At 28.7% G+C, this 72,089-nt stretch overlaps 2 protein-coding genes across 2 annotated transcripts; both read right to left on the reverse strand.

Annotated features, from left to right (window-relative positions):
• Positions 1 to 3,238: 3,238 nt before the first annotated feature.
• LOC100213691 (beta-hexosaminidase subunit alpha) lies at positions 3,239 to 47,490 on the reverse strand. The gene is made up of 16 exons (XM_065797949.1): positions 47,350 to 47,490; positions 37,728 to 37,952; positions 33,000 to 33,178; positions 30,286 to 30,351; positions 30,165 to 30,211; positions 28,045 to 28,155; positions 27,729 to 27,830; positions 27,481 to 27,588; positions 17,342 to 17,412; positions 16,936 to 17,067; positions 10,563 to 10,649; positions 7,935 to 8,007; positions 4,059 to 4,199; positions 3,864 to 3,985; positions 3,659 to 3,763; positions 3,239 to 3,507 (listed from the first exon to the last, which is right to left on the reverse strand). Exons 2-16 carry the CDS (start codon positions 37,934 to 37,936, stop codon positions 3,432 to 3,434), a joined length of 1,629 nt encoding a protein of 542 aa, XP_065654021.1. The 5' UTR covers positions 37,937 to 37,952; positions 47,350 to 47,490; the 3' UTR covers positions 3,239 to 3,431.
• LOC105843205 (adenosine deaminase-like protein) lies at positions 45,963 to 47,174 on the reverse strand. The gene has a single exon (XM_065797950.1). It carries the CDS (start codon positions 47,112 to 47,114, stop codon positions 46,047 to 46,049), a length of 1,068 nt encoding a protein of 355 aa, XP_065654022.1. The 5' UTR covers positions 47,115 to 47,174; the 3' UTR covers positions 45,963 to 46,046.
• Positions 47,491 to 72,089: the final 24,599 nt, after the last annotated feature.

The raw sequence follows: 72,089 nt of genomic DNA on the forward strand, positions 1-72,089 counted from the left end.
TCTCACTAACTACGGGGAAATCAACTCTGAAATGTTTTTTTTTTAAACATTAACTGCTAGATAAATTTCTTTTTGTTGCCGTAAATTGTTTTGAACCTTTTACTTACTCTTCATTGTTTGAATTTGAGTCGGTGTGAAATATATAAAAGACACTCTAGAAATATTATTCAAGCGTGTTAAGGAGATATCCCATAGATATGTGTTCCTCTTTTTTGTTGTTGCTGTAAAGTCATTTAGAAAGTCCTCCAAACTTTTCATTGTAGTTGGTGTAGCCCCGCAAATGCAAAGGCATTAGGACAACCCTTTAAACAGCATTTTAGATGAGGTTGAAGAGAACATAGCAACATGCGTTGACAATAGTGTGTGGTGAAAATATCTCGAGTTTTTTAAATGGTGTAGTGGTGAAAATATCTCGTGCTGTTTTTACTGTAAAAATGAGTTATACAACTGCATTTTATAATGAAGTTTGCAGATATGTGTTATGTGATATGTGGATATGAAGGTTACTTTCTTTAATTGGATTTAATGGCATGAATGCAATTTGTTACATTCATGCCATTAAACTCTTAACAAAAATTTTTGCATGGTTCTATAATATTATTGCTACAGATATAAATGGTTTCTTTATGTTACAAGATTTATCTTTGAAGTACCAGAATAGAGAAATGAGTAACAATTTTAAACGCAGCAAAGAGTAGGCTGGTTTCTAACTCAACTGCAATGCGACCTACCCTAATTTTTTCTTCCACTGTCCAATATTTGCTTTGAATGATTTTACCGACAAACAATTACAACAAGTTTTAATAGCACCTAATGAGACGATTTATCATAAGTGTGAAAATTTAAGCAAGTCCTTAGTTAAACTAAAGAGATTAGCATCAAATATATAAATATAATATTGAATTTTTTAAAGAAGATGCGGTAGTGGTGTCGTGGTAGAGCGCTCGCTTTATAAGCGAGAGATCCGAGTTCGATCCCCACCATGTCCCTGGTAGTATCGCGCTCAACTTGTCTCTCCGCGCAGTAGCCTTGTTCGTCAAGGTTCATGTTTCGGTGTTATAAAGTTGATAGAGGATTACAACCACAAGTAGCCTCCTTATCTGTAGTGGTCATATCGGCCTTATCGTGGAATAAAAATATCAGATAATGCGTAATTGCCAACAGAAAAAAGTCAAATTTTTTTCTTTTAAAAGTCTTGATAAAAAATCAAGATTTTGGTTGAACGACCATTGTCAAATAGTTCTACCATTCAAATTCAGAGAAAAAAAAAGTTTTTGAAAAAATGGGCATGTAGACATTTTCTTCACTAAAGCAACATTTTACAGAAGTTCTTCATAGGTGTGTACAAGGTTGATTTAAAACTCAATAAATTCACAAATTAGTTTTTCCGAAGTTTAAACATGACTATTCTGATGTCAATAAAATCAAACGATGCTTCATTGGATAATGACATCTTTGTAATGGGAATTTTTTTTGTGTGTTGCAAAATTAACCAAATACAGAATCAGTGCTACAATTATAAAGAACCTTGTTGTGGCAAAGATCTGTGTGTCGGAGAAGCTGCCGGAGGAAAGTTATTGGTTTGTAGCTTTGTTGAGGCCGCTTTAAACAGCTTTGAATTAAAATTTAATATGATCTATGAGTTCTTTCATAGTTATATAAAAAACGTGGAATGGTTATGCTTAATGAAAATGTTTTGCAAAAATTGCGGTCATTGGAGTTTGGGAAGCAAAATATATATTTATTATTATATACTTTGTTATACCATTTGAACACTGTAAGATTATTAAATGAAATTTAAAAACCTTGAATTTTAATTTAGTATAAGATAGTAAAAAATTTGATTACTCATTTTCCTTACATTTAAATTAAGGAGGGAGGAGGAAAGGGGGTTGATTTTTTTAGGTAACTTCGTTTCAATCACCGTAATTTTTTGCAAAGCATTCTCATTTTACATAAGCATGAACATTCTTGATTTTGCACAGTTCTCTAAAATGTCATTTCTGAAGCATTAAAAAATCTTATTTACGCCCTTGAGTTAAACAATGCATGTTAGGATAAAAACATATATAATATATTGAGTAATTCCGCTGTGACATTCGGTCTTTTTAAATAAACGAAAAGTTTAACTTTTGGAATTCAACAATGAAGTTTTACCTCTTAAGTTTTTTTGTTTTAGCATTGAAAAAATGATAATAATGGAAATAATAGATACATTCAATCTTGGGACGCTTCCCACTTCCCATAATAGCTTGAACGCTAGTTTAAACATTTTTTGACAGTCTGATAACTCATAAGCATTTTTGTAGGCAATACCTCCTAAGTTAAAATTAAATACCCTTTCAAAAATAGGATTAAAGAACCTTGTGTGCAACGATTTAAGTTTTGAGATAAATGTAATTAAAATATGCTTGAAAATTCTACATATACCTTCACAATATAAAAAGAAACTTAGGATGCAGTCGTTTCATTGCCTTTAAACTTAGTTTAAATATCACAAAATCCCAAAGACTTTCCAAGTGTTAAAAGGCCAGAAGTTTTACTGACCATAACTCATGAACTAGATATATATAGAAAAAAAACAACTTAAAAACCTCTTTTTTACCTTTAGCATTAGTTTGAGCGTGGTTGGAGGATATCACTTTTGAGCCAACAGTACTTTTGTCTTGTTTTCCTCAGAAAATGACTCTTATAGCTTAATATCTACATAAATGCCACTATTCTATTTTTTGCCACCAACTTCAATGGATTGTTCTCACTGTGCACTGGTGACAAAATGGTGTTAGGTGCACACTGATGCAACAAAATGGTGTTAGGTACACAATGATGTAACAAAACGGTGTTAGGTGCATTATGATGTGACAAAATGGTGTTAGGTGCTCACTGATGTAACAAAATGGTGTTAGGTACACACTGTTGTGACAAAACGGTATTTGGTACACACTGATGGGGATAAAATGTTAGGTACTCACTTGATGTAAAAAAACGGTGTTATGTGCACACTGATGTGACAAAATGGTGTTAGGTGCACACTGATGTAACAAAATAGTGTTAGGTGGACACTGATGTGACAAAATGCTGTTAGGTACACACTCAGTCATGTTAAATTATTAACTAAAATAACTTATTTTTTGGCAGAGAAAATTTTTTTTTTTTAAAGAATTCGCATCATCAAAGAAATAAATATGAAATACTTTCTTCGATACAACCAGAACATAATATAAAATTAATAACAAACTTTTAGAAAAAATCGTTAATTATTTTACAGTATAAATTTTACATTGAGTATAAAATTTGCAATTAAGGTTACAATTAAGATAAAAGAAATTAAAGTTCTTTAATAAAGTGTAAAAAAAAAGAAAAGAAAAAAGAAATATGATAACTTCTATAATTAACTTATTCAGTTAACTCTCAAACCAGTTTGAACTCGATTATAGATCATGAGTATTAATCCATTCGTGTCGACAGTATTTACTTTGTACTACATTTTCAGCTTGAATACCGCGTCTAAAAATAAAAAGAAAAGAAAAGTAAAATCATCGCTGCTCTCAAACGCAATCGCATTCCGAAGTTATTTACGAGGCCAGTTCGTAGTCATGTATGCAATATATTTATAAAAATAAATTAATCATCTAATTATATATCGTTTTATCTTGACCTTAAATATCTACATCTATGTTCCCATATCCTTTTTGTTGCATCAGAAATATCTCTAGTCTCCTTTGGACTCCATAATCTTTCAGCAACCGAAAGTCCGCGTGCCCTAAAAAAAATTACCATAAAAAACAAAAATAAAAATTATACCAGCAAAACAAAACAAAAAAAAGAACCACTAAATTTACTATTAGATAATAGCACTATACCAGGTTCTAGGAATAAGGTTGGTTCCATCAACCCATTCTCCCCACATGCATGCAGTTCCGCCAATAACCAATTTTTTTTGGGCATCAGAACCATTAAAATTTTGAGGATCAGCATTATAGTACTAATACAAAAAAATTATTGTAGAGTTCAAGTAAAACTTTAAGATTTCTTAAAATATTTAAAGAAATACATACTGAAGGCCAATCTGGTCCATATGAAATATAGTTTAAATACCATGGCGATGAAAGAATTACATGATAACCTAAACTTGTGACGCGTGCTAATTCATTTTGCCAGCCATCAATCCATACATTAACTACTGTATCTGCTTGAACCTGAAAAATGATATAAAAAAGACTATATATTACAAGATAAAAAAAAGTCATCACAGAATGAATCACAAAATAAACATACACTTATAAATTGCAAATCCAAGATTTCGATTTAAGAAGAATTTACTCAACAAAAGAAATTACTTTAAATCGAGTTGCATCGAATTATGTACATACAAGTTGCGCAGTAGTTCATACTCGCGTCATTTGTTAAAAGGGCGGATATGTTCAAATCGGTTTTTTAAATGACGCAAAATTGATAGTCGAAAATAGATAATTACTATCTTGATAATTTGATAATAAATGATAATAGCAAATAGATAATAATTATCCATTTACAATTATAGTAAATAGATAATTATAATCGAATTTTGCAACATTGTAAATAGATAATTATTATCAAATTTTGCAACATTGTAAAAACTGCTTTGAGCAAATCTGCATTTTTAGAAAACCCTGATTCAGTTATTCTCGCGATTAACACATATTGTTTTACATTTAAGAAATGACAGTGGAATAAAGAAGCAATAAAAAAATATTTTCTTAGTTGGTGACGTGAATTATCAGATAACAGACGCAAAGCTACCGTCTAACCGTCAAGTTCTTGTAGTACTTTTTTTAACATTTGCAAAGTTAAATTGACTGTTAGCGAAAGCGCAAATCTCGTCATTTAAGAGTGTATTATATTTTGGGAAAAAGCTAGAATCCCTACCAGAGCTACACCTAACTGTGTAAACAAACTTGTAGATCTTCATCATGCTTAAAGAGAGTTGCAAAAAAATTCAAAAAAAAAAAAATCAAGATGTTAAAAGCGCCATTTAAATAATAATTATACCAACGAAACAAAACAAAAAGTGTTTTGTGTAAAAAGGAATAAACTTCCTCCAGAAACACGTTTCAACGTTTGATGAAGATGTTACCTATATGGGGCAAAAATAAAAATTCTTTCTTTAAAAGTAGTTAATGATGCAGTTGAAAGAGCAGTAAAGCTTATTTAAGATTTTTGTGGTTAAATCACTGCAAAGGAAGAACAAAGGCAACTTTTGCATTTGTTCTTAATTTATTTTTTTAATTCATCTGCAAGTTTTTTTTAAGAAAACTTACAAATGAATTAAAAATTACGGTAGACTGACTTCTAACTTCTGGGAAAGAGACTTCGAAAAAATCGAAAGCGAAAAATTTCGAAAGCAAAAAGTCATATGGTACAATCCTCCAATTAGAATGTGGAAACAAAAATAAGCAGTCGTTTACTAATTGACCTGCATTAATTGACCTGCACTTTCCAGTAACCCATAAATTTCACAAAATATTAAACAGAAATTCAATCAAAGTTATATCACTATGCAAAACGTAATATCTATAATTAGTTCACATAACCACGCGATTTTGCACAGTGATACATATTTGAATGCAAGAACTTGCAACTGCATTACAAAGACCGTTTGCCTAATGAACAATCAATGTTTATTAAGTAATATTGTTTATCAAGCTACTAAGATTGATGAAAATCCTAATCCTAAAGAAAAAAAAAAAGTTTATTTCGGTATCAGTGAGACACCATTCAAGCTTAGATACGCAAATCATAAAAAATCTTATAATGTCGTGAAATACAGAAATGATACCGACCTTTCTAAGGAGATTTGGAATTTAAAAGAAAAATACATAAAAGACACAAATAAGTGGAAAATTATAAAACGCTGTAAACCAATCAAAGCAACATACAAGAGTTCAAATGGACTCCAGCTTTATATCTCTATTTTTTCCTGGTCCCTGATGTCCAAAAGCTCTGAGCATGTTGGTAGACTTATGATCTGCTACATAAAGAAAAAATTAATGAAACTGAATGATTTGGAACATATTGTTTTTAAGCCCAAAATCCTGGAGTCCTTGCCGCCATTATACCTATGGACTACAGGTTCAAAAAATGATTGCTCCTCTAACCTAAAAGTCTTAATTTTTTACCAATAGTAGTCTTTAAGCTTTATATTTTTAGAGCTCCTGGATACCAAAAACTAGAAAGAAGTAATCTTTTTGTGACATTCAAATCCGTAGTCTTTTTTGGGACTCCACATCCCTGATACTTTTAAAAACGGAGAAAAGTTTTACTTTTTATTGTTAATGTTGAGGATTTTGAATTTTATTTAACTAACATGCTTAATTATATCTTGTATACTTTTTTTTCTTCTTTGGAAGTAAAAATTTTTACAGTCTGCTGGAAAACGGGATCTGCTATCCCTATTTTTAAAAACTCTGGAGAGCGATCTGAATCATCTAACTACTATCCCATTAGTCTTCTTACTATCACGAGCAAGGTTTTTGAGTCTTTAATTAACAAACACTAAATCTCTCATCACGAATCTAATAACTTACTTTCTGATCATCAATATGGATTTCGGTCTTCTTGTTCTAATGCTGATTTGCTAACAGTAATAACCAATATTACTGTTAGCAAATCAGCATTAGAACAAGTTTTATCGTCGATTAAATAGATGTGGAGAGGTTAAGGTTATTGCTCTTGACATTTCTAAAGCATTTGATAAAGTTTGGCATGCTGGTCTTCTCCATAAGCTTTCTTCTTACAGTGTATCATGTTACATTTTTGAAATTATTGAATCGTTCCACACCAATTGTAGTATAAAAAAGTCCTTAAGGTTCTATCCTTGGCCCTATACTCTTTTTAATTTACATTAAAAATCTTCTAAGAAATTCTCACATCTAAGGTGGCATTGTTCGCTGATGATACTACCATTTATTCTTGTCTTGATAAGAACCCAACACTCTTTGATTTCTTGGAGGGGGAATTTGAGCTTGAAAAGGATCTCACTTCTGCTACAGCATGGGGCTCTCAGAGGCTGCTGAACTTTAATTTAAATAAAATCAATTTTTTCAGGTAAACATAGCAATAGTTCCTATATTTATGAACGGTAATGAGTCATCTACCCTTCATCTTCTAGAACTCTTACTTACGATCTTTCTTGGAAATATATAACAAATTGATTGGAAAACTAGCATCTGCTAAGGTTGTATCTCTTTATCGTGCTCGCCACTTTCTTACTCAGGATTCTATTCTTTATCTCTATAAACTTCAAATCTGTCCTTCTATGAAATACTATTGTCATATTTGGGGCAGATCTTCCAGTGATGCACTTGTTCTTTTAGACAAGGTGCAAAAACGCATTGTAAACAGAGTTGGACCTGCACTTGCAGCCAACCTCCAACCATTATCACACCGTCACAATGTTGCTTTTCTTTCTCTTTTCTACAAATACTATAATGGGCACTGCTCTAAGGAGCTAATGTCTCTTCTACCATCTACTAAAATTCATTTTTGTGTTACTCATCATTCAATTAAGCCTCATTTTTTTACTGTGACTGTTCCTAATGCTTCAAAAATTCTTATTTATCTAGTTTTTTCCTCAAACATTAGTTCTTTGGAATTTGCTTCCCTTCATCTTGTTTTCCTGATTCAAATAATTTGAAACCTTTTAAGTTGTCTGTCAATCATTATCTTGCTCTATAAACTTCGCTTTTTCTATTCCAGTAACTTCAAACTCTAATAGTGGTTTCTTGCAGCCCTGTTGGAAGTAAAGATGTTGGGGGAAAAATAAATAAATTTAAGTCTACAAATAAAGGAAATGCCACTAATACTTAACTAGATAAAAAAAAGTTTACATACCTTCAATGGATAATATCATAAATTTGATTTAAAAAAATAATCAACATGACTTAAAATCATACCTTAACTTGATTGTCAACAACTTCTTGCCAAATTACATAACCTTTTCCAAGTTTGCCAATAATATCAAGTAATCTATATGAATAAACAAGTTTACCAATAATATCAAGTAATCTATATGAATAAACAAGTTTACCAATAATATCAAGTAATCTATATGAATAAACAAAGTAATTTTAAAAGAAATTCTCAAAAATTCTAAAATTTTTAAAAATCTTTATTATTAAAATATGATAAATTATGACTTAAAAAAAAAATATTATTTGAATAAAAACTTTTGTTAATTTTTATAAAAAATGATCATTTTTATGCAATATAATGTAATAAAAAAATTATCTGTATTTGTATTATTTGTATTTAAATTATTTGTATTAAAAATTACCATTTAAAAGATAAATACCATGTAAAGATAGATACTACTTAAAGACAAGATAAACTTAGAAAGAAAAAAAAGAACAAACATAGAAAAAGTAAAATTATGTAAAAAAAAAACATGCTGAGAATGATTAAGTAAATATTTGAAGTCAACAAATTGCAAAAGATTAACAAAAACATAAGATATAAAAGTAACTTCAAGTCTATTTAAGTCTAAAAACTATTTAATATTTTAGAAAATGACAAATATGAAAGTCCTCTAAACCTTTTTTTAAAAAAACAACAATCTTTTTGTTCTAAAAGCAATGGAAAAGACTTGGGAGCTATATATTGCATAAAGGGAGGAACATATATTGCATAAAGATAATTTTGTTAAATATATCGTATATTGGCTAAAGTTTTATTGCGCACTTTGACTCTTAAATATTGAAAGAATAAAACCACCAAGTAATAAAAAAGAATTTGCAAGACTTTCTTGTAACTCAATTTTAAGACCTTGTACTTAAGATGTCAATGTTGAGTTATTAATCATCATTATTATGTTTATGAATTGTACATAAAGTTGTATAAAGGTTTGTACATGAAGTTATATAAAAGTTTGTAATCAAAATTATATAAAGGCTTGTATATAAAGTTGTATAAAGGTTTGTACATAAAGTTGTATAAAGGTTTGCAAATAAAATTATATAAAGGCTTGTACATAAAGTTGTATAAAAGTTTGTACATAAAGTTGTATAATGGTTTGTACATAAAGTTTTATAAAGGTTTGTACATAAAGTTGTATAACGGTTTGTACATAAAGTTGTATAACGGTTTGTACATAAAGATGTATAAAGGTTTGTAGATGAAGATGTATAAAGGTTTGTACATGAAGATATACAAGAAAGAAAAAATATATATATATAAACCAGAGATGTACTCTCATGGTTGTCTGGTGGCACGAGACAACTCGTTTTCTCCAAGGGCGACTGAAATTTTAAAAAAACGCCTGTCAGTAGCCCGGCAGGATGACCAGACAGTTTGTTACTTACAAAAGTGTGTTTATTAATAAAACCATATTTTGATCTATAAAGATTTTATTCCTTGCGATTATTTAAAAGAAAACTTTAAAAAGCATTTAAAGTAGTATATGCTACATTTAACAATGAGTACACTATGATGCGTTTTATAAGATTATATACCAAGCTAATGTAAGTTCCAATAATCCTACTAACACTAAATATATTTTTTATTTCAAAATTAAATTATATATTCTTAAAATCTAAATTAAATTATATACTTTTTTATCAGAATAAAATTATATATTCTTATGAAATTAGTTTTAAATTAAATCATATACTTTTTATCAGAATTAAATTATGTTTTTATGATCTTTGCTTCAAGCTTAAAAAATCAATCATTATAATAAAATAAAAACAAAATAAAAATAAACTTTTAATTTTATTTGAGTTTTTTTCATTAGTAAATAGTGCTTATATCAAACATAATTGTCATTCAAACTTTTGTAACAATTATTTTTACATAGACGTCATTCAAAAGTTAATGTGACTTTTTATAAAATTACTTCTTTTATCTTACCGCTTATTGAATAATTTAAAAGTTGAAAAATGATTACAATTGACATAAAATCCTTTAAGGCATTTTTAAGGCTTTAAATACATACATCACTCTACGCGTAACGCTTTAAAACAATAGTCACGTTAAAATCAATCAAACCTGTGCATTAAATGATTAAATATAAAATATGTGGAGAAATATATCTTTTAAATAGGCTAGCTTATTTTAAGCATAATGCTTTTAATAAATACTGTGCCTGTCAATTGATAAAATCAATCATTATATTGAAACTAAATTTTTAAGAGTTAAGCTAAGTTAGTTAAAAGAAAAGCTTTTCAATATTTTATTGCTTGTTGTCACATTTTCAATACCTGAACAAATATAACTTATAAAACTGTCTAAATGAAAGTTCAACTATTTTCATTATTATTTTAAACCACATTAAAATTCATTATTTGTAAATATATAACATATTTGTAAAACTGAAAAATTTGGTTATTCAGTTAATTTAGTTATTTTTAGATATTCAGGTAAATATCTAAAAATAACTAAATTTAAATTTCACTTAATAGTCTCCTTATTATCATAAACTGTCAATCAATATATGTATGATGGGTTTGTCTATTCCTATTTCAATATACTGTCATTAGTAATGATGTGTAACAGTGAGTAAAAAATATAAATTATTTAAATCATACCTTTGTTCATAATATTGCTCTAGTAATGAATAATTGCTACCCATACCATGACTAGCCATCCATGAAGTAATGTCTGGGTTGCTTTTCCTGTAAATGTATATTTCTATGTAAATGTGTGCATGTGTGTGTATATATATGTATATATATATATATATATATATATATATATATATATATATATATATATATATATATATATATATATATATATATATATATATATATATATATATATATACAGACATAGTTTTAAATGTATTCTACCAAATAGAGGGATCAATATTAAAAAAAAGAAAACAGAATAATAAATAAGTAAAAAATCACTTTTAAAACACAACTATGACAGGTCAGGTCAGGTTCAGGATCATCACTATAACCCTGTTACTGGTATCATGTAACCCAGTACTACCTGCCCCATACCCTACTGCCTTATAGGGTTTGCCTTTTTTAGGCAAAGAAATTTGAAAGAATTCCAATTTGAAAATTCCCTGCCCTAGGGCTCTTATTTGAATAAAGGCTAGAGATAGTGTCTTGATTTTATTTGTTATTCAATGACATCATCTACAATCTGTTTTTATTTTCACATCTCCCAGGTCTACGTAACTGGACGGCTCTGTTGGTCACTTTTTGCGATCTTTATGTCGCATAAACAATTAAAACTATTCTTTGTGGCTGGTGAGCCCCAACTTTTACCAATGTACACCACAATGACAAAAACGGACATAAGGCTATCTCGCTGGATGTGGTTACGACGCTCAATAACCTAATGGCTACGCTGATACTCATGCACACATTCATTCGGAAGCTCCACAATGCACGTTAGATCATTGCTCGCTGACTATGTTCTCGGATCTAAAATCTCACTCCATAGCACATCATTCCACACCAGCACGGGGCAGTAGCTCTTTTGGCTAAGAGTGATGTCTTGTGGCCTACGGTGACTAATGTGTGCATTTGATCAATTGAAATCCATTCTGTAGGTCTTACATCTGGCTTTGATGTGCTAGCCCATAAGCGCAAGGAGTGAGTGTGTTTAGCTTTCTATTCACCCGATTTGAAAGTGAACAAAAATATTACGAGAACATATGAGATGACCAAACGGTACATACTAATGTACTACATCGTTACACCTGTAGACGTCAACAGTCTCTAAAATCAGTATATCAAATACTTGTTCTTTATCATATACTTTTGTTCATAATCTTTTTTTGACCTTATCCTTGTATATTTTATTCAGATTTGTGTTATAATGTGTGAATGAGATATTTGTGAGAAGCATAACAGTGCGAAAATTTTCAACAAAAATACGTATTAGCGTATTTTTATAAAAAATGTATTCTTAATTGGATTGTACTGAACTATACTACTAGATAAGTTTAGACATATTACCATCTCATGAGGTTTTTTGTTTCTATCTAGTTTTCTTGATCTGACGTCGCTAAGTTAGTTTGTTGTGGTTTGCACTATACAGTGTTCACTAAAGTTCGTTTGGTCGTATTGTCAACAATATTTTTTTAAATGTTACATTTTTCAGTGGTTATAAGCTATTAGTAAAAATCGCATTTGTCTCATCTGTTTATTTTTTCACTATTCTCTGCCCACTGATTATATGTCAGTATTTTTTTATCTCTAGCTAATCATTTTTTAATTTATCTGAGTCTGTTTTGTGTGATAGCTATTGTATATATACTTATCAGGCAAGATTTATATTTCTGATACTATTGGAGTTACCACATTTTCTACCATATTTTCTACTAACTATATTATAAATTTGTTACATTAACGACATTTATATTCTTTTATCTCACACAGGTGATTATCAGTTTTGAATTTATTATCTAGAGTTTGACCATAAATAGTACCACATTTATTAGCCTATTTTTTCTTTTCATATTGCCCGTACTATAATTTTTTATCATTTTACTTAATATTTTGTTATCTACTTCTTTTATTTTATTGTTTTTGTATGGTGCAATAATTTTAGCCATGGTTGCCGCTAATAAACCAGCGGATCTATATTGACTTGTTTACTCATAGACCATTGTTTTATCATTTGTTTAGGATGACTAGAGCGTGAGTTATTGTTCACCCTATTCCTGAGTCCTAAAATTTTTTTCCTCCTACAAAATAGTCTTTACATTCATTTATAATTCTCACCCAATGACATCATCTACAATCTACTTCTATTTTCACACCTCCCAGGTCTACGTAACTGGACGACTCTGTTGGTCACTTTTTGCGACCATTGTGTCGCATAAACAATTAAATCCTAACTTAAAAGTGATTGAGAGGAAACTTGAATATATATATATATATATACATATATATATATACATATATATATATATATATATATATATATATATATATATATATATATATATACATACATACATATATATATATATATATATACATACATATATATATATATATATACATACATATATATATATATATATATACATACATACATACATATATATATATATATATATATATATATATATATATATATATATATATATATATATATATATATATATATATATATATATATATATATATATATATATATATATATATGGCAGGTTTTATTTTTAAATTACATTGCATGCGCAACAACTTTAACATATATTATTTAAAACTGTTAACTTAATTTTTACCAATTATATATAAAAGCTGTTAGTCTAAAGAATAAAACAGGCTGTTTTAGTTAAAAGCTAAAAGTTGAAATTAAAATTCCAATTAGTTTAAAGTTTATACAAATAATTGGTTGTTCTCTTTTTCATTGAAATTTATCAAAAACAGTTTTTTAACCAAAGAGCAAATTTTAAATATTATTGCTTTATGGTGTATATAAAATCGTGTAATAAAAACATTTTAAAAAGTGCCAAAACTTTAAGGTTGAGTCGCCAAAACTATAAGGTTGATTCACAAAGTTTTAACTTGCGTTACAAAACTCAAAATTAAAATGTGCTTTAACTATAACTTAAGCCATTTTAATATAAAAATTTTTTAAATATTAAATATTTTAAATATTGCTTTATTATATCCTTTAAATTTAAGACATAAGATTTAATATCAACACACATTTTTAGAAAAATTTCAGTTTTTTGACAAAGCTTTTAAAAAAATATAACTTATTTGTATATTTTTTAATTTACGTTACATGAAAATTGCAAAAGTTCTTTTGATAATTTCTTGATATTTTCTTTATAAAAAAAGTAAAATATTTGAACAATAATAAATTGAAGATGCTAGCTCCGTGATGTCAGTTCCATTTCCAGAGTAAAATAATTTAGATTATGCAATTAAACTTACTGTAAAAATAACATTTTACAATAATGCGTTTTTTATCATATGACTTTTGAAAGTAAGATGACTTTCGAAACCTTTAAAACAACTTAAATAAATTTATAATATCAACTTGAAATAATAAAAATAAACTTTATTATTAAAAGTATACTTTGTCTACTTCAATACTAATCAGTTAAAATTTGACAAAAAAGAGATTGACTACTTTAACACTTTCTGTGGTGGAACAGGCCATGCATGCATGGAATGTACATACATTGATTGACTAAATAGGTGAAAAAAAATGAATTTTTTTTCACCTAAGAGGTATTATTTCTGGTAATGTTGCTCTAATTGCTACAATTACTAATATTTCTCCCAACGTTTTGACAAAAGTTACTGCTGCAATCCTTGATAGTTCTGGCATTGATTTTACAAATATAAGTTTCATCAGGTCAACAACATCTAGAAAGATCAAACAAACAGCTTAAAAAAATGGTAGTTATTGCTAAAGAAGATGTCGAACTTAGCATTCAAGCGTCTCCCTACCCATGCATCGTTCATTTTGATGGAAAAACACTTTCCGAAACCAATAATGGAAAAAAACTAAAGCATGACAGACTAGCTGTTCTGGCAACTGTTGATAAGGAGTCACATCTCCTCGGTATTACACCATTAGCCTCCTCATCAGGGGAAGATTAGTATAATGGAGTGATAAACCTCCTAAAAGAGTACAACCTTAAATCAAAGATTAGATTACTTTGTTTTGATACAACATCAAGCAATACAGGTATACAAGGAACTCTAATAAGAATATCTACTGCGCTAGATAAGTATCTAATTATCTTGGCTTGCAGACATCATATTTCTGAGTTGAGAATCACACACTTCCGTGAAGCTGTAACAAAAGAAAAAACTAGGGCCCCTGATAATCCTCTGTTTAAACAATTTAAAAACTTGTTCAAGCAGCCTAATTTCAAGTGTAAACCATCTTTGTTATTTAAATTTTCTTGGGAAGAAGTTAAGGAAACTGTTGTTGAAAAAGCTGCTACAGAATCTCTTGACTATTATAGGTATTACTTATCAAGAAATGATATTGTTAGCAGAGCTAGTGGTTAGCTATCTTTCTGCTTCTAACATTAAAATTAAAAAGACTGGAGCTGTTCATCATGCAAGATTTCTAGAGAATATATTTAAAAAATACTATTTAAAAATGCAAATTCTTTCAAATCAAATCGATTTTCTTCAAAAAAATAAAGAATATATTAAGTTGATAACAGAATTTGTAGCTTGCTTTTATGCAAAGTGGTATCTGTAATCGAATGATACTATCAAAGCTTTTTATATGGATGTTACTGCCATTTATCAAATGCATCAGTATAAAGCAGTATGTGCAAAACCAGATGCCGTAGATGCTGTGTTAAATTCTTTATTCAAACAAACATGGTATCTAGACTCAACTCTGATTCCTTTAGTCATACTGGATGATGGTGTTGCACTAGAAGAGAAAAAAGTATTAAGCAAGAAAAGAATCACAGATGGATTACTTAGCATACGCTCCAAAATACAGAAGATAAATTGAATTTTAGTATTAATCAAAACAAGATATAAGTTACAAAAAATAAAAAGTTTGATTCAACTTTAAAAAATTTTCTAAAAAGATTAAAATAAAATGAAATTTCATTTTGAGACGTCGAACAATGTGATTATATATAAGTCATATAAGTGTAGAATTATTATGCATTCTTTTGTTGAATGCACGTTAAAATTATTTTTTATGCGTATTTTTTTGCAAGATCTTTTTTTGATTTAAACAAAAAATATGAAAAAACCAGGATACACAAAAATCTAAAAAAAAATTTGGACCATTATGAGCACATTTGAAAAAAAAAAAAAAAAATACAAAATATTGAGATTTGTACTCAAAGCCAAGTTACTTGGGAACTATTTGGGGCTTTTTTCGGGTATTTTGACGCTTGAGCATAAGGTAAATATCAATATTTTTTGAAAATTTTTTTTGTAATCATACTTTTTTTATATTTGCCCCAAATTTGGCTTCTTGTGCATTTGCATTTAAAAAATTTCGCTTTTTTGAACACCCCTAATATATATATATATATATATATATATATATATATATATATATATATATATATATATATATATATATATATATATATATATATATTAATTAAATCAATACTGAAGACCAGAAAAAGTTTAAAAATAAATTTTTTTTTAACCCATTTAATCAGTCAATGTATGTACATTCAATGTATGTACATGCATTTTTATTAAAAAAAACATTTTAGTCTATTAAATTGAATTTTTGTGGTTTTTAAAAAATTAAAAAAAACGATAAAATTTAATTACTTTCCTTAATTATTTTATAGTTTTTATATAAAGTTGACTTGATTTTATTAACTTTAAACACAAAGTTGTTAAGAGTCATTTTTTTGAAAAAAAACCCAGAGTTTCATGCTATATACTATCATCAGACATTACAAATAACGATAACGGCAAAAAAACAAAAATACAGTACAATGCTAGCTTAAGGTTAAAGTTATAGGTAATGAATTTGTTCTTGATTTTGATATAAGTTTATTCATGGTATTTTTTTATTGTTTGAATTAATAATATTGGTGATGTTAGAAAGATAGCTTTAACTGACTTTAAAGTTATTCCCTATGAAGATTCAAAACCATTTGTTTATTTTCTAATGAACATTTTTATTTATTAAAAAGCCATAAATAATTTTGTTTTTGCAATTAGTTTAACTTAGTAATTATATACATTGTTTAAACTAAAAAAATATCTATTATTATTTTTTTTGAAACATAAAAATTTTAAAGGCCTTGTTTACATTCTGAAGTAAAAAATGACTAGTTGAATGTGTTTGACAACATGTGTTAACATGGCATTATGTCAACAATTATAGAAACAAGTATAGAATTGTTGACAACCCTAAATATACTGCTTTAAATAAATATTTTAAAATAATTAAACTATATTTAAACATTCATTATTAATAATATGATATTATTAAATATTTAAACTATATTTAAAACTTGCTTACCAACAATCAAAACTAACTTCATCTCCTCCCATGTGAAGGTATTTGTCAGGAAAAACACGACTAACTTCAGAGAAAAAATCTTCCAAAAACTTATAGTTTGACTCTATAGTTGGATTTATTGGACCATAGTTTCTAAAAATATTTACATTAAACATTAATTATTTTTATCCAATTTTTTATAGAACCTATTGATAATATGTTATAATATGTTCTAATAATTATAGATAACAGTAAAAAAATGCACAATCAACTAAATTTATTTATTGATTTTAACTTAATAAAAAACAAAATAAACCTTTTTCCAAAAAAATTAGGTTTTTATTTAACTAATGTTTAAAAAAAATTTTAAAAAACTCTTTCATTAGGTTTTTATTTATTTAAAAAAAAAAAAATGAAAACAACTCACCCATTAGGTTTGCCACTACTATAACATGGTGTTAATAAATCTTTTACACTAAACCATGACTGTGTGTGACCCTAAATTTAAAGAATACATAATACTATCTTTATTTCTTTCTTTTTTAAACATAAATAATAAAAGTACATTTAGATTGGTAATCTGACATCATACTGATTTAGGGAGCTTTGAGAGTTTCAGTACATGCATCAACTGCAACTGATATAAGAAGAACATGCAAGGGAGTTGCTCCTACACCGACTGAGGGTTAGGGTTGAGGCAGAGAAAAGTTTTTTCATTATTCTTTCTTTTTTTCTTCTTTTTGCAAAAAAAAAAACTTTTAGATTTAGCAAAAAAAGTCAGTAAATATATATCTATATGTGTTATAATGTATATATGGGCAATTCCGCAAGAGTCGCGGTCGTAACATTTTACACTTTTTAAGTTATTAAAAATGAACTGAAAATGGAAATGACTTGAAACATTCCAGAAATGTGAAATACTATCATACATTTTAGTATGCAAATGTTACAGCAATAAAGTCTTAAACTTTTTTCAAAAATTAACTCTATGTAGTGTGACAGTTGTAAAGTTTACTTTTTATCACTTCTACACAAAACAACTTTGTCAGACTTAATGCAGCAAATAGCATGGTAAAAAAAATCATTTAGTTTGTATATTTAGCATATATTGATATTATTATATGCTAAGTTTCATAGTTTTTACTTGAAGTTTTACAAGCATTTTCATGTTTTTTTGTCATCATGGTCAAAACCATGACGACCGCAACAAAAAATCTAACATTAAAAAACAACAAATAAATCGACCCAATCACTGATGTAAGAAAAAAAGTATAAATGATTATTTAAAATCATGTGAATTATGTTTAAAAAATGCATTATAACATCACCAAAGTTCTTAATTATGCTTTATGATACGCAGGGGCGGGTTTAAGGGGGGGGCTAAGGGGGTAGTAGCCCCCCCCTTGGGACAATGTTATATATTTTTTAAAACGAATAATAAAATATATCAATGATCTTTATATGCAAAAGTTATGCATAAATGCATATACATAAGTTATGCAACATAACTTCGTTTTAGTTTTATTGGAAAAACGCTTGAATGCTTCTTGCATTTTTAAGTTAATAAGTTTCTTAACCATAATGCATTGCAACTTAGATTGTTATTATAAAGCGGTGTCATATAGTTTGCATTGTAGTTTATTCTTCTGTATTTGTTTATAGCCGTGCTTTTATTTTTGTTTTTTAGTTTTAAATTTAATTTTTTAAATTTTAAGGGATATTTTTAAGTTTTATGTGTTGTATGTCATGTGTTTTGTTTAAAGTTTTACACAAAATTTTTAACAAATGAGCAATGCCAATGGAAATGGTAAAAACCCAGCTAATGCAAAAAGAAAACAAGTCAATATTTCTACATATTTCAACAAGAAACACATTTTATCAGAACAAGTTAATAAAACAGAGAACTTAACCATTCCGATACCGTGCACTTCTCAATTATCTGAAAATGATAAAAACACTGCTTGCAGTATCGAAAAAGATATTTTAGAACCTTTAACTTTTATTGAGGATATTGGATATTATATAAACTCAAAGTCTTTAAATCAGAATACAAGATATAGATTAGTTAAAAAAAATTGGTTGCCTGGATCTGATTTTATTTATCCTTTTTCAACACATGTTAAAAAAGGCAAAGAAGTAAAGCGATACTTAAATCAATCTCACTTAATGAAATTCCCTTGGTTAGTATATTCATCATTAAAATCTGGGTTATTCTGTAAATTTTGTGTACTTTTCCTTGATAACAATACTGGAGGATTAAGAAATACTGAACCTTTAAAAAGATTAGTCACTGTACCATTAAATACATTTGCTAAACTATTAGGAAAAGATGGCGATCTAGAATCCCACCAAAATAATTTATATCACAAAAATGCAATTTTACAAGCTAATGAGTTTTTAATCCGTTATGAACAGCCAGAAATAATAACCAAAATATCAAATTAATAACCAAATAATCTTGTTTTTAACTAAAATGATTTAAATCTAGATTAAAAGATTGGTTACGATCCCGAATGAGTCAAGATAGATTGAATGGTTTAGCTTTACTTTATGTTCATCGGGACAAAGAAGTGTTAACAGACGGCGTTATTGAACGGTTTTCAAAAGTGAAAAAAAGAAACATTGAATTTATATTGTAATGTTCAGAAAAACGTTTTAGTTATTACTTATGTTTCTTTTTAAAAATGGTTTCCGGTAAAAATTGACATCAATTAAACTTTAGTTGGTAACAAATAAGAAATTAATAAACAAGCGGTTTTAAAAAGCTTGGCATGGGTAAGAAAAGTTATTAAGCACGCATTAGGTTCTCTCCCATATTAAGCACGCGAGAGAATAAGTAGAACCATTAAGAGTAGTCCATAATTTACGTCAACCAACTTTAACAAATTTTACCCCCATCGTAATGCTTTTGTAACAAGATCCGTAGTTTAAAGACGACCCTTTATGTGAATTAATATGTTAGAGACAAATACGACTAAATAGACGTAAAATACGACTAGGTAAATTTTTTAAACTTTAGCCCCCCCCTTGGTAAGTGACCAAACCCGCCCCTGATGATACGACTTTTAATGTTGCACAACAGGACTGTAAAAAAGAGCTGCATTTGTCTTAGATGAACATTTTTAGAAAATTACATAAATTTCTATTCTATAGGTTCAAATGTTTTAAGCCTAAATATGTCAGTTTTTTGTTCCAGATTTGATAGCAAACATCCATCTTTTTCTGAACTGATAATAAAGTTTGTAGATTATTCTTTAACAATTTCTGGGAACTCATGAATCAACAATAGAAACATTGTTAATAAACGAATCTTTATTAAGTTGATTGTTGAATATTTTTTTCAGATATTTTTATTCTTTTCCATTATTGTTTACCTTGCTCTTCTTGCTTTCATATGATCAGCTGCTAAATAGAACACATCAAACGTATCAAAGTATTTGACTTTGCTTCAAGGTCTAGAAACAATGATAAAACCGCAGATGATGTTGTTGGTGAAATATCATCTCATTGAAGCATATGACTAATATGTGTATACATATATATATATATACATATATATATATATATATATATATATATATATATATATATACATACACAAACACACACACACACACTCACACACACACACACACACACACACACACACACACACACACACACACACACACACACACACACACACACACATATATATATATATACATATATATATATATATAAATATACATATATATATATATATATATATATATATATATATATATATATATATATATACACAGCAAAATCCAAGATTCTAGGTTAAGAATTTTTGTTCTTATTTTAAGAACTTGATTCTTATTTTAAAAACTCCCCCCCCCCCTCAATGATTTATTCATTCATTTAGTCAGCAAATTTGACCATTTTTGACAAGTCAGTTAGCAAATGCAGACCTTTCAGACAAGTTAGTTGATAAATTTAGACAGTCAGTCGGCAAGTGTCGATAAGGCAGTTGACAAATTCTAAAAATCAAGGTCCTTGTTTTGTTTTTTTTCTGAGTCAGCAAAAGCTGTAATGGCACCCCCCTTTACCTATTAGGGCCCAAAAATCTCAAAAACTTTTAATTAGGCACGGTCGATTAGGAGTGTTATAATGCGCATATGGCAGAAGCTTTTAGAAATTTTAGAAATTTTTAGAAGTTTTATAGGTTTAAATGGCTGCAGTTCTTATAATCTTTTTTTATATGGCAACTGATTTTTTAGTTTATTTTTGTAAAAATTTATGTTGCAACCATATTATTGATCTGACTCAATAAATAAATAAAATTGAGGCTATGAGAGAGTGAACAATCCAAAGTGGACTTTACTTATATTTTTTTTAAATTTAATAACATGGCATGTTATACATAAGCATGATACAAGATGTTTTACATAAGCATGTTACATGCTTGTGTAAAACATCTATATTTCTGGTAAATATATTGCTTTTGGATGCTTTTATTGATTTAAATATTAATGATTTTTTTATTTTTTTGAAATAAACTTTGAGAATTTATAACTGCACAAATAAAAAAAATTTTTCATTATTCTTATTATTTTCTTTATACTTGACTATTTTTTGTTTGTTGCTTAAATTTAATTTTGCTGTAAAAATGCATTTTAAAATTAGGGGTATAAAAATGTAATAAAAATCAAAAGAGCTTTCTGTTTATAAGGTGAGTTTTTGATGGCTATTGTTATTTTTTTGATTTAGGTCCTTTTTTTGAAGAAGGAATCGTTATATGGTAAATAATTTACTAAACTCATTATGAATGGATTTGCCTCCTTGTTGGTTTGTGCTGCCATAAATCCCAAACCAATGCATTGAATCATGCACTAATTTACCACATTTTATTCATGGAATAAATTTTTTTCAATTTAAATCACTCTACTATTAAAACTTGTCTTTATGTTGTTTTTTTTTTTGGAGAGAAAACTGTTTGTAAAATGTTGGGCTCATTATGGGTTATTATTATTATTGCTTTTGGTATGATTATAAAAATCTAACAGTCAACATTCTAAAGTGAGTATTTAAGTAGTTATTTTTTCAAAACCTAATAATAATCATGATAATAGGTTATCCTAATGATAATAGGTTATCCTATAATTATCCTCTGCTTTTTAAAATTGTATGCTTTTTTTTATTGTTGTTTAACTCAGATTGTTGGTGAGCCTGTGTATTAAAGTCTTCTGTCACAGTTGACTCAGTGAGAGTAAGCTTGAGTGAAGAAATTGACACACTTTTAAATTCTGGAATACTCAAATTGGTAGTTAATTAAGAAATTTTCAGAATTAAGAAAACTAAAGTGGGCAATAAATTGGAGACCTTAAACTGTTGCAGGTCGGCATCAGATTATAATTTGCAAACATAAAACTATTTTCACAAAGGTTTCATTATAAAAGATAAAAACAAGGTCAGCAAAAAATTGGTTTTTGCTTGGTTAGGGTTAGGTACAATAGCATATTAAAATCATTTAATAATTAAATAAGGTATTTGTTTTCAGATACTCAAGTTAAGCACTTAATGAAGTACTTAGTACAATTATTCCCAAATAAAAATCCTATAAAAAAAAAGACTAAAACTTGAAAAAGCTCATTTTTTCCTTATTCTGAGGGTTAATATATCTACTATAGCATATTTATGTAAGGATTTGCTCACTTGTTTTGTTTATCTAAACCTATATGGCTTTTTAAGACAAAAAAGAAAGAAACGAAGAATAATATTTGAAAAGATTGCTGCCCCAGGCCAAACCCTCAGTCGATGTAGCAGCAATCCACTGCTAGTCAGGCTATTTGTCAGTCTGATGTATGTACTGAAGCCCCCATCGGCAGGCTATTTCAGTATGATATCACACTGCTCACCTAAATCAGCATGTGTGTGTGTGTGTGTGTGTATATATATATATATATATGTATATATATATATATATATATATATATATATATATATATATATATATATATATATATATATATATATATATATATATATTAATATATATCAAAATGAATGATTTCTAACATTCCAAAGAACAAGTTTTATTTCAACGATGAGAGTTGTTTATATGTATAAATACTTTTTGAATATTCTTATTTTATATCATCCTAATTTCAAAATGTTTCATTTTTTCCATAGAAAAAATACTCTTGAAATATTGTTTTACAGTTCAAGGTAAATATTATTGAAACAAGAAAATAGAATCTTATATAATGCAAAAATGTCCTTGAAATAAGAAAAAATTCTTATTAATAAAAATAAATCTTAAAACAAGAAAAAAAAATCTTTATTTGAGCAAAATTATTCTTGAAACAAAAAAAAAATTTGCATTTTAAGAATATAAATACTTGAAACAAGAAAAAATATTCTTATTTTAAGAATATAAATACTTGAAACAAGAAAAAAAATTCTTATTTTAAGAATATAAATACTTGAAACAAGAAAAAAAATTCTTCTGAGCAAAAATATTCTTGAAATAAGGTAAAAAATTCTTATTTTAAGAATAAAAATTCTTGAGACAAGGAAAAAAAAATATTCAAGAAAAAAATTTTTTATTTTAAGAATAAAAATTCTTGAAACAAGAAAAAATATTTTTATGTGGCGGATAGGTCTTTTTTTTCTTGTTTTACGACTTTTTTGCTTAAAACGAGAATCAGGATTTTGCTGTATGTATATATATATATATATATATATATATATATATATATATATATATATATATATATATATATATATATATATATATATATATATATATATATATATATATATATATATATATATATATATATATATATATATTAGTCATACTGCAGAAGCTTCACTGAAGCAGTATGACTAAAAAATGTTTATAAGGTTGTGCATTTCTGATAAAGGGTTATCGAAATTGAGTCTTGTCTCCCAGCAATCTTACAGTTAACCAAAACTTTAAATTTTTTATTTCAATTCACTCCCAATAAAGCTGCAAGCAACCATTATTAAGTTTTGAATTATTAGAAAACAAAGAATGAAGTTAAAGAGAAAGGACAGAAGTTGACAGAAGATTTGAAAAGTTGCAGGTTGTATCAAGAAAATATGAAGATGGGAGAGAGTTCTAAAGGGTTGAAGGGTGGGGGAAAAAACTAGACAAATAAAAGTTTTTAGAACACGCAGGGATAGATACAGTAAATAAAAGTGACTTTGCTGAATGACAATTCAAGCAAGAATGAGTTTTGGTGGATGGGACTAGAAAAGATGGCTCCTTTGAGCAGCAACCATGATATTACTTGTGAAAAAGAGAAAGAGACGCAACTTTACTATATTAATATTGTAATGTCGACAGAGTTGCAATAGTTGTTAGCAGTGATTTTTGTTGGAGTTAAAATTCACAAATAACTGCAAGCCCTGCTACAGAAGTGAATACTAAGTGATTGGAAAGAAAAGACAAAACAGGACCAAGGATAGGACCTTAATGTAACTTTACTCCAGAAGATACTAAAAATGAAGTGAATTCTAAGCGATTGAAAAGAGAAGACATAGTAGGACCAAGGAGAGGACCTTGAGATTATTTTACCGCAGAAGTTACTGGAAATGAAGAACTGTTAGCCCTCAGATGATTTAAATAAAGCGGTTAGTAGATTTTCCCAGATAAACCATATGAAGCAAGCAGATGAAGAAGACCAGCATGCCAAACATTATCTAAAGCTCTAGATATGTCAAGATCAATAGCTCTTGCCTCACTGCCTCCATTCAGCAATTAGCATGTCACTTATAGAACCAAGATTGAAAACCATATTGATGTTGTCAGGCAGTAAGTTAACTTAAAAGATTGCATCAAGAAACATTTTTTTGTCTAAGAATGCATTGCTTAAAATTAAAATCTTTATTTAAAAATAAAAACTATTTAAAATAAAACATTTTTTAAAAATACACATAATCCTTTTTACAATTTGTTTTTTTTAAAACACTTTTTTTTTTTGTGTGACTAAAATAGGATTAGCATCTTTATTTTTCTAAAATACTTTCATATTTTCATTTTTATAAATTACTTTCTTGTTGTTTTAGTTTTTACTATATTTTGAAAGATTTTACAATAGACTAAGATTTTTGAACACTTCTTAGGAAAATTACTTTTCTAGTTTTTATATATATTTTTTTCCATTGCCATACTTTCTCAATTTGTTTATTTTCTTTCTCGACTTATTTACACCGCACAACACATTTTTTGCTTCTTGAACACTGTTAGGTGTTTCTTAAAGATTTTTGGGTGCTGATCACAAATATCACATTAAAATTTACGTATCATGTACCATTTAAGAGAAACCTTCAATTTTATCTAAGTTTTTGCGTAGATTTATATCCAAACATCTCACTTCAGTTAGTGACTCATCAGCAACAGTTTGTGCAGCTAGTGTGTGTGCATCATTATAGTAAAGTACAGTGTCTGTATCAATATAACAGTAAGTTAATTTAATGCTATAGTCGTTTTGCTGTCTGGCGATATGTCTTGTCAATGTTGTAACAGCAGCGATACATTCTGCTATATCTGTGGCAAATATTCACTTGCGTCTCAGAGACGTTCTATACCTGCTCTTGTGAAGAAAGCTTATCATCTGTATTTTGGCTGCAAAATTAGTGACCAAGACAAGGAATGGGCGCCTCACATTTTCTGCACAACATGCGGTGTCAATCTAAGAGCCTGGCTCAGAGGCACTTGTAAGAGTATGCCGTTTGCTGTTCCGATGATCTGGCGAGAACAAAAAGACCATCTGACGGACTGTTATTTTTGTTTGACTAATATATCTGGTTTCTCTTCCAAAAACAAGAAGTCAATTGAATATCCTAATTTGCCTTCATCAATGAGACCTGTGCCACATGACGACAGTCTCCCGATTCCAAAACCACCAGAGGATTGGACCTTAAATGAACCAGATGAAGAAACTCTAGTGCAGGTTACTGAAAGTAACATTGACCCAGATTTTGAACCTTGCTCATTAGGTGATCCACATCTAATAACACAGTCAGAATTGAACGATTTGGTGAGAGATTTGGGTCTGTCAAAAGCAAAAGCCGATTTTCTGGGTTCCAGGCTGCAGGGATGGTGTCTGCTGTCACCAGGTATAAAAATTTCTATGTTCAGAAGCCAGCACCATAAAATTACCAAATTTTTTGCTCAAGTCAACAGTCTCTGTTTCTGTTGTAACATTGAAAGATTGTTCTCGGCCTTGGGTTGTGATCACAATCTAGAAGAGTGATGTCTCTTCATTGATTCATCAATGCTAAGCCTGAAAGCTGTTCTGCTACACAATGGCAACGCTTATCCGTCAGTACCTGTTGGCTACGTGGTACACATGAAAGAAACATATGAGAATATGAAACTGTTGCTCAAACACATCAAGTATAGCAGTTACAACTGGAATATCTGTGGAGATCTGAAATTTGTTCTCTGTTACTGGAACTGCAGCTTGGCTATACCAAGTACTGTTGTTTCAACTGTGAATGGGACAGCCGTGCCAAAGAGGCACATTATTGTCGACAGAGCTGGCCACTCCGCAAAAAGTTAGTTCCAGGACAGAAAAATGTTGCACACGAACCACTTGTCAAGCCAGCAAAGATATTTTTGCCTCCTCTACACATAAAACTTGGACTCATGAAGAATTTTGTGAAAGCACTGAACAAGGAAGGTGAAGGGTTTCGCTATTTAAGACAGATGTTTCCAAGAATAAGTGATGTGAAGATCAAAGAAGGCATTTTTGTTGGTCCCCAGATCAGACATATTATGAGTGACAAGCGGTTTGAAGAGCTGTTAGTTGGCCAGGAAAAAAATGCCTGGAAAGCCTTTAAAGACATTGTTGACAATTTCCTGGGCAATTACAGAGCGCCAAACTACGTTGAAGTCGTAGACAAACTTATCTGCGCATACCAGAAAATGAAGTGCAATGTCACTCAAGGTTCATTTCTTTCACTTGCACTTGGACTTCTTCCCCGTGAATCTCGGTGCTGTCAGTGACAAACACGGTGAGTGGTTTCACCAGGACATTGCTACAATGGAGAAACTATACCAGGGCAACTGGAATCCATCAATGCTTGCTGACTACTGTTGGACACTGCAACGTGATGCACCAGAAATTGAATACAAAAGAAACTCAGGAGCAAAATATTTTTAATTCTGTTGAACTAATGGCTCATGCGGAACATAAACATGATTAAACAGGTAAACATATAAATGTCTATTTCTTAGAGTTCCTACATGATGCAGTAAAACAAAAACTATATTTGTGCATACCCTATAGGTACCTGTCACAATCACCTAAAACTTTTCAGGAAGCAAGACTTTTTTAAAAATTTGTTGTGCAGTGTCATTCTAGAAATGTTTTTTTTTTTACTTTTCAATTCTTATTTAAATGATTTCTATGCTTGTTCTTTTCCTATTTCTCATGAATTCATTAAACTACGAAATTAGATTGCATTGTTAATATTATTAATGCATTAATAATAAACTACAACGAATTATAAAAAATTGTAAAAAAAATTGTGTATGTCTGTATATAAATATATAAATAATCATACAGGTGTATCAAACTCTGGTAGAACTCGAATTCCACGTAATCTTGCATACTCTATAACATTTTGAACATCTTCAGGTGTGTAAATGTGTGTTTTGTTATTGTATGCTCCCTAGTCACAAAACAAAAAAATTAATAAATATCTGATTTAAGCAATAAATATTAAAAATAATAATATTACAACTAAAAATAATTTACTCCTATTAAATAATATAAAATTGTAAAACAAATATACTAATGATAAGCTCAAACCTGCAAATGGAGATTTGGGAATGCTTTACTAACATAAGGAAAAGATTGATCATCAACTATATGCCAATGAAAAACATTATATTTGCTGTAAGCTAAGGCATCCTAAAAAATTAAAAAACAGACACATCTCTGTAATTAATAACACTTAAAAAAACAAAACTAAAAAAAAGCTAAAAATTATTCAAAAAAATTCAGATAAAAAAATAAAATTATAATGTATCAATATTATAATGTATCAATGTAACAATATTATAACTATATTCATAACTTTTCCATTAATTATAAAATTACTAAATTATAAATAAAAGTAACTTACCAAGAATTGGTAAATTATACTAAGAGAAACATAATGTCTTGAGGTATCAATTAAAAAACCACGATGATTGAAACGAGGTGCATCATCAATTTCATTTTGTTGAACAAAATACTATAAATAAAAAGTTATTATGAACAAAAAGATGATTTTCAAAATAGAAAGCAAAAAATTTTCTGAAAAACCTGTGTGCGATTAAGATAAGCAAAATGAGTAAGCAAATGCTGATATATATATATATATATATATCTATATCTATATATATCTATATCTATATATATCTATATATATATATATATATATATCTATATATATATATATATCTATATATATATATATATATCTCTATATATATATATATCTATATATATATATATATATATATATATATATATATATATATATATATATATATATATATATATATATATATCTATATATCTATATATATATATATCTATATATATATATATATATATATATATATATATATATATATATATATATATCTATATATCTATATATATATATATATATATATATATATATATATATATATATATATATATCTATATATATATATATTCTATATATATATATATATATATATATATATATATATATATATATATATATATATATAGATATATATATATATATATATATATATATATAGATATATATATATATATATATATATATATATATATATATATATATATATATATATATATATATATATATATATATATATATATATATATATAGATATATATATACTTAGTGCGTTATCCAAAGGTAGTCTAAAATCCTTAACCCTTAGTTGATATAGCAATTAAAGGTTAGGGTTTTTGATTTAAAAATACTTATCTAAATTTTTTTGCCAACTCTAAGTAGCTTCCTCTTTAAAATTAACCTAATAATTCCACTTAACAGTGGAATTATTAGGTTAATGATAAAAAAAAATTAAGTGTTTTGTTCTAATGTTCTTCAGTTTTGTTTTATATATAAATATAAAAATATTAGATAAAAATTTAGGTCTGCAGAAAACTAATATTTCATGACTTTAAAAAGTATACCTCCCCCTCAATGCATAGGTACTTCATAGATGATTCATAATCACTAATGTGAAAATCCAAAAATAACTCCTTCTAGTTATGTATGTATGTTTCATTTACTATTCCAAAATTACATGGGCTAATACTCAACTAACAAAACTTAAAAAAATATTTTCTCTAGAGAAACATGGATGTAGACTTATACATTATAAAACAAATATGAACATGCAAAACTGTTAAAGAAAGACATGCAAATGATGAATATATATGAATTTAACATTTATCAACACTTAACTTTTATGAATAAATACTTTAAAAGCTTGACTCTGGAAAAAACTTTAATAATAAACTAATGAAAAATGTGAATCAAAAGATTCTTAAAGTATAAACCAATGAAATAGTTATAAATTGCCAAAAATTGTTAAGTTTATATAGGCTTCTTTATAATTTATAAAGACTTTTATCCTTAATATAATATTAGAGTTGTACATTGTACTTTTAACCATTATATTTTGTAAGACCCACATACAGGCTCTATGAAAAGATTGTGGTGACTTTAATCATCTGAATTTTATTAGAGCCCCTGGTGTGTCTTTTTACATACTCTTGTCTTTTGACATTAAAAATAACTTCCTGTTGCATTATTAATTGTATACAAAGGCTAGATCTTCTATCTTATCTATGTCTGATCTATTTTTTGTCTATTTTTTCTTTTACCCACTTTTAAAAAAATGAAAACAAAACAGTTTTAATTAAGTGAAAACAATTAAAACATTTGAAAAATGCAAATAAGTAAACAAAGCTAACAAAACCTTATTTAAACGCTTTCACTTGTTTAACTTTATATAAAACATTGTTAAAGATAAATTAAACTTTTTTTTTTTTTGAACACTCCTTATAAAAACCATCTAAATCAAATAAGTGTGGAACCATGGTCACTAAACTTATTTTAAAAAAATGATGCATTCTAGTAGTTCTTCCCAGTTTATCCGTATTTAAGTATGATGTTTTCAGTTAACTTTCATGCAGACCTAAATCAGTAATAATAGATTTTCAAAACCCTACATTGCCACTGACATTCTGATAAACAACTTGGCTAAAAGTCTCTAGACCTATAAGAAAAAAAGCAACAATAAGAATACTTCAATATCTATTTGCTTACAAACATAAAAATTTGAATTCCTACCTCTTAATGCTCCCCAAACAGTATTAGCCGACAAAAGTGAAGCTCCTCCTTTCACAACAAGAGTGTCTAAAGTTAATTCTTTTTAAATAAATATAAATTCTATAAATTTGATTTAAATTTATCAAATTCCAAGTAAAATTTAAACAATTTTTTTCAAAATTCATTTATATATATTACTATATATTATCATAAAATATTACTATATATTATCATAAAATATTACTATATATTATCATAAAATATTACTATATATTATCATAAAATATTACTATATATTATCATAAAATATTACTATATATTATCATAAAATATTACTATATATTATCATAAAATATTACTATATATTATCATAAAAGATGGTAATGGTAGTGTTGCATTCGAAGAAGATTTTATATATAAACGTTCTATAAATCACAAAGCTTCTACTTCCTAAAAAAAATATAGCTCCCTAAAAAAATATAGGCTCTACAAAAATTTCTATATAACATAGATAATTTAAGAGGGTTTATTGAAATAACCTTATAAAACTCAAACCAAGCTGGATGAAAATTTTTAAATCAACTCTTAATCAGATTGGAATATATTAAATGAAAAATAAAAACTATTTAATAAACCATAAGTTATTAATTATTTAGGACTATATATTTTTATTGATTTAATTGAGTTTGTGTAGAACTTACTATGTAAAAACTTTAAGTATGTTTCCACTAAATGAATGAAATTCAAAATTGGCCACTTTAACACATTTTAAGGTCACACTAATTGTTTATTTAAATCTATCAAAACTTACAAAGTAAGATCAGAAGTTATGTACTCTAACTCAAGCCTTGTTAAGAAGCGTTACACTATTTGAATTTTACATACCTATTTGCAATTTCACATACACATTTTGCAATTAACGATACGCTAAAACATTTTTCAATTAGTTTATTTAAACAGTCTTTTAGAACAGTTTATACAGAAAACATTAAGCTGTAATTAATTGTTATAAAAAAAACATTTGTGAAATATTTTTTTTATTAGATAAAAAAAACAGATAGATGAATAAACTTTTCCTATTTTTCGTTTTTAAAAAAGAAAATATTTTTAATTTATTTTATCAAATTTAAATTAAATTTATTATTAAATATAATCAAATATAAATTTATTTTATTAAATTTAATTAAAATTCTTTTAAAAATTTTAAAAAGCTTTACATTATTTATTTATTTAGTTTATTACTCATCATTAATTTTACTTATTTTTTCTTTATTTAGTTTTTCGAATTACATATAGCTTTAATTTACATTTCAGTTTTAAAATTGCTTTTTAACAAAAGTTTTTTCTTTATTAATTTTTTGAATTAATCGTAGACTGAACGTCGATTAAAAATGATTAACTAGTTTAAGATTTTGTTAAAGCCAAATTGTTAAAAAAAAAGGTTTTTATTTATTTTTTGACTGTTAAAGTGAATAATTTTATAAATTTTAACGTCATTTTTTTTTTCTCAAAGGTAATTTTGGGCTCTACGATTTAAAAAATACTTGTTTAATTAACACGCTTTTGTAGTTAATAAATGATGTCAATACAAAAAAGTTCTTCAAACTCGAGTTATAAATGTTATGTTTAGGTTTTCCCTTTACCATTAAATTTTATGTAGAAGAATTTCAATTTTTATAACCGAATAAAAATAGCATGATCTATAAGTAAACGCTTAAAAAGCCCAATTTATATTTATTTTATTTTAAAAACAATACTAATACTAGTGCTATAAATATAAGATATGTAAATTTTAAAAACATACTGATATTTATTTAAAAAAGTTCTGCTAATAACATCTTAAAACCAAAAACACCATAATTTTTTTTTGGATTTAGTAAAAAATAGTGAAAAAACATAAGGTTTCACAGTAAATGAAAACAAAATATTTTAATGGAAATTTAAAAAAAGCAAGTGGTAAACTTGGTTTAATTACAACTTTTGTTTCGTCAAAAGCCAGTTGAACTAAAATATTTAAGGAGCGCAAATGTTTTTTTATGAAGGGGAAAACCTAATCTAATTGCATAGTTGTGTAAACCGTTTGAAAAACTGCTGTAAGTTATTTACATTTAATACCTTCAAGAAATTCAACCATAAACAAGTGTTCCCTCATTAAAAAAAAAAAATAACCATAAAACAAATGTTTTTAGGAAAAAAAAAGTTTTAATAAGTATAAGATTTTAAAATTAGAAAAATAAGGAAAATGAGGTCTTTTTTTTTAAACAAAATTTAAATTTTATTTATAATTTTTCTAAAACAATATTGTTTAATTTAATGATATTTCATAAAGATAAAAACTTACAACAATTTTTAATGTGGTTTTAAATTTAATTACGATGAGGTACTTTACACTTTTAACAATGAAAATATCTTTTTAAGTAAAGTTACATTTATTCACATTATGCTTTTCCATTACACAACAAAATCCCATAACAAGGCCTGCTAACTGCTTGTTCTATGCATATTTACAGAAACATAAAATTAAATTGATAAAATGGAAAAGTGAAATTAATTAAAATTTAATAAAATTTGATTTCTTGGATTATTGACATATAGAAATTTTATTGTATTGAATATATGACTTTTTATTTCTTCTATGATTTTTCTTTCATGATTATTTTTATTCTTTTATTGTTCTGGATAATAATAACAACATATTATTTAATAAATGTTAAAAAAATATTTGTAAAACCTACAAGATTCATCAGTTTCAAGATTCATAGGTTCTATTGGTTCCTTGACAGTAATAATTAAACTTGTCACTGACTCTAAACTTGGTTCAGCAACCATGAATGGATCAGGGAATGTTATAGATTTATAGCGAACAACAGCTGCAGTTAACACATCTGATTGTTGAGATTCAGATATATCAAAACTAAAAAATAAATTATATATATATATTTATAGCTCAGAATTATAAAAAATCTGAATAATATATGAAAAATAATATCTAAAATAATAGTTTTTTTTGGTCAGCATCAGGTTAGCACAAAATTTTTATTACAAAGGTTTTGCCATAACAACATAGAAACGTTGGCAAAAAATCGCTGACCTTGGACACTTTTAAGTTAGTAGTTAGGTTAGCATTGACAAATGCTAACCCTAATTAAGAGAATGGTTGTATATATATTTATATATATATTAATATATATACATATATATATATATATATATATATATATATATATATATATATATATATATATATATATATATATATATATATATATATATATATATATATATATATATATATACAGTCTTGGCCATAAGTTTGGAACCGATTAGGTTTTTTGATATAATTACACTTTTTATACCCAAAATATCAACAAAAACTTTTGAAATCATTTTTATTTTAAATATTATATACAAGTAAATATTCTGTCATGTAAAAAATGGTATCAGTATTTTGAATAATGTCCTTTGGCACCCAGTACTGCTGCTATTCTCGCTGGCATTGAATCGGACAATTTCGCGCAGTATTCTGGGGTTATGGCAGTTGTCCATACACGCTTGATGGCATCAATCAGAGACTTCTCTGACGTTGGATTTGTGGCAGCAACCTTCTGCTTAATCATTGTCCACATGTTTTCTATTGGGTTTAGGTCAGGACTTGAGCCAGGCCATGGACCCAAGACTTCGATATGTTTCTGTCTTAGCCAGTTGGTTACAACTGCTGCTCTGTGGCAGGGTGCACCATCATGCTGAAATACCTTACATTTCAGAATGTTCATGTGAGTGTTCAACTTTTCCTTTAATATCCCAAGGTAAACTTGAGCATTGATGGTTGTATTCTTTGGCATGAACCATATGCCACCTCGACCTGATGCCGAGAAACTTGCCCACACCATAACGGTAGGCGCCTGCTTCACAGTGGGAACAACATACCTGATGTTGTATCTTTGTTTTGCAGGTCTCCTGACATGTCTGATATATGAGGCAAACTGAGAAAAAGTTGACTCATCTGAAAACATAGTTTTTTTCCAGTCTTGTGCAGTCCAGTCTTTGTACTTGCGACAGAATGTCAAGCGGTCACGGATATTCTTTTTACTTAACATGGCTTTCTTTGCTGGACGACATGATGGCAGCTTGAATTCCTTCAAAAGGCGTCTTCTGATTGTTCTTGTACTGGCAGGAAGTGATGAATTTACTGCTATCTGGAGAGATGACCATGTTGGATTTGCAGCAGCAAGCCGATGTATCACCCGATCCGTTGTGGCAGAAGTTATGCGAGGTCGTCCAGACCTCTTTCTGGATTCCAGAGTGCCCAACTGCTTTGCTCTTGCAATGCCTTTGGTGACAGCAGACTTAGATATGTGCAGTATACCAGCTATTTTACTGTGAGAATAATTCTGCTGGTGTAGGATCATCATCTGTGCCCTTTTCTCCTTCGACAATTCAATACTTCTAGTCATTTTACGCACTGTACATGTTAATGTAGAATACTTACTGCTAATAATATAAATAATTATAAATTAATAGATCTATTTTTATGAATAGCATATATTATTGAATGATAATTTGCAAACATTTATACAAATAAAGCGATTTATTTGCATATTTTTACTTCTTATATAACAATAAAAGGATAAATTAATTAATTTTATACTTATAAGAAGTTAAGCCTTACCTTTCGCACTGATATGCAGTTAATATATATGTAAATCAGCTAATTAATTGATTAAAATATAATGTATAGTTTGTTAATATAAGTAAGTATATTTCAACATTAGTTCAACCGAATATTAGTTCAGGTAAACATTAGTTCAAGGGAACGATAGTTTAGGCATTGAACAGTGTATAATGCAGCTTAATGAGGGTCATATTGTTCACAATGCTCTGCTGCGGTGTAAAGTTACACGATTCACGTTTTGCAACGATTAAGAAGTCGCGAAGGCATTTAACTATGCAACTGATGCTGCATAAACACGATGCTGCAGCAGTTAAATGCCGTACGCGTCATAGAAACGTTCCTATGAGAAAAAAATTCATCGGTTCCAAACTTATGGCCAAGACTGTATATATATATATATATATATATATATATATGTATATATATATTTACAATTACAGGAAAGCATTCTAAATTTTATCAAATGAACTTCTGAAGTCAAATAAGGACATAGAAGCGTGAAACTTACATTTTAATAATAAAATTTCTAGTGTTTTGTTACTTTTGTTGTCCATTACACATGTGTAGTATGAGATATGCTACAAGACTCCACCAAAAAGAAAAAATTAATTTTTTTTTTACTTAAACTGTTAATGCCATGCACGACAGATATATTCTATATATATATATATATATATATATATATATATATATATATATATATATATATATATATATATATATATATATATATATATATATATATATATATATATATATATATATATATATACAGATATATATATATATAGATATATATATATATATATATATATATATATATATATATATACAGATATATATATATATATATACAGATATATATATATATATATATATATATATATATATATATATATATATATATATATATATATATATATATATATATATATATATATATATATATATATATATATATATATATATATTAGGGTGTCCCAAAAAACAATATTTTAGAAAATAATCTGCTCCCATCCCCTATATGTGTTCTATCTCATACAAAAATAATAGGTTTAAAATTTTTTTGAACAAAAATGGGTCTTTAAACTTTAAGGGGTCCCTCAAGACCCTAGAATATGGGTCCCTAATATTTTCAAAAAAAAGTGCTGTATTGACTGCGTACTATATTATGGTACTGACTGCGTAAGTCCATTAGTTCTACAAAAGTGTGCAAAATCATTAGCCAAACCATAATCACTTATATTTCAACATTCAATGGAACTATCTGAATTACCAGAATCTCTGTTAGAAGCCAATGTTACTCCATTATATAAGAAAGATTTTTTACAAATAAATCAAGTGTCACAAACCTTTGCAAAATCAAATAAAAAAACAGATATTCCTTGACTATGCTAAAGCTTTTGATGAGGTAACTTTTATTATTTAAACTGGAAAAAAACAGAATTGTTGGTAAACTTTCTTCTTGGATAAACTGTTTCCTTTCAAATCGTTGACCACCTGCTGTTTAAGGAGAAACGATATCTAATTGGGTTCCTTTCACTAGGGTGTTCCTTAGGGTTCTGTGGTATATACATTATACATACATTGCTTTTATCTTTATAGCATACAGCTTTTTTGGAAAAAGAAGAAAAAAACAAAGAAATATGAAAGAAAAGATTGCTGCCCTATCCCAAACCTCAAACTCAATATCACTAGGTTTTCTCCTAATTTTTTCCCTTTCCTAATTCTGTTTTGGTTTTTTGACTTGCAAATATCTTTGTATTCATTAAAAATCTTTTTGATATGCAAATATCTTTGTATTCATAAAAAAAAATTTTTTTTTTAAGTATTTAAATCAAAAAATCCAAAATATTTTATTTTTGTTTTTTTGCATTTATTGCATTCTAATTTTTTAATTGGATTAAATAGTCAGAGGCTCTACTAGGAAAATAATTTGGGCGACATTACCCCCCATGCCGGCAAAATTTGGAAAAAATGCTGCCGAATGCAGGCTTCTTTTCACAAAAAAGAAAATATTTGCCAATCAAAAAAAAAAAGTCAAATACAGTCAGTGTTGTCGAAAATGATCTAGAATAGCCGCTGATAGTTTATGCATCATTATATAATAAATAAGTCAGATGTTTCTTGAAATACTTTTTCATTAAGGAACAAACATCAGAAAAGTATATAAAGTATTGTTGCAAAAAATAAGTATTTTATTTGACCCAATAGGCTTATTTATGTGGAAAAATAAAATTTTATCCTCAATTAGATAAAACACAAAATTATATCAATGTATATTGTAATATACACTAGTTATCTATTTGATAGCTTTTTTTTAATTGGATCTAAGGTTATTAAAAATTTTGCAATTTTTTCATTATTATCTGTAATTTTTTAGATTGTAAAGACCTATCTGACTCATTCTGCAATTTTTTAGTTTTTTTGTGAATTCTTAAATTCTTTTATTTTATACAAATAAAATAGAATAAATGACAACTAAATTTAATTTTATTGGACAATTAAATATATAAGCCATCTAAATTATTAACTTTTCCATTTATGAAAACTCACAATGTGAAAATTCACAAGGTGAAAACATCTACATCTATTTAGTTTAAGAAGCAGTACATTGACAATGCTTTGGAATGCAGCATACACCTGACAAAACAAAAAAAAACTATAAAACGAAAAAAAAATTGTAACAAAATAAATTTTACAAAACTTAAATGTTCTTAAACTCAAAACAAAACATATCTCTTTAATATAAATTCTAAAAAAATGTTATATGTCAACTGAAAATACTTACCTAAATTTTTCTGGGTTGATAGCATAATATACTTCATTTCTATTTTCATGAAGAGGTTTTGGCCACACAGAGCCATGCACATAATCCTCCTGTGAAATTGCTTTAAATTCATCTTCCATTACATTAAAAAGACCACGTGGATCTGACAGAGTAGGCTTTCCACATTCCACAACAAATAGAAATGCAAAAAGTAGCACAATATTTAACATTTTCACAATATTTTATCTAAAAGAAAAATGTAATAACAGCTATAAATGTAAATATCATTTTTGTTCTAGTAAAATAATTTGGGCAGCGGTATTTCCCATGCTGGTGACACAAAATGAAATAACTCCCAAAAAATTAACTGCCGGTCAAAATATTTCATTTTTAGTCTGAATTAATTGAATAAAATTAAAACACTAAACTTCTATTGCATCTGTTCCGTTTTTTTAATTTGTTTGGTTAAATACTTACAAATAATTGCGCATGCATATTGCAACATGCATGACATGCATGCTGCAATATGCTTTTTTTTTTCAAAGCATTTGATACTTTTATTATAATTTATGTTTTACATAAATACCACCAGCCTCCTAGATTTAAACAAATATTTTACAGTTAGAGATCTACTTAAAAGATTTTATTAAGATAATAATAACAATAATGAAACTTTACCATACATTTGTTTTGCAATGACTTCCCAATACAGTGTATTTTTTCAAAAAACATGTTTAAAATGCTGAGTAAGACTAAATATTATGCTTATATTTCAGCAAACTGTTTTTAACAAAATCTACTCTCACCTATCTAATTTTACGGAAGAGCTAGGGAAAGTAGATTCAATGATAAAAATTCACTGATTGGATTGTTGTAATTCTAGGGTTAGGTGAAGGTTCGAGCTAGCGCAGATTGGGGGAATGGTCATTAGATTGGGGGTGAGGTGGGGGCGGTAATTTTCTTTTTTTTACACTTTTTAAGGTATAATTCTTATGCAGTTATTAATTTTAAACACATTTTTATATCCTGTTTACCTAAAGAACTGGAATACTAATTTACTACCTACTGGCTGCAGCCATTTTTCAAAACGCCTCAAGGTAAAAAAAATTAAATTTGACTTTTTTACAAAATAAGCTAGTTTAGATGTCTACAAGCGTTATTGAAAACATATTTTTAAGAGTTCTGAAAAAATTCATAAAAATTATTAGTTTCAAAAAATGCTTTACAAAGAGTTTCTCCTAATAATTTTTTTTAATTGTATTTTTCTTGAAATACATAAAAAGCATGTTAAGGCATTTTGAAAAATGGCTGCAGAAGGCTACGCAAAACAAAATTTTAGTGGTCAAAAATTATTTGCTGATTTACCACAATACAAATAATTTATAAGCCTCTTTTATGAGTAGCAAGACAGTTAGTTATTTTACTGAAAAAAAATATTGTTCATAAGAAATATTTCCTACTGATATAAAAATTCTTATATTTTTAAACTTTCCTACAAAATCCTAATTTTGACATATTTTAGGTTAAAAACAAAAATAATCAAATCAAATTCAGCAGCACTCAATAATGTTTTTTTTAAATTTATTTTTAACTGTTTGTATTCTTATGTGTAAAGGATTATGTTTTTTTGCAGAGGTGCAATTCTCAAAAATTTTGTTTTTTGGCTTGCCCTAACTTTTCTATAACTTTTATTTATTGGCCTGCTTAAAACTTGTTGATAATCTTAATGAAAAGCAACTTTTTTCTGATTAAGCTCAATTCAAAAGCAAATTTTTAAAAGTAAAATATAATTTTGTTAATTAGAAAGTCTTAAATGTTAGAGTTGATGCAAAATATTAACCATCCCCTTTTTACTTCCTTACATTCAATTTTTTTGGGGCAACACTTTAGCATAAAAACGTAAATCTTTACATCAAAGTCGGCAGTACTCAGAATCATCTTATTACACTTTTTTTTGTTAATATATAAATGTGTGTGCGTGTGCATGTGTAGTTATCATATTATAATATAATAGTGAACATGTCAATACTCATTTGAGCGTGTTTGACAAGGTACTCAGGGCAGTATTGCAACCAAGGTAATAGCGAGAAGGGGTTTCAACACTTTTTTTTCTAAGAAAAGTCTACAAAAGTGTATGCAAACATCTAATTTACGTAAACTTCAAATTATTTAATGTTAAAATATGCTAAAACATGTATCAAGTTTTAAAGTTTAACTTTCACATGAAAATTGCATTGCGGCAATAAATACTTAAGATCTTTGATCTCTAACACTTATTTCCATTTTATAAAGTCTTTTATTTGTTATATAGTTTTAAAACTTCGCATAGACAATGTTTTCGTAGCAGAGTCGTGAGCACGCCGGATTTCTAATTTGGAGGCCGTGGTTCTATTTCTACCATTACCTTTTTCTTTTTAATTTTATCTTTTTTTTTTCTAAAATACAAAATAAAACACTATAGAAGAAAGAAGTTTGTTTAGAAAGAAAGAAAGTTGTTTTGTTTTGCATTTTAAACAACAAAAAAATTTTTAAAAAAAGCAAGCTGATGATTTAAACTTGCCACGCAGCGATTTATTTGTAAATAGTATGTATTTTTTAATTTTTTAATCTGTTTTTAAAGCCAATAAAGTTTACTTGTTTAATGTTTTACTTAATGAAACACATTCTGTTTTATAGGTGATGTTTGAAATTGTATCTTGACAGGATGTTATTTTTATAGAGGCTAAAGTTGACTTTAATTAGTATTTTTGTAGTTAGTTAATCTACCAATTGTTAATTAATGATGCAGATGTTGTTAATTTTTTTTGTAAATAAAATTTTTTTGTAAATATTTTGTTTTGTTATTATGAATAAATAATTTTTTTTTTTTTTAAACATCTTTGCTTCCAACAAGGCTGCAAGTAACCACTAATTAAAGTTGGAAGATACTGGAAGAGAAATGATGAAAATTATAGAGCAAGATAATGATTGACAGACAACTTAAAGGATCGCAAATTATATGAATCAGGAAAGCAAGATGAAGAAAGCGAATTTTAAAGAACTGATGTTCGAGGAAAAAAAACTAGACAAATAAGAGTTTTTAGAGCACTTAGGAACAGTCACAGAAAAAGGATGACACTTAATTGAATAACGAGTAACACGGGAATGAATTTTAGTAGATGGCACAAGAGACGCTAGCTCTTTAGAGCAGTGCCCATTATAGTATTTGTAGAAAAGAGAAAGAGAAGCAACATTACGACGATGTGATAATGGTTGGTGGTTGGCTGCAAGAGCAGGTCCAACTATGTTTACAATGCATTTTGTACCTTGTCTAAAAGAGAAAGGGCATCATTAGAAGATCCGCCATAGATATGGCAACAGTATTCCATACAAGGACAGATTTGAGATTTATAGAGATAAAGAATAGATCCGGAGTAAGAAAGTGTCGAGCTCAATAAAGAGATGCAACCTTAGCAGATGCTAATTTTGCAACAGATTTGATATATGGTTTCCAAGAAAGAACAGAAGAGTTAATCCTAGAAGATGAAAAGTAGATGACTCATCGAGTACAATACCATTCATAAATATAGGAGGATCTAAATTATTGCAATAACAATTGGCTGAAAAAATTGAGTTTTATCTGTATTGAAGTTCACCAGCCACTGTGAGCCTCATGCTGTAGCAGAAGTGAGATCCTTTTCAAGCTCCAATGTCCCCTCCAAGCAATCAGAGAATGTTAGCTTCTTATCATGACAAGAATAAATAGTATCATCAGCAAACAATGCCACCTTAGATGTGAGAATATCTGGAAGATCGTTAATGTAAATTAAAAAGAGTATAGGGCCAAGGATAGAACCTTGAGGAACCCCTGAAGTTACAGAGTAAGAAGAAGAGTGCTGTCCATCGAGGACAACTTTTACACTACAATTAGAAAGGAAGGATTCAATAATCTTAAAGATGTTACCAGATACACCATAAGAAGATAGCTTATGGAGAAGACCAGCATGCCAAACTTTATCAAAAGTTTTTGAAATGTCAAGAGCGATGGCCTTAACCTCTCCACCTTTATCTAATGCACGACAAAACCTATCGGTTATTACTGTTAGCAAATCAGCTGTAAAACAAGAAGATCGAAATCCATATTGATGGTCAGAAAGTAAGTTATTAGATTCAAGATGAGAGATTAGGTGTTTGTTAATTAAAGATTCAAAAACCTTGCTTATGATAGGAAGAAGACTAATGGGACGGTAGTTAGACGAATCAGATTGCTCTCCAGAATTTTTAAAAATAGGGATAACAGATGCCACTTTCCAGCAGGCTAGAAAACAAGACTCTGATAAGCACTTTTAAATAGTTAAATAGTTTTGAGAGTATAGACGACAGCTCTAGTTAATACATGTGGTGTATATTTTCCATTTTTTTAATTTGATTAATTTTTTTAGATTATTTAGATGACGTGTTTGTTCAATATAAACATGCAAAAATAGTGTCATACAATTGAAAATTGTTATGTTTTGTTATTTTGTTAATAAATATATCTAATTAAAAATATCTTTCATTTTAATGTGCAAATAAAATGTGTAAAAATATCTTTTATTTTACAAAGGTGTTAGGCATTTTTTGAAACCACAATCCGTAATGATTTGAATTTTATCAAATATCTAACATGTAAACTTTAAGTAATGTAAATTATATCATATTTTACAGATTTACTTTGACTTGAAAATTTTATTGCGAAAATATCTCCTTAATTTTGAACTACATCATTTATATGCCCTTTTATAAAGTTTAATTTTTGGTTTATTAAACAGTTTTAAAAGATAATAAAGCATGCCAAACTGGTCAGTGTGTTCAAATCCTTTAGCTTACACACTTAATTCTTTTTCTTTAATCTTTTTTAATTTTCTAAAAACATTTTTAAAGGCCTATGGATATTATATGCATAACATATATATAGATATTAGATACTCTAACAAACAAAAGGAAGAGAATTTTTTAAAAAGCTGTTCAAAATTTCTAAAAACAGAAAAACACTGTTGGAAATTTATTGCACATATGTCATGATAGAGATTACGCTATTAATGTGTTAAAGTAATTATTTAAGCCTGCGTTTTTAACACGCATTAAAGAGACAATTTTTTTCCTATAGAAAACAAATTTTACATGCAAACTTTAACTTTCTTCAAAATTAATGGAGCAAGAGCCCTAATAAGCTGTGGATGGTCTGAAAAAAAATTAATAGAAACTAATTAAAGAAAAAAATAATAAGGTCCCTTCCCATCTTTTTTTTATTTTTGTTTTTTTTGTTCTGTTTTTTAAAGAAGTTATAAAATATTTAACATAAATCATTAACTCAAAATAAAGATTTTTATATTTTGCTCTATTTTAAAATTTATTGAAATAAAGCGAAATTATTAAAATAGTCGGAGTGGAATAGACTTACCATGACTAGTATACGGGTCATGGTAAGTCCGCTATTCCACATATTTAAGTCATCTCATGTTTTTTGAAACTATTTAAACTGATGGCAATTAATTAACACATTTCAAGCTGGTATTCTAATATTATTTAGACAGGTACAAATATCAAATCGGTTAGTAAAGCGATTCGTGCAAAGGCTACCGAAACATTTAAAGCATTTTAAAGTTTATAAATTTTTTTTTTTTTCATAGCTCTAAAAAGTGTAGCTTTTCTTTATTTATATAGTTAATTTTCTGCTGCTTAATAAAAAATATTGAAGTAGGGAATAAGTATAGAAAAGGTTGGTGTGGAATAGATTTACCAATACCCGTATTTTACTGCTAAAAAAAAATAAAAGCAATATATATGCATACTCTTAAGCCCTTAATACAAAGGAGGGGGGGGGGGGGGGTGAATAAAAGAGGTAGGGGGATTTTAGTCTAGATCTAATAAACGCCAAGGAGGAGAAGGCGGGGGTAGGGAAGGAAGTTTAAATAAAAGGTTTGGGGGTTATATGACCATATAAGTGTTTTTTATAAAAAATTTCAGTTTATAAATCTAAACTAATATTTTTTACAAAAATGCCCATAAAACTAGCCTGACTTACAGTCAAATGCAAATTTTCTAACAGGTGTTTTATAATAATTTTAATAGGATTTAATATGCTGATATAAGTTTTATACTTTAGTGAGAAATAAATTAAAAGCTCATTTTCGACAAATCAAGATTTACTTGGTCAGTGATTTTTAAAGCCTGTTTACACTGAAAGTTTTTTGTTTTTACCAGTGACTGAAATAATTATTTTTTAATTTTTAAGGTCGATATTCTCTGATTTTTTGTTTTTGTTTTTGATAAGTGAAAATCAATAAACAGGGAGGAGGTGGGGTGGGGGATTTGGAAAGAGGCTTAATAAGCTTGGGGTGGGTAGAAAAATTTTTCAAAAATTAATAAACATCCCAGGGGTGTAGAGTCATAAAAAAAAAGTACAGACTCCTACTCCAATTGTTGAAATTTTCAGAGTATGACTCCGACACTGAGTCCAAAGCAAAATTTTTGAAAAATTCTTCAAATTCTTTAAAAAATATTATGCTATAATTAACAAATTTTTTTTTTGCCAAATATATAAAAAGTTCTTTGAAAGTTAAATATTTAGTTTATACATGTGCAATACCGAGAAGTTTTACTATTGGAGTCGGAGTCGGGATTATGTTTAGCAACTTCGACTCCGCTAAAAATGTCTCAACTCTGATTCCACACCCCTGAAACGCAAACCCCCCTCTTTTTATTAGGGACTCAAGAGTACTCTCTTCAGGTCTAAGGATAATTAATCTAATTAATCTAAATAATCTTTCAAATATTTCATACTTATTTAGACGCTCCCCTTTGCATCTTGGCACATCTACATTTTTTCATGTTGAATGCCAAACATTTGCTGCAAATGTTGCAGCAAACGATACAGCTAATTACAATTGTTTTTCAACTTCTTTTTAAATTTGCTTTTGAATAGTCAGAGTTATATTGAAGGATGGTACAACAATTATTATTATTTGTTATGCAATTATTAATAATTGTTCACCAATAACATAGTAGACTAAAAAAGAGTGGGCAGGTAAAACTAAAGTCACAGATACAAATGTTATAAAACAACAGACATCCAAAATTACAAAGCGCTAAAAGATAGGGGATAAAAAGTATACAGGAATAGAAATGTAATATAAAACAATTAAGGCTATGTGAAAAATGTTTAGACAGCATGGCCTAATTGAAGCTTAAAACTATGTATATATATGTGTGTGTCTTACTTAGAAAATCCACTGAAAGACTTAAATGTTATAAGAAATCTAAATGTGAAGAGATGTGTATCATCCAAAAACATACTACAAAAAGATTTATATACAAAAAAGAAAAGATAAATGGTTACAAATATATGATCAGCGGTATTTAAAAAAAAAAAACAATCAAAAGAAAAGGACAGTGGCAAGATTCAAATCAATGACATTCGAAGTATGATGTTAACACTTTATCCAAATAAGCTAAATATGCATATAATCATGGACAAATAAATATAATTATATAATAAAAAAAGTTGTACATTAAATTAGTCAAACAGTTCCTACAGGGGAAAATTTTTTATTGGAAATAACTTGAGATAAATTTGTTTGGCATGCTCTGGCATCTTTTCCTGCTAAAGATTGAATGTTTTCCCAGAACTTTTATTTCCCTTCAAACTTTTTATTTGTTAATTATTTTAGTTATCTTATCTAAATTTTTTTTTTATATGTAGGTATCTTTATATGAGCATTTCAACCATTTTTTATCATTTTCATGCATTTTGACAGAAGTTTATACTTAAGAAAATGCTAATATTTTTACCCAATGCATAAACCAAGTCAAACCACATTTTAAATAGCAAATCAATATTATGGTCTATAAAAAGAAAATAGTAGCAATAAAACAATAACAAAAATTGTTAGTATTACATAGTAGAACACCCATGTAACCATTACTTTGAAAATAGTGACTGAATATTACAGTAATTGGTAATTACACAATTATTAACACATGCAAACAAAACAAACAAAAAATTTTTTGTTTTGCAACCAAAAACTTGACCATTTATCAAAATTTTTATCACCCTATTCATAAAAAGATTCTCCACAACATGATTAAAAAATATTCTCTAATGGTCTATTTAATTAAAAGTAGGAGCAAAAGAACAAACATTGTCATAACTGAGGTTATAACTCATTGTCGGAGGGTTTTACCTACTAATGAAAAAGAGAGAGAAAGAGAGTGAGAGAGAGAGGAATGGTAAAATTTCTCAATACTCATATATTTCTAAAATTTAAATTTTTCTAATAGTTAACTTTAAAACAATTATTTAATTTTCCTAAAATAAAATTAAAAAAGGTAGTTATGTTCATTTAGCCAATCTTTCCATTGTGCTTTTAAAAATTCTTTTACATCCAATGTACTAAATATATAATCAATACTCTTTAATGATAGTTTAAAAATATCTTCTTTGCTTAAACCCAAACATTTAGCAACAATTACATATTCATTAGTCAAATTGCAGTGAAATACACCCTTGTCATCAGTGCATATCACTATTGGGTGTGCAGATTTATAAAGTGGAAGAAGATGACTGTCCTGGTAATTTGTCACAGTTTTTGTTAAACAATTAGAGGTTAAGCAAACTTCAACAGGAATGTTTTGTTTTGCTAAAATGTCATATAAATGTTGTGATCCACCAGAATCTGGATGAATAAATGTACCATGACCAATTCTATCTGGGGAAAAATTTAACAAAACTTCAGTCTCATTATGCATTCCATGTATTTCTGCAATATGAAAAGAAAACTTAAGGCTCGATTCTTTTCTTAAAGAATTAAAAACTTCCAGTAATGGTATAACATCACCTTTTTTGGGATCACCAGATAAATCTATCCCTACAACTATATTTGGATATTTCTTGTGAAAGTCTTGACATATCAACACAGTTTCTTTTGCTGATACCAGGGGTTGACTTCGATTAACAGACAGTAAAAGCTTAACTTTAATTAAAGGATTAGATGTTTCACAACACATTATTCCATCTATAATACCCTGCACATACTCATGTTTAGTCATTTTACCATTAACATTTACGGGTGTGCTTCTTAACTCCAAGTATCTAACATTTTCATCAGCAAAATCCTTAATCACACTTTCAGTTGCAAATTTTATTGCTTCAGGGTGATCTGTTAATTTTTGAATCAATGGGAACAGCTTAAACACCTCTTCAATATCTAGGTCTTTATTAGCTAGAGATAGTATTTCCGTTTCAGAAGGGATATTTTCCAGAGGCCATTTCTTATTGTGGATTTGAATTAGTTTTTGGATTGTTTTAAAGCTAAGAGATCCATTGAGATGAGCATGAAGTTCTACTTTTGGTATAGCAAAACAAAATTCTTCAAGAGTTAATTTCATAGCCTTAATTAATTTTTAAATTACTAAAAGAGATTTTAAAGAAATGTATGAATAAGACGCAAACTGAAAGTCTGATTAAAAGAAATAATTACAAACTAAATTTTATAAAATAGCCTAAATAAAATTGATATATTCGTCTTCAAATATTCGAAATATCCACTTCAATAAGTATATAGACAATTGCAAATTATCATACATTCAATATTATATAAAACCTTTTAATAAAACAACTTACTTTTTTTTTCAGGCAAACACTGAACATTTGACCCGAGTTGACGCTTGCTTTCTTTGTTTACAAAAGTGCGATTTACTCACGTGACTCTTTAAAGAAAAATTGATTACTCATAATATCTGAGTATCAATTGTTTTATGAAACAGCATTCCGGATAACCGGAATGCTATTTCACCGTTGCTTGCCCGTCGTCATAAAATAATTGATTTGTTTTGATTTAAAGTCATTACAAAGCACAACTAAGCGAACGGAACTAATGTACTTATAAATATATTCATAGTATTGCTAAAAATATAGAAATTATTCTAATCGTGAAAAAAGTAAATCTTTTTTGTAGTTTACCAAAAGAAGTTTGCCACCGAGAGGAACGGTAAAATTTTATCAATGGAAAAATGGATAATGCCATAAACAGACTTGGTTGTAATTCTAAAGTCCTTCACACTCGAATTTGCAGTGATCATTTTTTTCAGAGTAAAATTAGTAGCCTAAATTTTATTTCTATATTTTTTATTTTAAAATACCATTAAATATTTAACATTTTTATATTTTTATTAAGGAAAACCTGCTTCACTTTTCTCATAGAATGATCCCTAATTCTAACTCTGGCGGTATAATTTATTCCCGTATAGTTAAAATAAATTAATGACGAGTAGGAAAGGTGAATACAATGCAATTCAATTTTTATAGGGAGTTTGTTAAAAAATTAAATCAAAAAATTAAGTCTACAGGTTTTCGAAATAAGTACTGCTGCGCAATGGTTAAAATGTAGCGTCAGGCTTAAGAGGTTTAAGGTTGTGAGAGCAGCAGTTGCGAGGTGGTTATAGCGCTTGCTTCAGACTCAAGAGATTTGCTAACTCTGGCCATATTTACAACATCGGCAAGGAAGGAGACGTGAACTTTTAATTAAGTTGCAGAGAAATCTATAATAAAAGTTATTTCTACTTGAAGAAGAGAAATTTCACTTTCACTAAATATTAAAAATTCATCAAAAATTTTCAGTGGGATTATTATTTCAGTAAATGGAAGAAAATAATAGGAAAAAAAAAGTAAGAAAACAAATTCAAATTAAATAACTATATATTTTTTTGTTATTGTTATTAAAATTTTTATGTTTATTTATAAAATTTATTATTTAATTTTACTGTTATTATGCGATATCATAGTTTACTATATAACAGGTCTTGCCATCCCAGTGGGTACAAGATGTATTTAAGACGTAGTAAACATTTCTTGTTGCCACTGAAAAATTGCGACTGAGTAAAAAATTGGAGGCAAGTTAAATTTTTATTAAAAAACAAGAAAATAGTTTTTTTAAATAAATTTGGGGTTATTACTAATATTATTTTTTAATAATAATAATACAAAAAAAAAAATGAAATTATAGTTTAAAAATTTAACTAAGTATTTTTTATTTAACATTTTCAGATTTGAATAATTTACGTTAGATATAAATAAATATGAATTTGAAATTTACACAAAATCTTTAATTAAAAAACTCTCATTGTTATTGCAACAAGAAATTTTAACAGCTTACGAGTTAGTTGAGAGGTGAAATGGTCAATTCTAATTTAATTATTTAGCCAATGAAATTTGACTTTTCAGCAATAATCCAAAAATCTTCATTATATACCGAGTTACAGCCGTGCCGTTTTAAAGTCCGCCATTTTTTATTTGGTTATGTTAACGCATCAATAAGTATACCTTATAACTGGATCACAGAAAAAACTTAAAAACTTGAATTTTATATTGATGGAGAAAAAAGTCAGAATGAGTTAATATCGTTAATTTATTCAGCCATCAAAGAATATTATTAAAATATTTAAACTAGCCGATAGAAAGGCAAAAAGTATTAACAAGATCATTCAAAGTTTTAACCTGTCTGCAAGTGTTTTGCAATGAAACATAAAAAGTCATCCAGACCTGAATAAAAATAAAGAGGCAATTATTCTTCAAATTTTATTTATTTAACTATTTTTATTCAAATTGTTCGAATTTTAGAAAACTCAAAATTACTCATGACTACTGTACATATTTTATTCATGATTCAAAAAATAAATATCAGATTTTGATTTTGATTTCTTAAATTCTTTTATAACAGTGAGCACAACGATAAGTTACCTATGATCCTAAAAAACCTTGTCTATTGAGACTTATATTACATGTAAACCACAAAAGATGGCATACATTTTAATATGCTCATACTAAACAAAAGACAATATAATTTGCTTATAATAAAATTTTATGTCAAAATAAAATTGTTCTCATGAATAAGATGAATATTCTGTGACCCATTGTGGTAGAGACTTTTGGTTTACTAGGCCTCTTAATTATCTTTTTTAACAACTTTTAAATTTTGCTACCTTGCTAAGGTCTTTTTTAGCTAACTGCTTTTTTTTCTTTTTTTAATCTTAATTTTTATAACTTCTGGTTAGCACTTTACGTATTAGTTGTTATGATAATTGATAAAAAAAGCCCGGGCATGCTGCACTGAAACAAATAATGCGGCAGTATATTTAACATATATATGATAGTTTCTTACTTAGATAATTTTAAGGGAAGCTCCCAACTAAGTGAGGGCCTTAAGAAGAGAATTAATAGCAAAGCTTCATTCAACTTGTTACAATAAGTTCATTCTGTTTTTGCTCATTAACTCATGTCAATCTTCGTAATTTATACAGCATTTTTCATTTTAAAATAGTTATTATATTTGGTCTACCTCTAATTCACAAATTGGTCATTAATATTTAACATCAATAGCCACATGAATAGATATCATTTGACTAGACTTACTGTAGCTTTGGTGCAGAAAAAAATGTACATATTTTTTTCAGACCTCTAACACTACAGCTGACGTCAATGACAGTGACGATAGTTAACTCAGTGGCATCAATTTAACTAGTGAAGTTAGTTTATCCAACAGCATCAGTTTTGCCAGTCAAAATAATTTGTTAGTCGCAACTTAAGTTGGTTTACAGCCTAATGTTGATCAACCTCAATTGGGAAAAAGTATCATTTTTGAAGTTAATTTAAATGGGCGCTGGACTTGGTCAATAAGCAAAGTACGCTTATTGACCAACTTGGGCTAGGCATCTCATGCAATTCAAATTAGCTTGTTTCAATGGTCTCTAGACAAAAGAAGTAAACAAATTTTATTAAGAACACTTATTTCCGGCAAAAATAGTTGCTATAAGTATGAATTAGCAGCAATCAATCAATCAGTGTTAATCAGTTAATATTTATGAACTTGTAGCCAACTGACGTTAATGATGTTGTTGTAAATTTTTTTAAACTTGATTTTGTTTAATTAATATTTTTACATTTTTCAAAAGGGATGTTTTCAAGTTCTGTTTCTTCAACAGTATTTTTTTCTTTAGAATTTTCAGGCTGTTGGTAACAAATTTAATAATTTTATTCTCTAATGAGAAGAACAAGCGTTATTCTAATGAAGTTTTAAATTAAAATTTGGTAATTTCCAAGTCAATAAATTTGTTTAAAGATTTTTCTCTAAATCTCTTTAATGTAAGCAGGCAGAAAATACTGCTTAGACTCTGAGCCTTAGAGCGCTCAATTGTACGCCAAATTGTCTAATAAAACTGCCATGTCATGAAGCCCGATTTAACACACAACGTTAAGAATTAAAATCGTCACGCGATTTTTAGCTATTAAGTATGGCGTGACATTTATAAATAAATTAGTTACGCAACTTTTTTAAAATAAATATGGTGTGACATTTACATTTTTTGTCACGGGATATCCAAACACTATCGTGTCGCATGTCACAAAGCCCGACTTTTCACGCCACATTTAGAGAAATTAAATGTTGCGCGCTAAATCGGGCTTGGTAACATGCGACACAATAGCATTTTAGATATCATGTGACAAATAAAAAATATAAATGTCGCGTCATACTTAATTTTAAAAAGTTGCGTGACGAATTTAATAAACAATGTCACACCTTGACAAATAAAATGATTAAATGGCACACTGTAGATAAATTTAAAAAAAATAACTAAGAAATAATAAAAATTATATTTTATTTGTTTAAAAACCATCATCAAATGTAAACATTTATTTTTAAATGGTCTCATTATTTTTATTCTAAGCTAAGAGTTTAACAGTTTCAAATTACAAAGAAACAACAACATTTTTTACAAAACTTTGCATTTTTTTAGCCAAAGCTTATTAGTACAAGAAAATGATGCAACAGCCCTGATGCTAAGTGCAATAGCCCAGCATAATGCTGCAACAGCCCTAAAACTCCTCCAAACGATCTTGGATATGATAGGTCCATAATATATTAATAACAGCCCTAACGCTAAGTGAAACAGCCAATTAATGCTGCAACACCCCTAAAACTCCTCCAAACGATGTTAGGTACGATAGGTCCTTAATATATTAATAAGCAATAAGTTAAAGCTTGTGTAATGAATCATTATGTCGACGACCCATTTCTATTACTTTTCCCTTTGTCAACAAATGATACATTTTCTCCTAAAATAAGTCGTGGCCCAGGAGAAGAAATATTATCTTCAACCTAAAAATTTTTTCAATAGTGAAATTGCGTTCATCTATCTTAATAACATAACGTTACAAAAATAAATATCAAATTGTAAAATGAAAAAAAGAAACAACTTTTCATTAAACTTACACTTGGAATAACAATTGGACACAACACCTCTCTTCTGGTAGTGTTCTTATAAAATTATATTAGGGCAGATGGAATATCTATACCGGGATACAACTTTTGAACAACTTGCGATAGCCTATCTAATGCTGCTACTAAGGTAATTATGTTCATTCTTTCAAATTCGTCCATGATCTATAAATGTTGTAACAACTATAATATTTTTTTCTTAAAAGTGCGCAAAATACATTATGTATTAATAGAAAATCACTTAACAAATTTTTTTTTTTTTACACTGTGTTTCATCAATAAAGACTCAACAGAAATGCTTTTTGAGTCTTTATTGATGAAACACAGTGTAAAATAAAAAAAATGGTGAGTCTTTATTGATGAAACACAGTAAAATGAAAAAAAATTTTGTTAAGGGATTTTCTATTAATTTATAATTGCTCTGTTCTTTTAAGAACATTAAGTACTCTATTCTGTAGAATACTTTTTTAAGTTGCTTAAATATATATATATATATATATATATATATATATATATATATATATATATATATATATATATATATATATATATATATATATATATATATATATATATATATATACAGTATTGGTCAAAACATTTGCAACCAACATCGAACAATGCTAAAAAGTGTTCCTAATTTTACATGACTTAAAAACGAAACGAATTATACTACCACAGCAAACAGTTCAGGAGTCTGGAGTCATAGCATGCCATGACATGAGCAATCCGCTGACAGGTGACAGCACACAGGCAGAATTTCGTTGTTAAGTGCCATTTTGCAGCGGACAAAATAAGTGCAACTTTTTTGGTTTGTTTCATTTTCTTAAGTCTGGTCCGTGTCAACGTCACGGAAGTTTTTTAATATTTAAAGGAAGTATCCAGAAGTTTCCAGAAGTTTCAAGAAGCATGCAGAAGCTTCCAGAAGTTTCCAGAAGAAGCATCTGGAAGCATCCAGTAGCATCCAGAAATATCCAGAAACATTCAGAAGCTTCCAGAAGCATCGAAAAGAAGCATCTAGAATCTTCCAGAATAGGCTCGCACAGGTTCATTTTACTATATAAGAGACATGTAAACGACATGCAATTCAGTCAGTATATGGAAGTCAATCAGTCAGTATTATCAAGACAGTTTATCGAAGTGAGTTTTATCAAAGTGTTTTATCGAAGAACATCAATACAAGAAGTGAAATACAACAAGTGTTTCATTACATCAATACAGTCCACATCCAACCAAGACGTTGTGTTCCACAGAGCATTATTGTATCATCACAAGGTAAATGTAACACGGTAAGCCTTGAGAAGCGTGATTATTTATTTTTATTATTTTTATGACTTCAAGTGCAAAAATGGCTCCCAACAGTCTTGGATTGGAACTAAGAAAGAAAATTATTGGCGATTACGTAAGTGGAATGTCACAAAAAAGTATTTGTGATATATATCGCGTGAAAAAATGGACCGTATCAAGACCGTATCAACATATATGACACCTGCTACTCCAGATGAAGAATTTGATCCCGGTGAAATTAATGTTTCACAGGAGATTTTGGACGAATCTCTAAGAAGCCGTGAGAGTGTAACTGAGGTTCTTAATGCAAGTCCAATAAAATTTAGATTAAAAAGGAAGTTCGAATATCTGGAAGATACTACTAAAGATAAGTTAAAACGCAAGTATGTTCGCCTAGAAAACTTATTAAAGAAAAAATTTGCGGAAGCTGTTGCTCCTGGACAAGAGGAAATACTTATAGATTTTCTTAACAGTAAAAATGTTGATGAAATAAATAGCCCTCTCCCAATTGAAATTATTTGTGCTCAGAAAGTATATAAGCAAAGTGATTCCATGGGAAAGTTAGTTATCCTCTCATTATTAGACCATACCAAGTATACCAAAAAGTTTATAATGAACACATTTGAGTGTACCAAACATCGTATAGAAACAGCAAGAAAATGGCATGCATCTCATAAAGGGTTGGCATTTCCAGAGAAGAAAGTATTCGTCCGATCTAGTCTTGATCAAACAAAGTGTGAACATTTCTTAGACTTTATATTTACAAGCGGTACTTTGCATGATGTTGCTTATGGAATAACCAAATTAAAATACGACAGCGGTGAAGAACAAAAGATAGTGCATGCAATACTGAAGACAAAATATAGCCACGCTATCATGTTCTATCGAAAAAGTTGTAGTGAAAACAATTATATACCATTATCTGATTCAAGTTTGTGGAAAGTATTGCATGCAATAAAACCTTCAAGTCGAAAAAGCTTAGCTGGGTTAGATGATGTTACTGCTTCAGGCATGAATGGTTTTCAAACATTACAAAAATTGGCACAAAGATTTAGTTCTAAATCTCTCGAAGCTGCCCTTGAAAAAGGAAAAAGGTATTTGAAAACAAGTTATCAAACCAATTGTAGTGTCAATGACTCAAACATTTCTTCTCATAGCTCAAAACATGCCTTATCAGATCCATCTGAAAAAAATCTTCAATCCAACACAGAGATATCAGAAGTGGTATGTGCCGATTGCTATGATTTGTGCAAAGCTATCGAGATGATCAAAGAACTAACAATTCAAAATTCTGACGATGCTGATTCTATTTATGATTTGGAAATTGCTGTAAAGGATGTATTCAACTACATAAAACACCTGATGAGAGATTCTCAACAGAAAAAGGCAAAAATCGAAGCTTTTAAGCAATTAAACGATGAAACTGCTTTCTGGCTTAAAGATTTTTGTCAAAAAATTCTTCCGGTTCGATACAGAGAGGGCCAAAGAGAGTATTTTGGCAAGAAAGGAATGGGTTTACATGTGGATATATTCTTCATAAAAATAGCAGGAAAGTTATTCAAACGTGTTTACTTTACTTCAATGTATAGGTGTGATCAGGGAATAGGTGATGTTGTTTCGTTAGCCACTGCAGTTTTAGACCAATTCAGAATTGATCAACCGCATATCAAGAAAATGTTTACCAAATCTGATAATGCCGGCTGCTATCAGGGAAATCTTTCAGCTGAAGCAATCTACAATGTATGCAAAGAGAGAGATATAAAGTTGCTGAGATATGATTATAATGAACCCTGTTGTGGAAAAGATCAATGTGACAGGGAGAGTGCAGTTGTAAAGACAATTTTAAGGAGTTACGTTGACTCTGGTAATAATCTTTTGACTGCTGAAGATATACACAAGGCTATGCATTATAGTTTTGGCGCTAAAGATGCAAAAGTAGCAGTTGCTCAAATTAGCAATGATAAAACCGTAGTTACTGGACCAAAGATTAAGAACATTAGCAACTATCACTCATTTGAGTTTGGTGAGAAAAGTATGAAGATGTGGCGTTATTTCAATATCGGTGAGGGAATTGAACAAGAGTATGGAAATCTTAAAATTCAACCCTCGATTAAGTTGTTGTTGCCATATAGCAAAACAGATAATTCAATTAAGCGAAACAAGTCACTTAAGGAAAAACAGAAAAGAAGTGACAGGCAATTATATTCATTAAGATTTTGCACTGAAATGAATTGTACTTTATCATTTGAAAGCGATGCTGAGTTAGAAGAACACATGCTATCCGGTCTTCATACAGTTCCGAAATCATTAACATCATTGGATAAAGTTCGCAACTCGTTTGTTCATAAGATGAAAATTACTTCACAACTAAATATGCCAATTTCTTCATCCTCTAACAGTGCTTCCGTAAAAGACAAACCACATTGCATGAACATTTTTCTATTGCAAGGTTGGGCATTACCAGTTCGAAGTTCTTTTAGATTTTCAAATCAGCAGAAAGAACTGTTGTATCAATACTTTATTCGTGGAGAAGAATCAGGTAATAAAATGAGCCCTGAGCAGGTTCACATGCAGCTGAGGAGAGAACTTCCGCCTGATCAATATGTAACTAGCCAACAGATAAGATCTTTATTTTCAAGGTAGGCATTGTTGCTATCAAAACTTTTGCAAATTAGATTATGTTTCTGACTGTTAAATAGTTCTTTTACAAATATGAAATTAAAATTTAGGTGAAAGTTATAATTTTGTGTGTTTGTTTACATATGTTTAAAAATATGTACAATTGATATTGTTATAGATTTAGTAACCTGAAAAGAAAAGGTAAGCTGGCAGAACCGACAACAGAAAATAATGAAAATAGTCAGGTTAACGATAACAAAGAAAATGATGACTTTAATCTGGCAGGAGACAATGAAGATGATAATAAATATGAGGAAGACATCGCCAATCTTGCAAAAGAAATTTGTCTTGTATGGAAAGTGAATGATTGGGTTGCTGTTGCATATGAAAAACAATGGAATATTGGATATATTGTGGAGGTAATATTGTTCAAAGTATATATTAGTTTCAAGTTTTTATTTTGTTTTACAAAACAGTGCTCTAAAATAAAAGGAATATAAATAAAATGTAAAAATAATTTCAGAATGACATTATATAAGACTTTACAAGTTTTATTGAATGTAAGCAAAATTAAACAAATCATAAACTTTTATTTTAAATGTTGCGCTAATACTTTTAGATTTTAAATAATATAATAAAGAGTTTATGATTTGTTTAATTTTGCTTACATTCAATAAAACTTGTAAAGTCTTATATAATGTCATTCTGAAATTATTTTTACATTTTATTTATATTCCTTTTATTTTAGAGCACTGTTTTGTAAAACAAAATAAAAACTTGAAACTAATATATACTTTGAACAATATTACCTCCACAATATATCCAATATTCCATTGTTTTTCATATGCAACAGCAACCCAATCATTCACTTTCCATACAAGACAAATTTCTTTTGCAAGATTGGCGATGTCTTCCTCATATTTATTATCATCTTCATTGTCTCCTGCCAGATTAAAGTCATCATTTTCTTTGTTATCGTTAACCTGACTATTTTCATTATTTTCTGTTGTCGGTTCTGCCAGCTTACCTTTTCTTTTCAGGTTACTAAATCTATAACAATATCAATTGTACATATTTTTAAACATATGTAAACAAACACACAAAATTATAACTTTCACCTAAATTTTAATTTCATATTTGTAAAAGAACTATTTAACAGTCAGAAACATAATCTAATTTGCAAAAGTTTTGATAGCAACAATGCCTACCTTGAAAATAAAGATCTTATCTGTTGGCTAGTTACATATTGATCAGGCGGAAGTTCTCTCCTCAGCTGCATGTGAACCTGCTCAGGGCTCATTTTATTACCTGATTCTTCTCCACGAATAAAGTATTGATACAACAGTTCTTTCTGCTGATTTGAAAATCTAAAAGAACTTCGAACTGGTAATGCCCAACCTTGCAATAGAAAAATGTTCATGCAATGTGGTTTGTCTTTTACGGAAGCACTGTTAGAGGATGAAGAAATTGGCATATTTAGTTGTGAAGTAATTTTCATCTTATGAACAAACGAGTTGCGAACTTTATCCAATGATGTTAATGATTTCGGAACTGTATGAAGACCGGATAGCATGTGTTCTTCTAACTCAGCATCGCTTTCAAATGATAAAGTACAATTCATTTCAGTGCAAAATCTTAATGAATATAATTGCCTGTCACTTCTTTTCTGTTTTTCCTTAAGTGACTTGTTTCGCTTAATTGAATTATCTGTTTTGCTATATGGCAACAACAACTTAATCGAGGGTTGAATTTTAAGATTTCCATACTCTTGTTCAATTCCCTCACCGATATTGAAATAACGCCACATCTTCATACTTTTCTCACCAAACTCAAATGAGTGATAGTTGCTAATGTTCTTAATCTTTGGTCCAGTAACTACGGTTTTATCATTGCTAATTTGAGCAACTGCTACTTTTGCATCTTTAGCGCCAAAACTATAATGCATAGCCTTGTGTATATCTTCAGCAGTCAAAAGATTATTACCAGAGTCAACGTAACTCCTTAAAATTGTCTTTACAACTGCACTCTCCCTGTCACATTGATCTTTTCCACAACAGGGTTCATTATAATCATATCTCAGCAACTTTATATCTCTCTCTTTGCATACATTGTAGATTGCTTCAGCTGAAAGATTTCCCTGATAGCAGCCGGCATTATCAGATTTGGTAAACATTTTCTTGATATGCGGTTGATCAATTCTGAATTGGTCTAAAACTGCAGTGGCTAACGAAACAACATCACCTATTCCCTGATCACACCTATACATTGAAGTAAAGTAAACACGTTTGAATAACTTTCCTGCTATTTTTATGAAGAATATATCCACATGTAAACCCATTCCTTTCTTGCCAAAATACTCTCTTTGGCCCTCTCTGTATCGAACCGGAAGAATTTTTTGACAAAAATCTTTAAGCCAGAAAGCAGTTTCATCGTTTAATTGCTTAAAAGCTTCGATTTTTGCCTTTTTCTGTTGAGAATCTCTCATCAGGTGTTTTATGTAGTTGAATACATCCTTTACAGCAATTTCCAAATCATAAATAGAATCAGCATCGTCAGAATTTTGAATTGTTAGTTCTTTGATCATCTCGATAGCTTTGCACAAATCATAGCAATCGGCACATACCACTTCTGATATCTCTGTGTTGGATTGAAGATTTTTTTCAGATGGATCTGATAAGGCATGTTTTGAGCTATGAGAAGAAATGTTTGAGTCATTGACACTACAATTGGTTTGATAACTTGTTTTCAAATACCTTTTTCCTTTTTCAAGGGCAGCTTCGAGAGATTTAGAACTAAATCTTTGTGCCAATTTTTGTAATGTTTGAAAACCATTCATGCCTGAAGCAGTAACATCATCTAACCCAGCTAAGCTTTTTCGACTTGAAGGTTTTATTGCATGCAATACTTTCCACAAACTTGAATCAGATAATGGTATATAATTGTTTTCACTACAACTTTTTCGATAGAACATGATAGCGTGGCTATATTTTGTCTTCAGTATTGCATGCACTATCTTTTGTTCTTCACCGCTGTCGTATTTTAATTTGGTTATTCCATAAGCAACATCATGCAAAGTACCGCTTGTAAATATAAAGTCTAAGAAATGTTCACACTTTGTTTGATCAAGACTAGATCGGACGAATACTTTCTTCTCTGGAAATGCCAACCCTTTATGAGATGCATGCCATTTTCTTGCTGTTTCTATACGATGTTTGGTACACTCAAATGTGTTCATTATAAACTTTTTGGTATACTTGGTATGGTCTAATAATGAGAGGATAACTAACTTTCCCATGGAATCACTTTGCTTATATACTTTCTGAGCACAAATAATTTCAATTGGGAGAGGGCTATTTATTTCATCAACATTTTTACTGTTAAGAAAATCTATAAGTATTTCCTCTTGTCCAGGAGCAACAGCTTCCGCAAATTTTTTCTTTAATAAGTTTTCTAGGCGAACATACTTGCGTTTTAACTTATCTTTAGTAGTATCTTCCAGATATTCGAACTTCCTTTTTAATCTAAATTTTATTGGACTTGCATTAAGAACCTCAGTTACACTCTCACGGCTTCTTAGAGATTCGTCCAAAATCTCCTGTGAAACATTAATTTCACCGGGATCAAATTCTTCATCTGGAGTAGCAGGTGTCATATATGTTTGTTCTTGTTGTGTTTGTGTTTCTGTACATAAATTGGCGTTTTCGTTGACTCTAAATAAAGCAGTTTCTTGCTTTAAATGGGTAAAACACAGCATTGCACCAACTGAAAATACTTCATTGTATCGCTTTGACATTGATATGACGACATGTATTGGTGACGCCCTTAAAGCGGGAGATTTTTTTCCTTTTATATTTAGATGGTGAGGATGAAAGCATGTTTTTGGAGGACTCCATGCAATACCAAACGTGTACCGGTGACAAGCACATATTTGTTCATCCTTGTTTACAAGTTTGAAATACATTGTTGTTATTATTAAAATACAATATTGCAAGAGTGTGATTAATTTAGTGATTATTTATTAAAAGAGTGAGGAATTAATTAAAAGAGCTATTTTTTTTTGTTTAAAGAACTTTGTCTCAAAATCTTATTGCAGAGAAGTTATAAAGTATGTAATTATAAAAATTATATTACAGTCTGCGTAAATTTAAAATACATAATTACCTTTAAGTTGATGAGGTGTTTCTTAACATCAACATCTCCCAGCTGATGAATGTAGAACATTTTGTTTATAATTTTATGTTTTTTGAATGATCCACAATTTCCTTTTGAAAAGCAGTTTTCATAAAAATATTTGTTTTGTTTCATACTCAACTAAAAACAAGTTCTATTTATGCAGTACCTATTTCTCAATAGCAATGATAAAATATCTACTCTATTTATGCAAATTTTAAAGATCGTTAAAATAAAGTTAAGACATTTTTATGGTAAAGTAAACAACCGCCCACTAACTTGTTTCTCCACAATCGTGATATCAGCGATTCTTCTTCCATTCGATCACCACAAGTTATTTGGTTATGACGTAAATTTAAATAATTCACTTCTGACCATGTATTGTTTTTTATTATTATTTATTTCAATTGTTATGATTTCTATATCATAGTCAGAAACGCTTAAATTTTTTCTTAACATTACGTGCAATGTTTTGTGTAATGCTAAATGCTAATTTTGGATGATAGAAATTTTATTGTGAGCAAAAACCTCATCTGTGTGTCCAAAAAAATATCTCTTCGTACTTAATCATTTTTACCAATTTGTACCTTTATTTTTAACTTAATATCTAAAGATCACACGAATTTTTTTTATTATTATGTTAGGACCTTTTTGTATTGACAGTTGGATATGTTTACATTTTTACAAAACCAAGCGCCTCTGCCGTAATGGTTCATTTTGTAAGTATACTAAAACATTTTTTTCCAATTTCAAGCCTTAATATATTAATAGGCCTTAGGTATCACATAACTTTCTTTGCATTTTTAGACTCAATACCTTTGATAATTTCAAATCCTAAAAGAAAAATTGTGTGCAACACTTCGCCGCTAGAATTAACTCCGATTAAAAATTGACAAAACTGATTGATTTTGTACTTTTGAACTATGATAATTAGCCAACCGCACAGTGTCACGCAACTTTTTTATATTTTTTGGAGAGAGCTTTTGGGTTACGTCTGATATTAACTACAAAAGCTATGTGCAACTTTTTGCCTTGCCAAAAAAATGGGTTCAAAGGTGGCAAAAACTAAATTTCTAAAAATTTTTAAAAAAATCTCAAAAATTTAAGCCCAGATTCCGAGTGAACGAAACATTTTTGAAAATTTTTTTTTTCCCCAACAGGTTTTCTCTATATTCTGATCAATATATAAAAAATTCAAGCAATTTGGAGGAGGTCACTTCCACAGTTTCAGGAATTTGCCTGATTCTTAGAAAAAACGGCTCTTAAACGCTCAAAACAAAATATCGGAGTTAATAAAGCTGTTTTGTAAAGAAAAATTTATCATAAAATTGTCATTTACTTCTACTAAAATTCAACAGTTTTTTCATTAAAAGATATTACTCCCAGAAATTTAAAATCTAGCGTTGTTTATAAATTTAATAGTGCAAACTTTAATGTTTGTTATATAGGGCGAACTGTCCGACACATTTCTCAACGTATTGATGAGCATTTTAAGGAAGATAAAAAATCACATATATTTCAACATATTACATCCAACATTGATTGTTTTAATAAAACAACTGCAGAATGTTTTAACATTCTGGATTCTGCCAATAGGGAAACTGAATTAGAAATTAAAGAAAGTCTTTATATAAAATGGCAGAGCCCTGAGTTAAACAAACAAGTTAGGCACAGAGGTATTGAATTGTTCTAATCTAACTTATATTACCATGCTGTCCTTTATTGTACAATACCTTTTGTATAATGAATGTTAACTTTAAATTTGATTGCATTTTTATTATTTCCTTTGTATTATATCTTTTATTTTAATTTCTATATGTACGAAAGCATTATCCAGCAAAATTTAAACTCATATAGCAAAAAAATAAAGCTAAAAAGTTACAACTAACGCCAACTCAAATAAAAAAAAAATGGGGACAATAAGCTCCACTATTTAAAACATATATTTTTATATTATTTTTATACACTTCTCACAAATCCAGTACATGGCTTCAATATTAGCTCTGCCTGGAATTTCTGTGCATTTAACATGGTAGCAAACTTGTCACAAATAAGTCACAGCACACCCACTCTTCTCTTTGACCTCTGTAAATACCAGAGTTTAAACACATAGTGTCGTCATCCTCATCGCTGTCCTTATCATCTGCCGCTGAAAGATTTCTTCTTTTTGTCATGATCTTTTTTTCCAGGAGCGTTATCTTTTTTTGCTGCGTCTCTCAGTCGCTTCAAACATTTATTACCTGTTAGGCTTTCTCTGTAGTGAAACCTAATGGTTCTAGCTGATTTACCATCCCCAAAAGTTTGTGCAAATCAGGGCTGCAGTTCTTTGAGAAAAAAACTTTTATAGAAAACTTTCCTGAAAATGAAGTAGATAATAGTGTCTGCAGATGCTGGAGATAAAGGTGATAATTCATCTATCTGCAGATGCTGAAGATAAAGGTGATGGTTCTGCAAATGATGCTGCAGATGACAATGATGTTGACAGCAATACACATAGTAGTGATGTTGAGGCAGAAGCATGGTGAGCACTAGTGCTGGAAATTACTTGTAATAATGGTTGAATTCCTAGTTAGCAGACACCTACTTACATGACAGAATTGTAGGCACCTCTGGGGAGGGGGGTTCAATAAACTCCATTATCAAAACTATATTTTAAGAAAAATTTTAACTATTTTGACAAGAAAATTACTTTTGTTTTTAATTTAAACTATATCTGTGTAATGTTTATAAAATTAAATAGATTTTATTTATCTGATCAATCTTATTTGATTGCTTTAATCACCTTTTTAAACAGTTGGGGGCCATTAAGCCCCTGCTAATTAAAACATTTGTTTCAGTTAGCAGGGGCTTATTTAACTAATTAATAATCAACAAAACCATATTTCACTTAGAAATGCTATCCATTTAAAATATTAAATAGAAATTTAGTATTAAAGTGAATTTTAGAGCTATTTATAAACAATCTTTTAGATATTCATCCAACTGCCATTTTACTTTCCTAAAATCTCAACCTTCATTTGCTCTACAAATACCAGTATTTTAAATCATTGATGACATACACAGATAGCTAAAAAGTTAAAAAAAGTAATTTAGTAAATGCACTTGTATTAGTATTGAAAATAAAAAAAATTTTAATGTAGAAATAATTTTTCAAGTCAAAAAAAACAAGCATTGGCAACTGGAAACTGGATGGAAAAACAAATAATCTATACTCTATTTAAAAATCAATGCCATTAGTTAGAAACCAAAAAATGGTTGAAAAGTTTCCTTATTGGTTAGTTAGTATGTAGAGCTTAATGCTCTACATGATAGAGACTAACTATCTTAATACAATAAAATCAAGCATTTTATTATATGCACTGAGAAAATGGCTAATGCCTTATGGGGCTTAATACCCCCTATTACCCTACATTTATATACATATTATTTACCTTACATTTATATAAATTTTATATTTTTTTATTTATTTATGTTTACATTTAATTTTCTTAAGATTTAATAAGATACTCACAAACATTTTTTTTATTCCATTGATGTTCACGCTGTAAAATATGGCATCTGCTAATAGCGTATTTTCTATCTGAATGTCTACTTCAGTATTCCAATATTTTGGAATGAACTGAACCCGATAAGTTAGCAAACAATTCTTTGACAAACTACTGGCAAATTATTCAATCATTTATATCAATGATTTGTATTGTTTATATCAATGTTTATATGATTTATATCAATGATTTGATTATATCAATTATTTATATCAATTGACTTGATTTCAGCAAAGTTTGCTACAAAAATATAAAGTTCCGTGCAAAACACAAACAATGTTTTGGGTTAACCAAGATGGCGGCTGACTTTCAAAACACCAAACATTGCATACAGCAATGGCTCCCTCTTTTGATTAGATGAAAAAAGGATATTTTAGAAAGTCCGAAAAACGCGGTAATGATGGTGAGTTTCAATGGTAATGGTTTTTTTCTTCTTCTAAATGACAAAACTTTTATTTAGGCATCTTTGTCTTCAAACAAAGTAAACCTTAATCAGCTTATGATAAACAATTATAATCAAAAAAATGCATACCAGTCACAGAAACAGTTTATAAAATCTTTTCAAGATTATTATATCAAAACAAGGAAGTTTCCTGTTGATAAAACTGACTACGTATTTTTTCTTAAAAACTTGCAACCTAAACATCAGTTAATGAAATGATCCACTGAACTAGGCGCAATAATATTGCAAGTGGAATCCATTATATAGAATGCAATGTAGGAAAGTTCATGTATGAAAGTGTTCAACATCTATGGAGATTCTTCAGGTTAGTCAGTTCTAGATGATTTTTTATGTAAAGTTAAATTATTGATCAGAAAATTGTCATAAACACATAAACTAAAACTTAAGTATCCTTTATTGTCATGATCCAAAGATGCATATGTATGGAGTTAAAAAATGCAGTTCTTTATGCAGAGAAAATTATCCCATGCAGTGGAAATACTTGTGGAGTTGTTACCATAATAGTATGTGCAATCTCTTTTTAAAATATGATTACTTTAACCGTATAATAAATAATGATAAAGTATAGGCCAATAATTTTATTTTTCTAAAAGATCTTACTAAATATTCTAAATATTTAAGAATAGTTTTAATGTCATGGTTTATAATCAAAATAAATAAATCTGGATTATGTTGCTCCTTCTACTATTGTACATGAAGTTTCCACCAGTTTTTAAGAACACTATTCTGATGAAGATTTCATATACACAAAATGTTTCCAAATCTAATTTAAATAAAAACAATATGGCCAATGTAAAAAGTACTAATTTTTTATCTTTAAAGTGCCCCATTTGCAATATCTCTTCTACCCAATATAAGAACATGCAACAACATGAAAAATAATCACAAATCAATTGATAATGCACAAGAATATATTCAATCAGGAAATTCATTTTGCCTTGAGTGTGGATTTAAATGTAGATGAAATAAGGATTTAAAAAAGCATTTATCTACAGTTCCTTTTAAACTTTTCAGAAAGATAAGTAATAATTTGCCAATTATAAAGCTATGTTTTTTTTAACACTAATTATAAAGCTAATGCTATGTCTTATTTTCTAATATGTATTGGTAAGAGATTGGGTAGACAATAGAGAAAAATTTTGCAATTTTTTAGATAATACTGTATTTTAGAATCCTCAAGAAGCATGGTATATTTATATAAATACATGTAATGATTGTTTTAAAAGTGTAAATTAATCGTATAAGACAGTACTTATAAAAAGAGAACTGGGTTGTGCAATCAAACTCAATTGATGTTACGTTTTTGTTGGTAAGAATTGTTTTTTATTTTAATTAGAATTGTTATATTTAGTCTAGAATAGCCCCTAATATATATATATATATGTTTTGTCTAGTCAGGTTATCCTGCTACTAGTAATATTTAACCCTGTACAACCTGTTTATGTCCTGCTGATTTTTCGGAAACACTTTGTTTAGGTAAAATCTAGGAGAAGCCAACTCGGACTTAAACACCCCTTGGGGCTTTTGGTTGAGTAAAGACTAGAGATGGTGTCTTAATAAAAAACTCATCTTTGGAAGACGTTAAATGCATCCGGCTACTGTTTTGTAGAAGACTTCCTTAGCAAAGACTTATAGGGTAAACAGATTCTATCTGTTGACCACCTTTGCACATCTTCTTCATCTATTAGGGTGGGGTAAATGTATTTATAATACTTTGTTTCTGGTTTCGGATGTTCAATGCTGAATCTTCTTAACTCAATGCATGGGTTTTGCTTGTGTTTCTGTTTTTGTGACTAGGCAATTCATTCTATTATCTCCTAATGAGGGTAAAGCTCTAAAACTCAGTTTTATGGTTCTGAGGCCGGCTGGTAGTCAGGTTTCCCGAACTCTGTGGTAGCTCTCAGAGAGGCTGATTCCATCAACAGCTGAAAAATATCAAAGTATTAACAGTGCCATGTTGCGCATGGATGGTATCCCTGTTCGTATAAACAGGGACACCATGAATGTTTTTTGTGCATTGTCAAGGCCACATATAGAGCCCTTTGCTATGGCTTAGGGTTTATTAATAGTAATGAAGCATATGCTTGGATTATTAAATAGTGTACTGAGTATTATCTATGCTTTGAGTCAGGTTCTTTAAATCCAAAAATGACTAAGGTACCAAAATCTATAAAACACAAAAAGCCATCGTCATCACCAAGTTCTCTAACTCTCTCATTCACTAATGTTCCTGGTTTTTGAATTAACTTTTCTTCTGTTTATTCATATCTCTTGCAAAGTTCACCGGACCTACTTGCTCTTTGTGAGACTAATTTGAGTTCAGCTGTCTCATCTTGGGATCTTAGTGTTGATGGTTATCTACCTTTAAGCCAATGCTTTGCCTGGGCATATACATTCATAAGAATTCACCCTTTTGTTGGGAGACTAGGTTTAAATCCATAAACTGTTCTTTTATGTGCATTCGTTTAGCACCACTTCACTCTATCGCCATTCTCTTTTTTCTATATCACTCTTCTTCATCTCAAGACTATTTTCGATGTTATTTCTGATCAAGTTTAGCAATCCGTTTATTTTTAATTTTATCCTTCAGGCAATATCAGTTTCATTGGTGACTTTAATACTCATCACACTGAATGGCTTGGCTCTACTGTTGATGACTCTGCGGGCATGAAGGGCCACAACTATTGCCTTTCAATTTCTAACACAAATAATCGACTGGCCAACACTTTCCAGACAATTCAATTCATTTACCTTGTTTACTCAACTTATGCTGTGTTTTTGATCCTATTCATTGCTTAGTTTCTCTGCATTCACTTTTAGGTGTTTCTGATCACGACTTGATCTCTCTAAAACTATTATCTCATTTTTCTTCATCATCAGAATCCCCCTTTTATTGTACCTCTTACAACTATTTTAAAACTAACTGGGACTTTTTCTGTGATTTTCTTTGTGATGGCCTATGAGTAGAAATCTTTCTTCTTCCTGCTGATAAGTGTGCTTCTTACATAACTTCTTGGATTCATTCTGGCATGGAATCTTTTATTTCCTCTCGACAATTCCATGTCAAGCCTCACTCTTCTCATTTGTTTTCCTCGCATTGTGCTGCTGCAATTTGCAATTGTAATGATTATTTCCATATCTATCACCAAATCAATTCTCCAGAAAACAAGCGTCTGTTTACTATTGCTAGAAACCATTGTAAAATGGTTTTTTCTAATGCCATAGCTTCCCATGACATCTGAAACATCTTTAACAGTGTTTATAATAAGGGAAAATTTGTTATTCCACCTCTTTTTTATGCTTCAGATTTTTTCACCTCACCTAAAGACAAAGCTGAATTGTTTGCTAAGAATTGTAATCAACTTCAATCTATTTACTTGATTCCACCAATCACATCCTACTTGATATAGCTGACAATATTTATAAACTTCATATTTTTTCTTCCAGTAACTTTTAACTCTAATAGTGGCTTCTTGCAGCCTTGTTGAAAGTGAAGATGCTTAAAAAAAAAAAATTAAAACTAATTCACTTCTGACAAGGTTACAAGCAACCACTATTAAGTTATTAAGCACTATTAAGAGTTACTAGAAAGCGAAACATAGTTGAAGAGAAAGGAAATGGCTACCTGAAGATTTGAAAAGTTGTAGGTTGCATGAGTCAGAAAACATAAAGATGTGTGAGAGTTTTGAGGTTTTTTCGAGGAAATAAATTATATGAACAAAAAAATTTTCAGCATAGAGGGACAGATACAGTAAAAAGTTTAGACTTTGCTAAGTGACAAGCCAAGTGAAAATGAGTTTTGGTTGATCAAACTGGAGACTATAGCTCAACCATAATAGTATTTGTAGAAAAAAGGAAGAGATGCAACCTTAAATGGGAGGGTTGCTCAAGCTTGCTAGATAAAACAGGTCCAACTACATTTACAAAGTGCTCTTGAACCTTCTCTGTGAGTGAGTGGGTTGTTATTTGTCAACATTGGAAGGTCAACAATATTGCAGTAGGGGAGAGCAGGTAGGATTCGTACACTTTTTACACTAAATCGTATAAAAGCAAAAATTATTGCTATTTTAAAATAAGTTTGATGCTATTGAGTAACCTAAATATCTGGCTTAAATAATATTGTAGTTTGGTTAGTAAAAAAGCTAATGTGGCGGAACTATAATGACTTTCCCAAAAAATGGAGATTACGCAAATGCACCCCATGCGCGGGGTAGCTTCGTTCAGATCTTTGTTCGGTACTGTAGTTCAAAATGAAAAAGGTATTTATTGAAATTAAACATTTATTAAGATTAAAATCGAAACAAAATAAATATTAAACATAATAAAAATAAAATTATAAATTGCATCTGCAGAGAATGCATAATTTCTCAAAAGGTTTTCTAGGTTCTCATAGAAATCAGTTACGGCTGTTTTGTTGAAGGCAAAAGAATGTGCTGCGCTGGTGTTTTTGTACATATTTACTGTACGAATCCTCCCCACTTATTACTGTACGAATGTGCCCCAACCAAAACAACCAACATATAAATTTAAAATAAAAATAACGGATAATGTTATTACAAAATTGTTTAAATACTAATCTAAGGCACGTATACAAAAAGCATAATAAATTATTTCAATAATTGGATCAAAAATTATTACGAATAAATGTTTTCAAAGATTAATTCAAAAATTACTTACGTAGTGCAAAAACATGTATCGACTTGTTCCAATAATGATGATTATGGCACTGCAATGGCGCTAAGTTGTTAGCCTTTACGCATGAGTGGTTTTGAATGAATGAAAAAATGACTTTTTTTAAGACAAGAGTTTAAGTTGAGTTGTCAGCAAATTTAAATGTAAGATTGTCAGGAAGATTGTTATTGAAGATAAGTAACAATACAGGAGCAAAGATAGAACCTTGCAAAACTCCTAAAGTTACTGGAAGTAAAGAAGACTGTAGGCCTTTGAGAATGACTTTAATACTGCGGTTAGAAAAGAATGATTTAATAATCTTAAAGCTTTTATATGAAGACTCTAATACTAAAGAAACTAATAATAAAGAGAAGACTAATTTAGAATAGTTAGAGAGCTCAGAGTGTTTTCTAGAGTTTTTAAATATTGGAAGTATTGAGCACTTATTAGTAGTTTAGCAAAGAAGAGAGTTCCGTAGAACTCTTTTGTAATGATAGAAATGCTGTATGAACCACAAGCCGTAGAAGTATAAAATTGAAAAATGACTTTAGAGTTGCAAGCCTGGGTTATTTGGATGTTTAACAATTAGTTAATCTGTTTAACCCTTTTACAGTGTAACACTCTTTTTGCTGTGGTTTTTTCGTAGTGGAAGACTTGTTTTTACTACATGATTTTTCATTTGAACTTTTACTTTAAATGAGAAAATAATGCATTGCAAGAGAAAAATAACAAAGTATACTCAACTACAGCTATATCTATCATTCCCATATAAGTATTACTTTACCTTCAAAGGATATAGCCATCATTTACTGCTAAAAGGGTTAACTCAAATGTCAGGAAGAGTATGGCCATTAGATTTAAGAGTCAAACATAGGGATAATTTTTTTTGCAAATAACCTTGCCTTATTCTGAGAAGAATTATATCAGACCTATAAATTAGAAATAGAGATGGAATGTAAAACTATTTTTAGTTTATGATACTATTAAAGATTTTCAAAAAGTCTTTAGAACCTAACATCTGAGATAAGATACAAGATTTAGTAAATTGAGAATAATTAACTTCTTGGAATAATAAAACGACATTTGTTCTTAATAGAGATATTCTTGTAAAAAAGATTTTAAAAATGGTCACAATTTAATATAGCATTTGCACAAGAAAGTGAAAAATGCAGAGTAGAATAAGGCTTGATTTAAAACTAAAAATAAGGAATAAAAACTTCCATACCTGCTTGGATCCAGGAGGTTATGTAAAAGGCGCATTTATGCAAAATAATTTGGATGTATATGGATTTAAACATTTATATTCGTTATCTATTTAGGCATACAATATCTTTACATATTTTGTATAAATTTTAATATATATATGGTGAAGTATTTGCCAAATAGTAGATGATGATCAGATGGATGTGTGTTGTGACTCTCACAGACAGACAGAAGTTAGAAAAAATATTGTATCAGAAAAAATTTTCAGAAAAAATTAAAGTGGTTTGGGTATCAGCATGTTGAAAAGTTGCAGCTTCAAAAGTAAATGGTTGAGTTGGAATTAAGAAAACTTGGTGAGAGGACATTACATATAGTATGAACAAACTTAAGTTAGGATAAGTGAATAAGTTTAAAAAAAATTATTAAGATAAAACGATAAGTTTAAAAAAATGATCGAGATTTTTTATATTAGAGAAACAGCATAAAAAGAAAAGGCCAAAACTTGATGGTGCTGATCGTGATGATTATGATGATCTTTATATATAAATATGTATGCATATTAATGTAAAATATAGTATAAATTTCTAATTTGAACAAATTTTTTTTTTTTTCGTTAATTCACCTCCCCACGGCCCAGAAGGCCACTACAGACGAGGAGGCTACTTAATTGAAACCCAAACCTTGACGAAAAAGGCCTCTGCGCAGAGAAACAAGTTGAGCGCGGTATTACCAGGGACGTGGTGGGGATCGATTTCGGAACCTCTCGCTTATGAATCGAACATTCTACCACTACACCAATACCGCATATAAACGATACTTTAGGATGTTTATGCAGCTTCGGTCACAAATCTGGCCCCAACCCTGGCTATTTTTTATCAAACCTGACCCCAGCCCCAGTCAAATTTCAACTCCTGTCAATTACTATTTATCACTTCCCTTGCTTCACACATGGCAAACTGTATATCTTGAAAAAAAAATATCATTTTTTGTTAAAGTTTAGTGTTTATTAAATTTGGCAAATAATTATTTCCAGGTACATCATTAAAAAAAATTATACATTCTATAATGTGTTATATTCTAATGTTATTTATGTTTTTTTATTTCTTTAGCTCTGTTTTTTTGGGGGGTTTTCTACTGTTGAAACATGATTTAATTTTAGTAAATTTTCAAAATTTGAAACTTACTTTATTAACCATAAGTCAACATTTAAGGAGAGACTGGAATTTTACACAATTGAAGTAAAAATAATTTTGTTTTGTTTTAACATATCAACTAAGTTTTATAGTTATTTTCGTTATTGCTATTTTGTGCTACTATGTTTTTATTTTTTGGCAATATTTGTCTAAACAACGATTGCCATCTCACAAAATATTTTATTTGTATTTAAAAAAAAAGCAATTTTGTTGATCAAACCTACTAAAAACATTAAAAAGCAATTCTTTTAATGATTAGCATTAATAAATGTTTCCTCTTAAACGTTCAGGGTACCCACTTGACATGCAAACATGTAAAAACATGCATTTTTGTTAAATAGTCATGCAAAAATAGTGAGAATTGATTTTTAAATGAAGTTTTTTTGTAAGATTTTTAAAAAAATTGTTTAATAAATACTCATGTTTTAAGATCTATTATTTATATTTTAATTATTATTATTAATTATTATTCATTAGGTTTTTTTCTACTTAATCTATTTAAAATCTGTTTCCGTTTGAAAATATATTAGTTTAATTATTCAAAAAATTATATTACTATTAAGATTTACTAAAAAATTTATATTGGTTTAATGTTAACTAAAATATATTAGTAAGACCACTTACCAAACATCTCAAGAAAGCAGGTTTCAGCTGTGAACCACAATTTAAGTTTTGCTTATTGCAACTGTTGTAAGACATCTTTCAGTATATCTTCCAGTAATATTAGTCAACTTGTAAAGATAAAGATAAAATACATATTAGCATATTAGTAAAATATCTAACAGTCAAAAGCAGTTCAATGTATCAGTCAGATGACAAAGTTTTTTATTCTGAAATTATGCAAGCTTTACAAGTTGTAAATTGTTATTATAGTTTTAAGTCAACAGAGAATGACAATGCAAGATTTAGCTCAATGTTTTCTGATTCTGTTGTGGCAA

Source organism: Hydra vulgaris, chromosome 05, assembly GCF_038396675.1.
Source record: "Hydra vulgaris chromosome 05, alternate assembly HydraT2T_AEP".
Taxonomy (NCBI): Eukaryota; Metazoa; Cnidaria; class Hydrozoa; order Anthoathecata; family Hydridae; genus Hydra; species Hydra vulgaris.

Bases quoted from the DNA above. Each gene is read 5' to 3' on its own strand.
- LOC100213691 (XM_065797949.1), bottom strand. From the start codon at position 37,936: ATGTTAAATATTGTGCTACTTTTTGCATTTCTATTTGTTGTGGAATGT. The intron at 3,986-4,058 runs GTATGTATTTCT...TTTTTGTATTAG, and splicing joins ATGGACCAGATTGGCCTTCA to TACTATAATGCTGATCCTCA. The intron at 3,764-3,863 runs GTATAGTGCTAT...AATTTTTTTTAG, and splicing joins AACCTTATTCCTAGAACCTG to GGCACGCGGACTTTCGGTTG.
- LOC105843205 (XM_065797950.1), bottom strand. From the start codon at position 47,114: ATGAAATTAACTCTTGAAGAATTTTGTTTTGCTATACCAAAAGTAGAA.